Consider the following 72,089-nt stretch of genomic DNA (forward strand, 5'->3'; position numbering starts at 1 on the left):
TCTACCCACACACATTTGGAACTCTCCTGGGGTACCCTCACACATATTATTCCCTTATTTAGTGGATATTTTCACAAAAAAGTGAAATTTTTAAAAATCCAGAAAATTGGCTGAAAACGACTAAATATCAAGGACTCATTGGGCGAGTCGCTCTGGAACTGAAATCGGAACGCTCACTGACATTTGACCTATCTGAAAGTCTGATAAACGCCAGAAAAATGACTAAGTCCAAAAAAAAATTTTTTTAAACTTTTTTTAATTTTAACCCCGTGGGATATATATTCTACCCACACACATTTGGAACTCTCCAGGGGTACCCTCACACATATTATTCCCTCATTTAGTGGATATTTTCACAAAAAAAGAGAAATTTTCAAAAATCCAGAAAATTGGCTGAAAACGACTAAATATCAAGGACTCATTGGGCGAATCGCTCTGGAACTGAAATCGGAACGCTCACTGACATTTGCCCTATCTGAAAGTCTGATAAACGCCGGAAAAATGACTAAGTCCAAAAAAAAATTTTTTTAAACTTTTTTCAATTTTACCCCCGTGGGATATATATTCTACCCACACACATTTGGAACTCTCCTGGGGTACCCTCACACATATTATTCCCTCATTTAGTGGATATTTTCACAAAAAGAGAAATTTTCAAAAATCCAGAAAATTGGCTGAAAACGACTAAATATCAAGGACTCATTGGGCGAGTCGCTCTGGAACTGAAATCGGAATGCTCACTGACATTTCCCCTATCTGAAAGTCTGATAAATGCCAGAAAAATGACTAAGTCCAAAAAAATATTTTTTTCAACTTTTTTTAATTTTACCCCGTGGGATATATATTCTACCCACACACATTTGGAACTCTCCAGGGGTACCCTCACACATATTATTCCCTCATTTAGTGGATATTTTCACAAAAAAAGAGAAATTTTCAAAAATCCAGAAAATTGGCTGAAAACGACTAAATATCAAGGACTCATTGGGCGAATCGCTCTGGAACTGAAATCGGAATGCTCACTGACATTTGCCCTATCTGAAAGTCTGATAAATGCCAGAAAAATGACTAAGTCCAAAAAAAAATTTTTTAAAACTTTTTTTAATTTTAACCCCGTGGGTTATATATTCTACCCACACACATTTGGAACTCTCCAGGGGTACCCTCACACATATTATTCCCTCATTTAGTGGATATTTTCACAAAAAAGAGAAATTTTCAAAAATCCAGAAAATTGGCTGAAAACGACTAAATATCAAGGACTCATTGGGCGAATCGCTCTGGAACTGAAATCGGAACGCTCACTGACATTTGCCCTATCTGAAAGTCTGATAAACGCCAGAAAAATGACTAAGTCCAAAAAAAAATTTTTTTAAACTTTTTTTAATTTTAACCCCGTGGGTTATATATTCTACCCACACACATTTGGAACTCTCCAGGGGTACCCTCACACATATTATTCCCTCATTTAGTGGATATTTTCACAAAAAAGAGAAATTTTCAAAAATCCAGAAAATTGGCTGAAAACGACTAAATATCAAGGACTCATTGGGCGAATCGCTCTGGAACTAAAATCGGAACGCTCACTGACATTTGCCCTATCTGAAAGTCTGATAAACGCCAGAAAAATGACTAAGTCCAAAAAAAAATTTTTTTAAACTTTTTTTAATTTTAACCCCGTGGGATATATATTCTACCCACACACATTTGGAACTCTCCTGGGGTACCCTCACACATATTATTCCCTCATTTAGTGGATATTTTCACAAAAAGAGAAATTTTCAAAAATCCAGAAAATTGGCTGAAAACGACTAAATATCAAGGACTCATTGGGCGAATCGCTCTGGAACTGAAATCGGAATGCTCACTGACATTTGCCCTATCTGAAAGTCTGATAAACGCCGGAAAAATGACTAAGTCCAAAAAAAAATTTTTTTCAACTTTTTTCAATTTTACCCCCGTGGGATATATATTCTACCCACACACATTTGGAACTCTCCTGGGGTACCCTCACACATATTATTCCCTCATTTAGTGGATATTTTCACAAAAAAGTGAAATTTTCAAAAATCCAGAAAATTGGCTGAAAACGACTAAATATCAAGGACTCATTGGGCGAATCGCTCTGGAACTGAAATCGGAACGCTCACTGACATTTGCCCTATCTGAAAGTCTGATAAACGCCGGAAAAATGACTAAGTCCAAAAAAAAATTTTTTTCAACTTTTTTCAATTTTACCCCCGTGGGATATATATTCTACCCACACACATTTGGAATTCTCCTGGGGTACCCTCACACATATTATTCCCTCATTTAGTGGATATTTTCACAAAAAGAGAAATTTTCAAAAATCCAGAAAATTGGCTGAAAACGACTAAATATCAAGGACTCATTGGGCGAGTCGCTCTGGAACTGAAATCGGAATGCTCACTGACATTTGCCCTATCTGAAAGTCTGATAAACGCCGGAAAAATGACTAAGTCCAAAAAAAAATTTTTTTCAACTTTTTTCAATTTTACCCCCGTGGGATATATATTCTACCCACACACATTTGGAACTCTCCTGGGGTACCCTCACACATATTATTCCCTCATTTAGTGGATATTTTCACAAAAAAGAGAAATTTTCAAAAATCCAGAAAATTGGCTGAAAACGACTAAATATCAAGGACTCATTGGGCGAATCGCTCTGGAACTGAAATCGGAATGCTCACTGACATTTGCCCTATCTGAAAGTCTGATAAACGCCGGAAAAATGACTAAGTCCCAAAAAAAATTTTTTTCAACTTTTTTCAATTTTACCCCCGTGGGATATATATTCTACCCACACACATTTGGAACTCTCCTGGGGTACCCTCACACATATTATTCCCTCATTTACTGGATATTTTCACAAAAAAGTGAAATTTTCAAAAATCCAGAAAATTGGCTGAAAACGACTAAATATCAAGGACTCATTGGGCGAGTCGCTCTGGAACTGAAATCGGAACGCTCACTGACATTTGACCTATCTGAAAGTCTGATAAACGCCGGAAAAATGACTAAGTCCAAAAAAAAATTTTTTTAAACTTTTTTTAATTTTAACCCCGTGGGATATATATTCTACCCACACACATTTGGAACTCTCCAGGGGTACCCTCACACATATTATTCCCTCATTTAGTGGATATTTTCACAAAAAAGAGAAATTTTCAAAAATCCAGAAAATTGGCTGAAAACGAATAAATATCAAGGACTCATTGGGCGAATCGCTCTGGAACTGAAATCGGAACGCTCACTGACATTTGCCCTATCTGAAAGTCTGATAAACGCCAGAAAAATGACTAAGTCCAAAAAAAAATTTTTTTAAACTTTTTTTAATTTTAACCCCGTGGGATATATATTCTACCCACACACATTTGGAACTCTCCTGGGGTACCCTCACACATATTATTCCCTCATTTACTGGATATTTTCACAAAAAAGTGAAATTTTCAAAAATCCAGAAAATTGGCTGAAAACGACTAAATATCAAGGACTCATTGGGCGAGCCGCTCTGGAACTGAAATCGGAACGCTCACTGACATTTGACCTATCTGAAAGTCTGATAAACGCAAGAAAAATGACTAAGTCCAAAAAAAAATTTTTTTAAACTTTTTTTAATTTTAACCCCGTGGGATATATAGTCTACCCACACACATTTGGAACTCTCCAGGGGTACCCTCACACATATTATTCCCTCATTTAGTGGATATTTTCACAAAAAAGAGAAATTTTCAAAAATCCAGAAAATTGGCTGAAAACGACTAAATATCAAGGACTCATTGGGCGAATCGCTCTGGAACTGAAATCGGAACGCTCACTGACATTTGCCCTATCTGAAAGTCTGATAAACGCCAGAAAAATGACTAAGTCCAAAAAAAAATTTTTTTAAACTTTTTTTAATTTTAACCCCGTGGGATATATATTCTACCCACACACATTTGGAACTCTCCAGGGGTACCCTCACACATATTATTCCCTCATTTAGTGGATATTTTCACAAAAAAGAGAAATTTTCAAAAATCCAGAAAATTGGCTGAAAACGACTAAATATCAAGGACTCATTGGGCGAATCGCTCTGGAACTGAAATCGGAACGCTCACTGACATTTGCCCTATCTGAAAGTCTGATAAACGCCGGAAAAATGACTAAATCCAAAAAAAAATTTTTTTCAACTTTTTTCAATTTTACCCCCGTGGGATATATATTCTACCCACACACATTTGGAACTCTCCTGGGGAACCCTCACACATATTATTCCCTCATTTAGTGGATATTTTCACAAAAAGAGAAATTTTCAAAAATCCAGAAAATTGGCTGAAAACGACTAAATATCAAGGACTCATTGGGCGAATCGCTCTGGAACTGAAATCGGAATGCTCACTGACATTTGCCCTATCTGAAAGTCTGATAAACGCCGGAAAAATGACTAAGTCCCAAAAAAAATTTTTTTCAACTTTTTTCAATTTTACCCCCGTGGGATATATATTCTACCCACACACATTTGGAACTCTCCTGGGGTACCCTCACACATATTATTCCCTCATTTAGTGGATATTTTCACAAAAAAAGAGAAATTTTCAAAAATCCAGAAAATTGGCTGAAAACGACTAAATATCAAGGACTCATTGGGCGAATCGCTCTGGAACTGAAATCGGAACGCTCACTGACATTTGCCCTATCTGAAAGTCTGATAAACGCCGGAAAAATGACTAAGTCCAAAAAAAAATTTTTTTAAACTTTTTTTAATTTTAACCCCGTGGGATATATATTCTACCCACACACATTTGGAACTCTCCAGGGGTACCCTCACACATATTATTCCCTCATTTAGTGGATATTTTCACAAAAAAAGAGAAATTTTCAAAAATCCAGAAAATTGGCTGAAAACGACTAAATATCAAGGACTCATTGGGCGAATCGCTCTGGAACTGAAATCGGAACGCTCACTGACATTTGCCCTATCTGAAAGTCTGATAAACGCCGGAAAAATGACTAAGTCCAAAAAAAAATTTTTTTAAACTTTTTTCAATTTTACCCCCGTGGGATATATATTCTACCCACACACATTTGGAACTCTCCTGGGGTACCCTCACACATATTATTCCCTCATTTAGTGGATATTTTCACAAAAAGAGAAATTTTCAAAAATCCAGAAAATTGGCTGAAAACGACTAAATATCAAGGACTCATTGGGCGAGTCGCTCTGGAACTGAAATCGGAATGCTCACTGACATTTCCCCTATCTGAAAGTCTGATAAATGCCAGAAAAATGACTAAGTCCAAAAAAATATTTTTTTCAACTTTTTTTAATTTTACCCCGTGGGATATATATTCTACCCACACACATTTGGAACTCTCCAGGGGTACCCTCACACATATTATTCCCTCATTTAGTGGATATTTTCACAAAAAAAGAGAAATTTTCAAAAATCCAGAAAATTGGCTGAAAACGACTAAATATCAAGGACTCATTGGGCGAATCGCTCTGGAACTGAAATCGGAATGCTCACTGACATTTGCCCTATCTGAAAGTCTGATAAATGCCAGAAAAATGACTAAGTCCAAAAAAAAATTTTTTAAAACTTTTTTTAATTTTAACCCCGTGGGTTATATATTCTACCCACACACATTTGGAACTCTCCAGGGGTACCCTCACACATATTATTCCCTCATTTAGTGGATATTTTCACAAAAAAGAGAAATTTTCAAAAATCCAGAAAATTGGCTGAAAACGACTAAATATCAAGGACTCATTGGGCGAATCGCTCTGGAACTGAAATCGGAACGCTCACTGACATTTGCCCTATCTGAAAGTCTGATAAACGCCAGAAAAATGACTAAGTCCAAAAAAAAATTTTTTTAAACTTTTTTTAATTTTAACCCCGTGGGTTATATATTCTACCCACACACATTTGGAACTCTCCAGGGGTACCCTCACACATATTATTCCCTCATTTAGTGGATATTTTCACAAAAAAGAGAAATTTTCAAAAATCCAGAAAATTGGCTGAAAACGACTAAATATCAAGGACTCATTGGGCGAATCGCTCTGGAACTAAAATCGGAACGCTCACTGACATTTGCCCTATCTGAAAGTCTGATAAACGCCAGAAAAATGACTAAGTCCAAAAAAAAATTTTTTTAAACTTTTTTTAATTTTAACCCCGTGGGATATATATTCTACCCACACACATTTGGAACTCTCCTGGGGTACCCTCACACATATTATTCCCTCATTTAGTGGATATTTTCACAAAAAGAGAAATTTTCAAAAATCCAGAAAATTGGCTGAAAACGACTAAATATCAAGGACTCATTGGGCGAATCGCTCTGGAACTGAAATCGGAATGCTCACTGACATTTGCCCTATCTGAAAGTCTGATAAACGCCGGAAAAATGACTAAGTCCAAAAAAAAATTTTTTTCAACTTTTTTCAATTTTACCCCCGTGGGATATATATTCTACCCACACACATTTGGAACTCTCCTGGGGTACCCTCACACATATTATTCCCTCATTTAGTGGATATTTTCACAAAAAAGTGAAATTTTCAAAAATCCAGAAAATTGGCTGAAAACGACTAAATATCAAGGACTCATTGGGCGAATCGCTCTGGAACTGAAATCGGAACGCTCACTGACATTTGCCCTATCTGAAAGTCTGATAAACGCCGGAAAAATGACTAAGTCCAAAAAAAAATTTTTTTCAACTTTTTTCAATTTTACCCCCGTGGGATATATATTCTACCCACACACATTTGGAATTCTCCTGGGGTACCCTCACACATATTATTCCCTCATTTAGTGGATATTTTCACAAAAAGAGAAATTTTCAAAAATCCAGAAAATTGGCTGAAAACGACTAAATATCAAGGACTCATTGGGCGAGTCGCTCTGGAACTGAAATCGGAATGCTCACTGACATTTGCCCTATCTGAAAGTCTGATAAACGCCGGAAAAATGACTAAGTCCAAAAAAAAATTTTTTTCAACTTTTTTCAATTTTACCCCCGTGGGATATATATTCTACCCACACACATTTGGAACTCTCCTGGGGTACCCTCACACATATTATTCCCTCATTTAGTGGATATTTTCACAAAAAAGAGAAATTTTCAAAAATCCAGAAAATTGGCTGAAAACGACTAAATATCAAGGACTCATTGGGCGAATCGCTCTGGAACTGAAATCGGAATGCTCACTGACATTTGCCCTATCTGAAAGTCTGATAAACGCCGGAAAAATGACTAAGTCCCAAAAAAAATTTTTTTCAACTTTTTTCAATTTTACCCCCGTGGGATATATATTCTACCCACACACATTTGGAACTCTCCTGGGGTACCCTCACACATATTATTCCCTCATTTACTGGATATTTTCACAAAAAAGTGAAATTTTCAAAAATCCAGAAAATTGGCTGAAAACGACTAAATATCAAGGACTCATTGGGCGAGTCGCTCTGGAACTGAAATCGGAACGCTCACTGACATTTGACCTATCTGAAAGTCTGATAAACGCCGGAAAAATGACTAAGTCCAAAAAAAAATTTTTTTAAACTTTTTTTAATTTTAACCCCGTGGGATATATATTCTACCCACACACATTTGGAACTCTCCAGGGGTACCCTCACACATATTATTCCCTCATTTAGTGGATATTTTCACAAAAAAGAGAAATTTTCAAAAATCCAGAAAATTGGCTGAAAACGAATAAATATCAAGGACTCATTGGGCGAATCGCTCTGGAACTGAAATCGGAACGCTCACTGACATTTGCCCTATCTGAAAGTCTGATAAACGCCAGAAAAATGACTAAGTCCAAAAAAAAATTTTTTTAAACTTTTTTTAATTTTAACCCCGTGGGATATATATTCTACCCACACACATTTGGAACTCTCCTGGGGTACCCTCACACATATTATTCCCTCATTTACTGGATATTTTCACAAAAAAGTGAAATTTTCAAAAATCCAGAAAATTGGCTGAAAACGACTAAATATCAAGGACTCATTGGGCGAGCCGCTCTGGAACTGAAATCGGAACGCTCACTGACATTTGACCTATCTGAAAGTCTGATAAACGCAAGAAAAATGACTAAGTCCAAAAAAAAATTTTTTTAAACTTTTTTTAATTTTAACCCCGTGGGATATATAGTCTACCCACACACATTTGGAACTCTCCAGGGGTACCCTCACACATATTATTCCCTCATTTAGTGGATATTTTCACAAAAAAGAGAAATTTTCAAAAATCCAGAAAATTGGCTGAAAACGACTAAATATCAAGGACTCATTGGGCGAATCGCTCTGGAACTGAAATCGGAACGCTCACTGACATTTGCCCTATCTGAAAGTCTGATAAACGCCAGAAAAATGACTAAGTCCAAAAAAAAATTTTTTTAAACTTTTTTTAATTTTAACCCCGTGGGATATATATTCTACCCACACACATTTGGAACTCTCCAGGGGTACCCTCACACATATTATTCCCTCATTTAGTGGATATTTTCACAAAAAAGAGAAATTTTCAAAAATCCAGAAAATTGGCTGAAAACGACTAAATATCAAGGACTCATTGGGCGAATCGCTCTGGAACTGAAATCGGAACGCTCACTGACATTTGCCCTATCTGAAAGTCTGATAAACGCCGGAAAAATGACTAAATCCAAAAAAAAATTTTTTTCAACTTTTTTCAATTTTACCCCCGTGGGATATATATTCTACCCACACACATTTGGAACTCTCCTGGGGAACCCTCACACATATTATTCCCTCATTTAGTGGATATTTTCACAAAAAGAGAAATTTTCAAAAATCCAGAAAATTGGCTGAAAACGACTAAATATCAAGGACTCATTGGGCGAATCGCTCTGGAACTGAAATCGGAATGCTCACTGACATTTGCCCTATCTGAAAGTCTGATAAACGCCGGAAAAATGACTAAGTCCCAAAAAAAATTTTTTTCAACTTTTTTCAATTTTACCCCCGTGGGATATATATTCTACCCACACACATTTGGAACTCTCCTGGGGTACCCTCACACATATTATTCCCTCATTTACTGGATATTTTCACAAAAAAGTGAAATTTTCAAAAATCCAGAAAATTGGCTGAAAACGACTAAATATCAAGGACTCATTGGGCGAGTCGCTCTGGAACTGAAATCGGAACGCTCACTGACATTTGACCTATCTGAAAGTCTGATAAACGCCGGAAAAATGACTAAGTCCAAAAAAAAATTTTTTTAAACTTTTTTTAATTTTAACCCCGTGGGATATATAGTCTACCCACACACATTTGGAACTCTCCAGGGGTACCCTCACACATATTATTCCCTCATTTAGTGGATATTTTCACAAAAAAGAGAAATTTTCAAAAATCCAGAAAATTGGCTGAAAACGACTAAATATCAAGGACTCATTGGGCGAATCGCTCTGGAACTGAAATCGGAACGCTCACTGACATTTGCCCAATCTGAAAGTCTGATAAACGCCGGAAAAATGACTAAGTCCAAAAAAAAATTTTTTTCAACTTTTTTCAATTTTACCCCCGTGGGATATATATTCTACCCACACACATTTGGAACTCTCCTGGGGTACCCTCACACATATTATTCCCTCATTTACTGGATATTTTCACAAAAAAGTGAAATTTTCAAAAATCCAGAAAATTGGCTGAAAACGACTAAATATCAAGGACTCATTGGGCGAGTCGCTCTGGAACTGAAATCGGAACGCTCACTGACATTTGACCTATCTGAAAGTCTGATAAACGCCGGAAAAATGACTAAGTCCAAAAAAAAATTTTTTTAAACTTTTTTTAATTTTAACCCCGTGGGATATATATTCTACCCACACACATTTGGAACTCTCCAGGGGTACCCTCACACATATTATTCCCTCATTTAGTGGATATTTTCACAAAAAAAGAGAAATTTTCAAAAATCCAGAAAATTGGCTGAAAACGACTAAATATCAAGGACTCATTGGGCGAATCGCTCTGGAACTGAAATCGGAATGCTCACTGACATTTGCCCTATCTGAAAGTCTGATAAACGCCGGAAAAATGACTAAGTCCAAAAAAAAATTTTTTTAAACTTTTTTTAATTTTAACCCCGTGGGATATATATTCTACCCACACACATTTGGAACTCTCCAGGGGTACCCTCACACATATTATTCCCTCATTTAGTGGATATTTTCACAAAAAAGAGAAAATTTCAAAAATCCAGAAAATTGGCTGAAAACGACTAAATATCAAGGACTCATTGGGCGAATCGCTCTGGAACTGAAATCGGAATGCTCACTGACATTTGCCCTATCTGAAAGTCTGATAAACGCCGGAAAAATGACTAAGTCCCAAAAAAAATTTTTTTCAACTTTTTTCAATTTTACCCCCGTGGGATATATATTCTACCCACACACATTTGGAACTCTCCTGGGGTACCCTCACACATATTATTCCCTCATTTACTGGATATTTTCACAAAAAAGTGAAATTTTCAAAAATCCAGAAAATTGGCTGAAAACGACTAAATATCAAGGACTCATTGGGCGAGTCGCTCTGGAACTGAAATCGGAACGCTCACTGACATTTGACCTATCTGAAAGTCTGATAAACGCCGGAAAAATGACTAAGTCCAAAAAAAAATTTTTTTAAACTTTTTTTAATTTTAACCCCGTGGGATATATATTCTACCCACACACATTTGGAACTCTCCAGGGGTACCCTCACACATATTATTCCCTCATTTAGTGGATATTTTCACAAAAAAAGAGAAATTTTCAAAAATCCAGAAAATTGGCTGAAAACGACTAAATATCAAGGACTCATTGGGCGAATCGCTCTGGAACTGAAATCGGAACGCTCACTGACATTTGCCCTATCTGAAAGTCTGATAAACGCCGGAAAAATGACTAAGTCCAAAAAAAAATTTTTTTCAACTTTTTTCAATTTTACCCCGTGGGATATATATTCTACCCACACACATTTGGAATTCTCCTGGGGTACCCTCACACATATTATTCCCTCATTTAGTGGATATTTTCACAAAAAGAGAAATTTTCAAAAATCCAGAAAATTGGCTGAAAACGACTAAATATCAAGGACTCATTGGGCGAATCGCTCTGGAACTGAAATCGGAACGCTCACTGACATTTGCCCTATCTGAAAGTCTGATAAACGCCGGAAAAATGACTAAGTCCAAAAAAAAATTTTTTTCAACTTTTTTCAATTTTACCCCGTGGGATATATATTCTACCCACACACATTTGGAATTCTCCTGGGGTACCCTCACACATATTATTCCCTCATTTAGTGGATATTTTCACAAAAAGAGAAATTTTCAAAAATCCAGAAAATTGGCTGAAAACGACTAAATATCAAGGACTCATTGGGCGAATCACTCTGGAACTGAAATCGGAATGCTCACTGACATTTGCCCTATCTGAAAGTCTGATAAACGCAAGAAAAATGACTAAGTCCAAAAAAAAATTTTTTTAAACTTTTTTTAATTTTAACCCCGTGGGATATATAGTCTACCCACACACATTTGGAACTCTCCAGGGGTACCCTCACACATATTACTCCCTCATTTAGTGGATATTTTCACAAAAAAGAGAAATTTTCAAAAATCCAGAAAATTGGCTGAAAACGACTAAATATCAAGGACTCATTGGGCGAATCGCTCTGGAACTGAAATCGGAACGCTCACTGACATTTGCCCTATCTGAAAGTCTGATAAACGCCAGAAAAATGACTAAGTCCAAAAAAAAATTTTTTTAAACTTTTTTTAATTTTAACCCCGTGGGATATATATTCTACCCACACACATTTGGAACTCTCCAGGGGTACCCTCACACATATTATTCCCTCATTTAGTGGATATTTTCACAAAAAAGAGAAATTTTCAAAAATCCAGAAAATTGGCTGAAAACGACTAAATATCAAGGACTCATTGGGCGAATCGCTCTGGAACTGAAATCGGAACGCTCACTGACATTTGCCCTATCTGAAAGTCTGATAAACGCCGGAAAAATGACTAAGTCCAAAAAAAAATTTTTTTCAACTTTTTTCAATTTTACCCCCGTGGGATATATATTCTACCCACACACATTTGGAACTCTCCTGGGGTACCCTCACACATATTATTCCCTCATTTACTGGATATTTTCACAAAAAAGTGAAATTTTCAAAAATCCAGAAAATTGGCTGAAAACGACTAAATATCAAGGACTCATTGGGCGAGCCGCTCTGGAACTGAAATCGGAACGCTCACTGACATTTGACCTATCTGAAAGTCTGATAAACGCAAGAAAAATGACTAAGTCCAAAAAAAAATTTTTTTAAACTTTTTTTAATTTTAACCCCGTGGGATATATAGTCTACCCACACACATTTGGAACTCTCCAGGGGTACCCTCACACATATTATTCCCTCATTTAGTGGATATTTTCACAAAAAAGAGAAATTTTCAAAAATCCAGAAAATTGGCTGAAAACGACTAAATATCAAGGACTCATTGGGCGAATCGCTCTGGAACTGAAATCGGAACGCTCACTGACATTTGCCCTATCTGAAAGTCTGATAAACGCCAGAAAAATGACTAAGTCCAAAAAAAAATTTTTTTAAACTTTTTTTAATTTTAACCCCGTGGGATATATATTCTACCCACACACATTTGGAACTCTCCAGGGGTACCCTCACACATATTATTCCCTCATTTAGTGGATATTTTCACAAAAAAGAGAAATTTTCAAAAATCCAGAAAATTGGCTGAAAACGACTAAATATCAAGGACTCATTGGGCGAATCGCTCTGGAACTGAAATCGGAACGCTCACTGACATTTGCCCTATCTGAAAGTCTGATAAACGCCGGAAAAATGACTAAATCCAAAAAAAAATTTTTTTCAACTTTTTTCAATTTTACCCCCGTGGGATATATATTCTACCCACACACATTTGGAACTCTCCTGGGGAACCCTCACACATATTATTCCCTCATTTAGTGGATATTTTCACAAAAAGAGAAATTTTCAAAAATCCAGAAAATTGGCTGAAAACGACTAAATATCAAGGACTCATTGGGCGAATCGCTCTGGAACTGAAATCGGAATGCTCACTGACATTTGCCCTATCTGAAAGTCTGATAAACGCCGGAAAAATGACTAAGTCCCAAAAAAAATTTTTTTCAACTTTTTTCAATTTTACCCCCGTGGGATATATATTCTACCCACACACATTTGGAACTCTCCTGGGGTACCCTCACACATATTATTCCCTCATTTACTGGATATTTTCACAAAAAAGTGAAATTTTCAAAAATCCAGAAAATTGGCTGAAAACGACTAAATATCAAGGACTCATTGGGCGAGTCGCTCTGGAACTGAAATCGGAACGCTCACTGACATTTGACCTATCTGAAAGTCTGATAAACGCCGGAAAAATGACTAAGTCCAAAAAAAAATTTTTTTAAACTTTTTTTAATTTTAACCCCGTGGGATATATAGTCTACCCACACACATTTGGAACTCTCCAGGGGTACCCTCACACATATTATTCCCTCATTTAGTGGATATTTTCACAAAAAAGAGAAATTTTCAAAAATCCAGAAAATTGGCTGAAAACGACTAAATATCAAGGACTCATTGGGCGAATCGCTCTGGAACTGAAATCGGAACGCTCACTGACATTTGCCCAATCTGAAAGTCTGATAAACGCCGGAAAAATGACTAAGTCCAAAAAAAAATTTTTTTCAACTTTTTTCAATTTTACCCCCGTGGGATATATATTCTACCCACACACATTTGGAACTCTCCTGGGGTACCCTCACACATATTATTCCCTCATTTACTGGATATTTTCACAAAAAAGTGAAATTTTCAAAAATCCAGAAAATTGGCTGAAAACGACTAAATATCAAGGACTCATTGGGCGAGTCGCTCTGGAACTGAAATCGGAACGCTCACTGACATTTGACCTATCTGAAAGTCTGATAAACGCCGGAAAAATGACTAAGTCCAAAAAAAAATTTTTTTAAACTTTTTTTAATTTTAACCCCGTGGGATATATATTCTACCCACACACATTTGGAACTCTCCAGGGGTACCCTCACACATATTATTCCCTCATTTAGTGGATATTTTCACAAAAAAAGAGAAATTTTCAAAAATCCAGAAAATTGGCTGAAAACGACTAAATATCAAGGACTCATTGGGCGAATCGCTCTGGAACTGAAATCGGAACGCTCACTGACATTTGCCCAATCTGAAAGTCTGATAAACGCCGGAAAAATGACTAAGTCCAAAAAAAAATTTTTTTCAACTTTTTTCAATTTTACCCCCGTGGGATATATATTCTACCCACACACATTTGGAACTCTCCTGGGGTACCCTCACACATATTATTCCCTCATTTACTGGATATTTTCACAAAAAAGTGAAATTTTCAAAAATCCAGAAAATTGGCTGAAAACGACTAAATATCAAGGACTCATTGGGCGAGTCGCTCTGGAACTGAAATCGGAACGCTCACTGACATTTGACCTATCTGAAAGTCTGATAAACGCCGGAAAAATGACTAAGTCCAAAAAAAAATTTTTTTAAACTTTTTTTAATTTTAACCCCGTGGGATATATATTCTACCCACACACATTTGGAACTCTCCAGGGGTACCCTCACACATATTATTCCCTCATTTAGTGGATATTTTCACAAAAAAAGAGAAATTTTCAAAAATCCAGAAAATTGGCTGAAAACGACTAAATATCAAGGACTCATTGGGCGAATCGCTCTGGAACTGAAATCGGAACGCTCACTGACATTTGCCCTATCTGAAAGTCTGATAAACGCCGGAAAAATGACTAAGTCCAAAAAAAAATTTTTTTCAACTTTTTTCAATTTTACCCCCGTGGGATATATATTCTACCCACACACATTTGGAACTCTCCTGGGGTACCCTCACACATATTATTCCCTCATTTAGTGGATATTTTCACAAAAAGAGAAATTTTCAAAAATCCAGAAAATTGGCTGAAAACGACTAAATATCAAGGACTCATTGGGCGAATCGCTCTGGAACTGAAATCGGAGTGCTCACTGACATTTGCCCTATCTGAAAGTCTGATAAACGCCGGAAAAATGACTAAGTCCCAAAAAAAATTTTTTTCAACTTTTTTCAATTTTACCCCCGTGGGATATATATTCTACCCACACACATTTGGAACTCTCCTGGGGTACCCTCACACATATTATTCCCTCATTTAGTGGATATTTTCACAAAAAAGAGAAATTTTCAAAAATCCAGAAAATTGGCTGAAAACGACTAAATATCAAGGACTCATTGGGCGAATCGCTCTGGAACTGAAATCGGAACGCTCACTGACATTTGCCCTATCTGAAAGTCTGATAAACGCCAGAAAAATGACTAAGTCCAAAAAAAAATTTTTTTAAACTTTTTTTAATTTTAACCCCGTGGGATATATATTCTACCCACACACATTTGGAACTCTCCAGGGGTACCCTCACACATATTATTCCCTCATTTAGTGGATATTTTCACAAAAAAGAGAAATTTTCAAAAATCCAGAAAATTGGCTGAAAACGACTAAATATCAAGGACTCATTGGGCGAATCGCTCTGGAACTGAAATCGGAACGCTCACTGACATTTGCCCTATCTGAAAGTCTGATAAACGCCGGAAAAATGACTAAGTCCAAAAAAAAATTTTTTTCAACTTTTTTCAATTTTACCCCCGTGGGATATATATTCTACCCACACACATTTGGAACTCTCCTGGGGTACCCTCACACATATTATTCCCTCATTTAGTGGATATTTTCACAAAAAGAGAAATTTTCAAAAATCCAGAAAATTGGCTGAAAACGACTAAATATCAAGGACTCATTGGGCGAATCGCTCTGGAACTGAAATCGGAATGCTCACTGACATTTGCCCTATCTGAAAGTCTGATAAACGCCGGAAAAATGACTAAGTCCCAAAAAAAATTTTTTTCAACTTTTTTCAATTTTACCCCCGTGGGATATATATTCTACCCACACACATTTGGAACTCTCCTGGGGTACCCTCACACATATTATTCCCTCATTTAGTGGATATTTTCACAAAAAAGAGAAATTTTCAAAAATCCAGAAAATTGGCTGAAAACGACTAAATATCAAGGACTCATTGGGCGAATCGCTCTGGAACTGAAATCGGAACGCTCACTGACATTTGCCCTATCTGAAAGTCTGATAAACGCCAGAAAAATGACTAAGTCCAAAAAAAAATTTTTTTAAACTTTTTTTAATTTTAACCCCGTGGGATATATATTCTACCCACACACATTTGGAACTCTCCAGGGGTACCCTCACACATATTATTCCCTCATTTAGTGGATATTTTCACAAAAAAGAGAAATTTTCAAAAATCCAGAAAATTGGCTGAAAACGACTAAATATCAAGGACTCATTGGGCGAATCGCTCTGGAACTGAAATCGGAACGCTCACTGACATTTGCCCTATCTGAAAGTCTGATAAACGCCGGAAAAATGACTAAGTCCAAAAAAAAATTTTTTTCAACTTTTTTCAATTTTACCCCCGTGGGATATATATTCTACCCACACACATTTGGAACTCTCCTGGGGAACCCTCACACATATTATTCCCTCATTTAGTGGATATTTTCACAAAAAGAGAAATTTTCAAAAATCCAGAAAATTGGCTGAAAACGACTAAATATCAAGGACTCATTGGGCGAATCGCTCTGGAACTGAAATTGGAATGCTCACTGACATTTGCCCTATCTGAAAGTCTGATAAACGCCGGAAAAATGACTAAGTCCCAAAAAAAATTTTTTTCAACTTTTTTCAATTTTACCCCCGTGGGATATATATTCTACCCACACACATTTGGAACTCTCCTGGGGTACCCTCACACATATTATTCCCTCATTTACTGGATATTTTCACAAAAAAGTGAAATTTTCAAAAATCCAGAAAATTGGCTGAAAACGACTAAATATCAAGGACTCATTGGGCGAGTCGCTCTGGAACTGAAATCGGAACGCTCACTGACATTTGACCTATCTGAAAGTCTGATAAACGCCGGAAAAATGACTAAGTCCAAAAAAAAATTTTTTTCAACTTTTTTCAATTTTACCCCCGTGGGATATATATTCTACCCACACACATTTGGAATTCTCCTGGGGTACCCTCACACATATTATTCCCTCATTTAGTGGATATTTTCACAAAAAGAGAAATTTTCAAAAATCCAGAAAATTGGCTGAAAACGACTAAATATCAAGGACTCATTGGGCGAGTCGCTCTGGAACTGAAATCGGAATGCTCACTGACATTTCCCCTATCTGAAAGTCTGATAAATGCCAGAAAAATGACTAAGTCCAAAAAAATATTTTTTTCAACTTTTTTTAATTTTACCCCGTGGGATATATATTCGACCCACACACATTTGGAACTCTCCTGGGGTACCCTCACACATATTATTCCCTCATTTAGTGGATATTTTCACAAAAAGAGAAATTTTCAAAAATCCAGAAAATTGGCTGAAAACGACTAAATATCAAGGACTCATTGGGCGAATCGCTCTGGAACTGAAATCGGAACGCTCACTGACATTTGCCCTATCTGAAAGTCTGATAAACGCCGGAAAAATGACTAAGTCCAAAAAAAAATTTTTTTCAACTTTTTTCAATTTTACCCCCGTGGGATATATATTCTACCCACACACATTTGGAATTCTCCTGGGGTACCCTCACACATATTATTCCCTCATTTAGTGGATATTTTCACAAAAAGAGAAATTTTCAAAAATCCAGAAAATTGGCTGAAAACGACTAAATATCAAGGACTCATTGGGCGAGTCGCTCTGGAACTGAAATCGGAATGCTCACTGACATTTCCCCTATCTGAAAGTCTGATAAATGCCAGAAAAATGACTAAGTCCAAAAAAATATTTTTTTCAACTTTTTTTAATTTTACCCCGTGGGATATATATTCTACCCACACACATTTGGAACTCTCCTGGGGTACCCTCACACATATTATTCCCTCATTTAGTGGATATTTTCACAAAAAAGTGAAATTTTCAAAAATCCAGAAAATTGGCTGAAAACGACTAAATATCAAGGACTCATTGGGCGAGTCGCTCTGGAACTGAAATCGGAACGCTCACTGACATTTGACCTATCTGAAAGTCTGATAAACGCCAGAAAAATGACTAAGTCCAAAAAAAAATTTTTTTAAACTTTTTTTAATTTTAACCCCGTGGGATATATATTCTACCCACACACATTTGGAACTCTCCAGGGGTACCCTCACACATATTATTCCCTCATTTAGTGGATATTTTCACAAAAAAAGAGAAATTTTCAAAAATCCAGAAAATTGGCTGAAAACGACTAAATATCAAGGACTCATTGGGCGAATCGCTCTGGAACTGAAATTGGAATGCTCACTGACATTTGCCCTATCTGAAAGTCTGATAAACGCCGGAAAAATGACTAAGTCCCAAAAAAAATTTTTTTCAACTTTTTTCAATTTTACCCCCGTGGGATATATATTCTACCCACACACATTTGGAACTCTCCTGGGGTACCCTCACACATATTATTACCTCATTTACTGGATATTTTCACAAAAAAGTGAAATTTTCAAAAATCCAGAAAATTGGCTGAAAACGACTAAATATCAAGGACTCATTGGGCGAGTCGCTCTGGAACTGAAATCGGAACGCTCACTGACATTTGACCTATCTGAAAGTCTGATAAACGCAAGAAAAATGACTAAGTCCAAAAAAAAATTTTTTTAAACTTTTTTTAATTTTAACCCCGTGGGATATATAGTCTACCCACACACATTTGGAACTCTCCAGGGGTACCCTCACACATATTATTCCCTCATTTAGTGGATATTTTCACAAAAAAGAGAAATTTTCAAAAATCCAGAAAATTGGCTGAAAACGACTAAATATCAAGGACTCATTGGGCGAATCGCTCTGGAACTGAAATCGGAACGCTCACTGACATTTGCCCTATCTGAAAGTCTGATAAACGCCAGAAAAATGACTAAGTCCAAAAAAAAATTTTTTTAAACTTTTTTTAATTTTAACCCCGTGGGATATATATTCTACCCACACACATTTGGAACTCTCCAGGGGTACCCTCACACATATTATTCCCTCATTTAGTGGATATTTTCACAAAAAAAGAGAAATTTTCAAAAATCCAGAAAATTGGCTGAAAACGACTAAATATCAAGGACTCATTGGGCGAATCGCTCTGGAACTGAAATCGGAACGCTCACTGACATTTGCCCTATCTGAAAGTCTGATAAACGCCGGAAAAATGACTAAGTCCAAAAAAAAATTTTTTTCAACTTTTTTCAATTTTACCCCCGTGGGATATATATTCTACCCACACACATTTGGAATTCTCCTGGGGTACCCTCACACATATTATTCCCTCATTTAGTGGATATTTTCACAAAAAGAGAAATTTTCAAAAATCCAGAAAATTGGCTGAAAACGACTAAATATCAAGGACTCATTGGGCGAGTCGCTCTGGAACTGAAATCGGAATGCTCACTGACATTTCCCCTATCTGAAAGTCTGATAAATGCCAAAAAAATGACTAAGTCCAAAAAAATATTTTTTTCAACTTTTTTTAATTTTACCCCGTGGGATATATATTCTACCCACACACATTTGGAACTCTCCTGGGGTACCCTCACACATATTATTCCCTCATTTAGTGGATATTTTCACAAAAAAGTGAAATTTTCAAAAATCCAGAAAATTGGCTGAAAACGACTAAATATCAAGGACTCATTGGGCGAGTCGCTCTGGAACTGAAATCGGAACGCTCACTGACATTTGACCTATCTGAAAGTCTGATAAACGCCAGAAAAATGACTAAGTCCAAAAAAAAATTTTTTTAAACTTTTTTTAATTTTAACCCCGTGGGATATATATTCTACCCACACACATTTGGAACTCTCCAGGGGTACCCTCACACATATTATTCCCTCATTTAGTGGATATTTTCACAAAAAAAGAGAAATTTTCAAAAATCCAGAAAATTGGCTGAAAACGACTAAATATCAAGGACTCATTGGACGAATCGCTCTGGAACTGAAATCGGAACGCTCACTGACATTTGCCCTATCTGAAAGTCTGATAAACGCCGGAAAAATGACTAAGTCCAAAAAAAAATTTTTTTCAACTTTTTTCAATTTTACCCCCGTGGGATATATATTCTACCCACACACATTTGGAACTCTCCTGGGGTACTCTCACACATATTATTCCCTCATTTAGTGGATATTTTCACAAAAAAAGAGAAATTTTCAAAAATCCAGAAAATTGGCTGAAAACGACTAAATATCAAGGACTCATTGGGCGAATCGCTCTGGAACTGAAATCGGAACGCTCACTGACATTTGCCCTATCTGAAAGTCTGATAAACGCCGGAAAAATGACTAAGTCCAAAAAAAAAATTTTTTCAACTTTTTTCAATTTTACCCCCGTGGGATATATATTCTACCCACACACATTTGGAATACTCCTGGGGTACCCTCACACATATTATTCCCTCATTTAGTGGATATTTTCACAAAAAGAGAAATTTTCAAAAATCCAGAAAATTGGCTGAAAACGACTAAATATCAAGGACTCATTGGGCGAGTCGCTCTGGAACTGAAATCGGAATGCTCACTGACATTTCCCCTATCTGAAAGTCTGATAAATGCCAGAAAAATGACTAAGTCCAAAAAAATATTTTTTTCAACTTTTTTTAATTTTACCCAGTGGGATATATATTCTACCCACACACATTTGGAACTCTCCTGGGGTACCCTCACACATATTATTCCCTCATTTAGTGGATATTTTCACAAAAAGAGAAATTTTCAAAAATCCAGAAAATTGGCTGAAAACGACTAAATATCAAGGACTCATTGGGCGAATCGCTCTGGAACTGAAATCGGAACGCTCACTGACATTTGCCCTATCTGAAAGTCTGATAAACGCCGGAAAAATGACTAAGTCCAAAAAAAAATTTTTTTCAACTTTTTTCAATTTTACCCCGTGGGATATATATTCTACCCACACACATTTGGAATTCTCCTGGGGTACCCTCACACATATTATTCCCTCATTTAGTGGATATTTTCACAAAAAGAGAAATTTTCAAAAATCCAGAAAATTGGCTGAAAACGACTAAATATCAAGGACTCATTGGGCGAATCACTCTGGAACTGAAATCGGAATGCTCACTGACATTTGCCCTATCTGAAAGTCTGATAAACGCAAGAAAAATGACTAAGTCCAAAAAAAAATTTTTTTAAACTTTTTTTAATTTTAACCCCGTGGGATATATAGTCTACCCACACACATTTGGAACTCTCCAGGGGTACCCTCACACATATTACTCCCTCATTTAGTGGATATTTTCACAAAAAAGAGAAATTTTCAAAAATCCAGAAAATTGGCTGAAAACGACTAAATATCAAGGACTCATTGGGCGAATCGCTCTGGAACTGAAATCGGAACGCTCACTGACATTTGCCCTATCTGAAAGTCTGATAAACGCCAGAAAAATGACTAAGTCCAAAAAAAAATTTTTTTAAACTTTTTTTAATTTTAACCCCGTGGGATATATATTCTACCCACACACATTTGGAACTCTCCAGGGGTACCCTCACACATATTATTCCCTCATTTAGTGGATATTTTCACAAAAAAGAGAAATTTTCAAAAATCCAGAAAATTGGCTGAAAACGACTAAATATCAAGGACTCATTGGGCGAATCGCTCTGGAACTGAAATCGGAACGCTCACTGACATTTGCCCTATCTGAAAGTCTGATAAACGCCGGAAAAATGACTAAGTCCAAAAAAAAATTTTTTTCAACTTTTTTCAATTTTACCCCCGTGGGATATATATTCTACCCACACACATTTGGAACTCTCCTGGGGTACCCTCACACATATTATTCCCTCATTTACTGGATATTTTCACAAAAAAGTGAAATTTTCAAAAATCCAGAAAATTGGCTGAAAACGACTAAATATCAAGGACTCATTGGGCGAGCCGCTCTGGAACTGAAATCGGAACGCTCACTGACATTTGACCTATCTGAAAGTCTGATAAACGCAAGAAAAATGACTAAGTCCAAAAAAAAATTTTTTTAAACTTTTTTTAATTTTAACCCCGTGGGATATATAGTCTACCCACACACATTTGGAACTCTCCAGGGGTACCCTCACACATATTATTCCCTCATTTAGTGGATATTTTCACAAAAAAGAGAAATTTTCAAAAATCCAGAAAATTGGCTGAAAACGACTAAATATCAAGGACTCATTGGGCGAATCGCTCTGGAACTGAAATCGGAACGCTCACTGACATTTGCCCTATCTGAAAGTCTGATAAACGCCAGAAAAATGACTAAGTCCAAAAAAAAATTTTTTTAAACTTTTTTTAATTTTAACCCCGTGGGATATATATTCTACCCACACACATTTGGAACTCTCCAGGGGTACCCTCACACATATTATTCCCTCATTTAGTGGATATTTTCACAAAAAAGAGAAATTTTCAAAAATCCAGAAAATTGGCTGAAAACGACTAAATATCAAGGACTCATTGGGCGAATCGCTCTGGAACTGAAATCGGAACGCTCACTGACATTTGCCCTATCTGAAAGTCTGATAAACGCCGGAAAAATGACTAAATCCAAAAAAAAATTTTTTTCAACTTTTTTCAATTTTACCCCCGTGGGATATATATTCTACCCACACACATTTGGAACTCTCCTGGGGAACCCTCACACATATTATTCCCTCATTTAGTGGATATTTTCACAAAAAGAGAAATTTTCAAAAATCCAGAAAATTGGCTGAAAACGACTAAATATCAAGGACTCATTGGGCGAATCGCTCTGGAACTGAAATCGGAATGCTCACTGACATTTGCCCTATCTGAAAGTCTGATAAACGCCGGAAAAATGACTAAGTCCCAAAAAAAATTTTTTTCAACTTTTTTCAATTTTACCCCCGTGGGATATATATTCTACCCACACACATTTGGAACTCTCCTGGGGTACCCTCACACATATTATTCCCTCATTTACTGGATATTTTCACAAAAAAGTGAAATTTTCAAAAATCCAGAAAATTGGCTGAAAACGACTAAATATCAAGGACTCATTGGGCGAGTCGCTCTGGAACTGAAATCGGAACGCTCACTGACATTTGACCTATCTGAAAGTCTGATAAACGCCGGAAAAATGACTAAGTCCAAAAAAAAATTTTTTTAAACTTTTTTTAATTTTAACCCCGTGGGATATATAGTCTACCCACACACATTTGGAACTCTCCAGGGGTACCCTCACACATATTATTCCCTCATTTAGTGGATATTTTCACAAAAAAGAGAAATTTTCAAAAATCCAGAAAATTGGCTGAAAACGACTAAATATCAAGGACTCATTGGGCGAATCGCTCTGGAACTGAAATCGGAACGCTCACTGACATTTGCCCAATCTGAAAGTCTGATAAACGCCGGAAAAATGACTAAGTCCAAAAAAAAATTTTTTTCAACTTTTTTCAATTTTACCCCCGTGGGATATATATTCTACCCACACACATTTGGAACTCTCCTGGGGTACCCTCACACATATTATTCCCTCATTTACTGGATATTTTCACAAAAAAGTGAAATTTTCAAAAATCCAGAAAATTGGCTGAAAACGACTAAATATCAAGGACTCATTGGGCGAGTCGCTCTGGAACTGAAATCGGAACGCTCACTGACATTTGACCTATCTGAAAGTCTGATAAACGCCGGAAAAATGACTAAGTCCAAAAAAAAATTTTTTTAAACTTTTTTTAATTTTAACCCCGTGGGATATATATTCTACCCACACACATTTGGAACTCTCCAGGGGTACCCTCACACATATTATTCCCTCATTTAGTGGATATTTTCACAAAAAAAGAGAAATTTTCAAAAATCCAGAAAATTGGCTGAAAACGACTAAATATCAAGGACTCATTGGGCGAATCGCTCTGGAACTGAAATCGGAACGCTCACTGACATTTGCCCAATCTGAAAGTCTGATAAACGCCGGAAAAATGACTAAGTCCAAAAAAAAATTTTTTTCAACTTTTTTCAATTTTACCCCCGTGGGATATATATTCTACCCACACACATTTGGAACTCTCCTGGGGTACCCTCACACATATTATTCCCTCATTTACTGGATATTTTCACAAAAAAGTGAAATTTTCAAAAATCCAGAAAATTGGCTGAAAACGACTAAATATCAAGGACTCATTGGGCGAGTCGCTCTGGAACTGAAATCGGAACGCTCACTGACATTTGACCTATCTGAAAGTCTGATAAACGCCGGAAAAATGACTAAGTCCAAAAAAAAATTTTTTTAAACTTTTTTTAATTTTAACCCCGTGGGATATATATTCTACCCACACACATTTGGAACTCTCCAGGGGTACCCTCACACATATTATTCCCTCATTTAGTGGATATTTTCACAAAAAAAGAGAAATTTTCAAAAATCCAGAAAATTGGCTGAAAACGACTAAATATCAAGGACTCATTGGGCGAATCGCTCTGGAACTGAAATCGGAACGCTCACTGACATTTGCCCTATCTGAAAGTCTGATAAACGCCGGAAAAATGACTAAGTCCAAAAAAAAATTTTTTTCAACTTTTTTCAATTTTACCCCCGTGGGATATATATTCTACCCACACACATTTGGAACTCTCCTGGGGTACCCTCACACATATTATTCCCTCATTTAGTGGATATTTTCACAAAAAGAGAAATTTTCAAAAATCCAGAAAATTGGCTGAAAACGACTAAATATCAAGGACTCATTGGGCGAATCGCTCTGGAACTGAAATCGGAATGCTCACTGACATTTGCCCTATCTGAAAGTCTGATAAACGCCGGAAAAATGACTAAGTCCCAAAAAAAATTTTTTTCAACTTTTTTCAATTTTACCCCCGTGGGATATATATTCTACCCACACACATTTGGAACTCTCCTGGGGTACCCTCACACATATTATTCCCTCATTTAGTGGATATTTTCACAAAAAAGAGAAATTTTCAAAAATCCAGAAAATTGGCTGAAAACGACTAAATATCAAGGACTCATTGGGCGAATCGCTCTGGAACTGAAATCGGAACGCTCACTGACATTTGCCCTATCTGAAAGTCTGATAAACGCCAGAAAAATGACTAAGTCCAAAAAAAAATTTTTTTAAACTTTTTTTAATTTTAACCCCGTGGGATATATATTCTACCCACACACATTTGGAACTCTCCAGGGGTACCCTCACACATATTATTCCCTCATTTAGTGGATATTTTCACAAAAAAGAGAAATTTTCAAAAATCCAGAAAATTGGCTGAAAACGACTAAATATCAAGGACTCATTGGGCGAATCGCTCTGGAACTGAAATCGGAACGCTCACTGACATTTGCCCTATCTGAAAGTCTGATAAACGCCGGAAAAATGACTAAGTCCAAAAAAAAATTTTTTTCAACTTTTTTCAATTTTACCCCCGTGGGATATATATTCTACCCACACACATTTGGAACTCTCCTGGGGTACCCTCACACATATTATTCCCTCATTTAGTGGATATTTTCACAAAAAGAGAAATTTTCAAAAATCCAGAAAATTGGCTGAAAACGACTAAATATCAAGGACTCATTGGGCGAATCGCTCTGGAACTGAAATCGGAATGCTCACTGACATTTGCCCTATCTGAAAGTCTGATAAACGCCGGAAAAATGACTAAGTCCCAAAAAAAATTTTTTTCAACTTTTTTCAATTTTACCCCCGTGGGATATATATTCTACCCACACACATTTGGAACTCTCCTGGGGTACCCTCACACATATTATTCCCTCATTTAGTGGATATTTTCACAAAAAAGAGAAATTTTCAAAAATCCAGAAAATTGGCTGAAAACGACTAAATATCAAGGACTCATTGGGCGAATCGCTCTGGAACTGAAATCGGAACGCTCACTGACATTTGCCCTATCTGAAAGTCTGATAAACGCCAGAAAAATGACTAAGTCCAAAAAAAAATTTTTTTAAACTTTTTTTAATTTTAACCCCGTGGGATATATATTCTACCCACACACATTTGGAACTCTCCAGGGGTACCCTCACACATATTATTCCCTCATTTAGTGGATATTTTCACAAAAAAGAGAAATTTTCAAAAATCCAGAAAATTGGCTGAAAACGACTAAATATCAAGGACTCATTGGGCGAATCGCTCTGGAACTGAAATCGGAACGCTCACTGACATTTGCCCTATCTGAAAGTCTGATAAACGCCGGAAAAATGACTAAGTCCAAAAAAAAATTTTTTTCAACTTTTTTCAATTTTACCCCCGTGGGATATATATTCTACCCACACACATTTGGAACTCTCCTGGGGAACCCTCACACATATTATTCCCTCATTTAGTGGATATTTTCACAAAAAGAGAAATTTTCAAAAATCCAGAAAATTGGCTGAAAACGACTAAATATCAAGGACTCATTGGGCGAATCGCTCTGGAACTGAAATTGGAATGCTCACTGACATTTGCCCTATCTGAAAGTCTGATAAACGCCGGAAAAATGACTAAGTCCCAAAAAAAATTTTTTTCAACTTTTTTCAATTTTACCCCCGTGGGATATATATTCTACCCACACACATTTGGAACTCTCCTGGGGTACCCTCACACATATTATTCCCTCATTTACTGGATATTTTCACAAAAAAGTGAAATTTTCAAAAATCCAGAAAATTGGCTGAAAACGACTAAATATCAAGGACTCATTGGGCGAGTCGCTCTGGAACTGAAATCGGAACGCTCACTGACATTTGACCTATCTGAAAGTCTGATAAACGCCGGAAAAATGACTAAGTCCAAAAAAAATTTTTTTTCAACTTTTTTCAATTTTACCCCCGTGGGATATATATTCTACCCACACACATTTGGAATTCTCCTGGGGTACCCTCACACATATTATTCCCTCATTTAGTGGATATTTTCACAAAAAGAGAAATTTTCAAAAATCCAGAAAATTGGCTGAAAACGACTAAATATCAAGGACTCATTGGGCGAGTCGCTCTGGAACTGAAATCGGAATGCTCACTGACATTTCCCCTATCTGAAAGTCTGATAAATGCCAGAAAAATGACTAAGTCCAAAAAAATATTTTTTTCAACTTTTTTTAATTTTACCCCGTGGGATATATATTCGACCCACACACATTTGGAACTCTCCTGGGGTACCCTCACACATATTATTCCCTCATTTAGTGGATATTTTCACAAAAAGAGAAATTTTCAAAAATCCAGAAAATTGGCTGAAAACGACTAAATATCAAGGACTCATTGGGCGAATCGCTCTGGAACTGAAATCGGAACGCTCACTGACATTTGCCCTATCTGAAAGTCTGATAAACGCCGGAAAAATGACTAAGTCCAAAAAAAAATTTTTTTCAACTTTTTTCAATTTTACCCCCGTGGGATATATATTCTACCCACACACATTTGGAATTCTCCTGGGGTACCCTCACACATATTATTCCCTCATTTAGTGGATATTTTCACAAAAAGAGAAATTTTCAAAAATCCAGAAAATTGGCTGAAAACGACTAAATATCAAGGACTCATTGGGCGAGTCGCTCTGGAACTGAAATCGGAATGCTCACTGACATTTCCCCTATCTGAAAGTCTGATAAATGCCAGAAAAATGACTAAGTCCAAAAAAATATTTTTTTCAACTTTTTTTAATTTTACCCCGTGGGATATATATTCTACCCACACACATTTGGAACTCTCCTGGGGTACCCTCACACATATTATTCCCTCATTTAGTGGATATTTTCACAAAAAAGTGAAATTTTCAAAAATCCAGAAAATTGGCTGAAAACGACTAAATATCAAGGACTCATTGGGCGAGTCGCTCTGGAACTGAAATCGGAACGCTCACTGACATTTGACCTATCTGAAAGTCTGATAAACGCCAGAAAAATGACTAAGTCCAAAAAAAAATTTTTTTAAACTTTTTTTAATTTTAACCCCGTGGGATATATATTCTACCCACACACATTTGGAACTCTCCAGGGGTACCCTCACACATATTATTCCCTCATTTAGTGGATATTTTCACAAAAAAAGAGAAATTTTCAAAAATCCAGAAAATTGGCTGAAAACGACTAAATATCAAGGACTCATTGGGCGAATCGCTCTGGAACTGAAATTGGAATGCTCACTGACATTTGCCCTATCTGAAAGTCTGATAAACGCCGGAAAAATGACTAAGTCCCAAAAAAAATTTTTTTCAACTTTTTTCAATTTTACCCCCGTGGGATATATATTCTACCCACACACATTTGGAACTCTCCTGGGGTACCCTCACACATATTATTACCTCATTTACTGGATATTTTCACAAAAAAGTGAAATTTTCAAAAATCCAGAAAATTGGCTGAAAACGACTAAATATCAAGGACTCATTGGGCGAGTCGCTCTGGAACTGAAATCGGAACGCTCACTGACATTTGACCTATCTGAAAGTCTGATAAACGCAAGAAAAATGACTAAGTCCAAAAAAAAATTTTTTTAAACTTTTTTTAATTTTAACCCCGTGGGATATATAGTCTACCCACACACATTTGGAACTCTCCAGGGGTACCCTCACACATATTATTCCCTCATTTAGTGGATATTTTCACAAAAAAGAGAAATTTTCAAAAATCCAGAAAATTGGCTGAAAACGACTAAATATCAAGGACTCATTGGGCGAATCGCTCTGGAACTGAAATCGGAACGCTCACTGACATTTGCCCTATCTGAAAGTCTGATAAACGCCAGAAAAATGACTAAGTCCAAAAAAAAATTTTTTTAAACTTTTTTTAATTTTAACCCCGTGGGATATATATTCTACCCACACACATTTGGAACTCTCCAGGGGTACCCTCACACATATTATTCCCTCATTTAGTGGATATTTTCACAAAAAAAGAGAAATTTTCAAAAATCCAGAAAATTGGCTGAAAACGACTAAATATCAAGGACTCATTGGGCGAATCGCTCTGGAACTGAAATCGGAACGCTCACTGACATTTGCCCTATCTGAAAGTCTGATAAACGCCGGAAAAATGACTAAGTCCAAAAAAAAATTTTTTTCAACTTTTTTCAATTTTACCCCCGTGGGATATATATTCTACCCACACACATTTGGAATTCTCCTGGGGTACCCTCACACATATTATTCCCTCATTTAGTGGATATTTTCACAAAAAGAGAAATTTTCAAAAATCCAGAAAATTGGCTGAAAACGACTAAATATCAAGGACTCATTGGGCGAGTCGCTCTGGAACTGAAATCGGAATGCTCACTGACATTTCCCCTATCTGAAAGTCTGATAAATGCCAAAAAAATGACTAAGTCCAAAAAAATATTTTTTTCAACTTTTTTTAATTTTACCCCGTGGGATATATATTCTACCCACACACATTTGGAACTCTCCTGGGGTACCCTCACACATATTATTCCCTCATTTAGTGGATATTTTCACAAAAAAGTGAAATTTTCAAAAATCCAGAAAATTGGCTGAAAACGACTAAATATCAAGGACTCATTGGGCGAGTCGCTCTGGAACTGAAATCGGAACGCTCACTGACATTTGACCTATCTGAAAGTCTGATAAACGCCAGAAAAATGACTAAGTCCAAAAAAAAATTTTTTTAAACTTTTTTTAATTTTAACCCCGTGGGATATATATTCTACCCACACACATTTGGAACTCTCCAGGGGTACCCTCACACATATTATTCCCTCATTTAGTGGATATTTTCACAAAAAAAGAGAAATTTTCAAAAATCCAGAAAATTGGCTGAAAACGACTAAATATCAAGGACTCATTGGACGAATCGCTCTGGAACTGAAATCGGAACGCTCACTGACATTTGCCCTATCTGAAAGTCTGATAAACGCCGGAAAAATGACTAAGTCCAAAAAAAAATTTTTTTCAACTTTTTTCAATTTTACCCCCGTGGGATATATATTCTACCCACACACATTTGGAACTCTCCTGGGGTACTCTCACACATATTATTCCCTCATTTAGTGGATATTTTCACAAAAAAAGAGAAATTTTCAAAAATCCAGAAAATTGGCTGAAAACGACTAAATATCAAGGACTCATTGGGCGAATCGCTCTGGAACTGAAATCGGAACGCTCACTGACATTTGCCCTATCTGAAAGTCTGATAAACGCCGGAAAAATGACTAAGTCCAAAAAAAAAATTTTTTCAACTTTTTTCAATTTTACCCCCGTGGGATATATATTCTACCCACACACATTTGGAATACTCCTGGGGTACCCTCACACATATTATTCCCTCATTTAGTGGATATTTTCACAAAAAGAGAAATTTTCAAAAATCCAGAAAATTGGCTGAAAACGACTAAATATCAAGGACTCATTGGGCGAGTCGCTCTGGAACTGAAATCGGAATGCTCACTGACATTTCCCCTATCTGAAAGTCTGATAAATGCCAGAAAAATGACTAAGTCCAAAAAAATATTTTTTTCAACTTTTTTTAATTTTACCCAGTGGGATATATATTCTACCCACACACATTTGGAACTCTCCTGGGGTACCCTCACACATATTATTCCCTCATTTAGTGGATATTTTCACAAAAAAGTGAAATTTTCAAAAATCCAGAAAATTGGCTGAAAACGACTAAATATCAAGGACTCATTGGGCGAGTCGCTCTGGAACTGAAATCGGAACGCTCACTGACATTTGACCTATCTGAAAGTCTGATAAACGCCAGAAAAATGACTAAGTCCAAAAAAAAATTTTTTTTAACTTTTTTTAATTTTAACCCCGTGGGATATATATTCTAACCACACACATTTGGAACTCTCCTGGGGTACCCTCACACATATTATTCCCTCATTTAGTGGATATTTTCACAAAAAAGAGAAATTTTCAAAAATCCAGAAAATTGGCTGAAAACGACTAAATATCAAGGACTCATTGGGCGAATCGCTCTGGAACTGAAATCGGAACGCTCACTGACATTTGCCCTATCTGAAAGTCTGATAAACGCCAGAAAAATGACTAAGTCCAAAAAAAAATTTTTTTAAACTTTTTTTAATTTTAACCCCGTGGGTTATATATTCTACCCACACACATTTGGAACTCTCCAGGGGTACCCTCACACATATTATTCCCTCATTTAGTGGATATTTTCACAAAAAAGAGAAATTTTCAAAAATCCAGAAAATTGGCTGAAAACGACTAAATATCAAGGACTCATTGGGCGAATCGCTCTGGAACTGAAATCGGAACGCTCACTGACATTTGCCCTATCTGAAAGTCTGATAAACGCCGGAAAAATGACTAAGTCCAAAAAAAAAATTTTTTCAACTTTTTTCAATTTTACCCCCGTGGGATATATATTCTACCCACACACATTTGGAATACTCCTGGGGTACCCTCACACATATTATTCCCTCATTTAGTGGATATTTTCACAAAAAGAGAAATTTTCAAAAATCCAGAAAATTGGCTGAAAACGACTAAATATCAAGGACTCATTGGGCGAGTCGCTCTGGAACTGAAATCGGAATGCTCACTGACATTTCCCCTATCTGAAAGTCTGATAAATGCCAGAAAAATGACTAAGTCCAAAAAAATATTTTTTTCAACTTTTTTTAATTTTACCCAGTGGGATATATATTCTACCCACACACATTTGGAACTCTCCTGGGGTACCCTCACACATATTATTCCCTCATTTAGTGGATATTTTCACAAAAAAGTGAAATTTTCAAAAATCCAGAAAATTGGCTGAAAACGACTAAATATCAAGGACTCATTGGGCGAGTCGCTCTGGAACTGAAATCGGAACGCTCACTGACATTTGACCTATCTGAAAGTCTGATAAACGCCAGAAAAATGACTAAGTCCAAAAAAAAATTTTTTTTAACTTTTTTTAATTTTAACCCCGTGGGATATATATTCTAACCACACACATTTGGAACTCTCCTGGGGTACCCTCACACATATTATTCCCTCATTTAGTGGATATTTTCACAAAAAAGAGAAATTTTCAAAAATCCAGAAAATTGGCTGAAAACGACTAAATATCAAGGACTCATTGGGCGAATCGCTCTGGAACTGAAATCGGAACGCTCACTGACATTTGCCCTATCTGAAAGTCTGATAAACGCCAGAAAAATGACTAAGTCCAAAAAAAAATTTTTTTAAACTTTTTTTAATTTTAACCCCGTGGGTTATATATTCTACCCACACACATTTGGAACTCTCCAGGGGTACCCTCACACATATTATTCCCTCATTTAGTGGATATTTTCACAAAAAAGAGAAATTTTCAAAAATCCAGAAAATTGGCTGAAAACGACTAAATATCAAGGACTCATTGGGCGAATCGCTCTGGAACTGAAATCGGAACGCTCACTGACATTTGCCCTATCTGAAAGTCTGATAAACGCCAGAAAAATGACTAAGTCCAAAAAAAATTTTTTTTAAACTTTTTTTAATTTTAACCCCGTGGGATATATATTCTACCCACACACATTTGGAACTCTCCAGGGGTACCCTCACACATATTATTCCCTCATTTAGTGGATATTTTCACAAAAAAGAGAAATTTTCAAAAATCCAGAAAATTGGCTGAAAACGACTAAATATCAAGGACTCATTGGGCGAGTCGCTCTGGAACTGAAATCGGAACGCTCACTGACATTTGACCTATCTGAAAGTCTGATAAACGCCGGAAAAATGACTAAGTCCAAAAAAAAATTTTTTTAAACTTTTTTTAATTTTAACCCCGTGGGATATATATTCTACCCACACACATTTGGAACTCTCCAGGGGTACCCTCACACATATTATTCCCTCATTTAGTGGATATTTTCACAAAAAAAGAGAAATTTTCAAAAATCCAGAAAATTGGCTGAAAACGACTAAATATCAAGGACTCATTGGGCGAATCGCTCTGGAACTGAAATCGGAACGCTCACTGACATTTGCCCTATCTGAAAGTCTGATAAACGCCGGAAAAATGACTAAGTCCAAAAAAAAATTTTTTTCAACTTTTTTCAATTTTACCCCCGTGGGATATATATTCTACCCACACACATTTGGAATTCTCCTGGGGTACCCTCACACATATTATTCCCTCATTTAGTGGATATTTTCACAAAAAGAGAAATTTTCAAAAATCCAGAAAATTGGCTGAAAACGACTAAATATCAAGGACTCATTGGGCGAGTCGCTCTGGAACTGAAATCGGAATGCTCACTGACATTTCCCCTATCTGAAAGTCTGATAAATGCCAGAAAAATGACTAAGTCCAAAAAAATATTTTTTTCAACTTTTTTTAATTTTACCCCGTGGGATATATATTCGACCCACACACATTTGGAACTCTCCTGGGGTACCCTCACACATATTATTCCCTCATTTAGTGGATATTTTCACAAAAAGAGAAATTTTCAAAAATCCAGAAAATTGGCTGAAAACGACTAAATATCAAGGACTCATTGGGCGAATCGCTCTGGAACTGAAATTGGAATGCTCACTGACATTTGCCCTATCTGAAAGTCTGATAAACGCCGGAAAAATGACTAAGTCCCAAAAAAAATTTTTTTCAACTTTTTTCAATTTTACCCCCGTGGGATATATATTCTACCCACACACATTTGGAACTCTCCTGGGGTACCCTCACACATATTATTACCTCATTTACTGGATATTTTCACAAAAAAGTGAAATTTTCAAAAATCCAGAAAATTGGCTGAAAACGACTAAATATCAAGGACTCATTGGGCGAGTCGCTCTGGAACTGAAATCGGAACGCTCACTGACATTTGACCTATCTGAAAGTCTGATAAACGCAAGAAAAATGACTAAGTCCAAAAAAAAATTTTTTTAAACTTTTTTTAATTTTAACCCCGTGGGATATATAGTCTACCCACACACATTTGGAACTCTCCAGGGGTACCCTCACACATATTATTCCCTCATTTAGTGGATATTTTCACAAAAAAGAGAAATTTTCAAAAATCCAGAAAATTGGCTGAAAACGACTAAATATCAAGGACTCATTGGGCGAATCGCTCTGGAACTGAAATCGGAACGCTCACTGACATTTGCCCTATCTGAAAGTCTGATAAACGCCAGAAAAATGACTAAGTCCAAAAAAAAATTTTTTTAAACTTTTTTTAATTTTAACCCCGTGGGATATATATTCTACCCACACACATTTGGAACTCTCCAGGGGTACCCTCACACATATTATTCCCTCATTTAGTGGATATTTTCACAAAAAAAGAGAAATTTTCAAAAATCCAGAAAATTGGCTGAAAACGACTAAATATCAAGGACTCATTGGGCGAATCGCTCTGGAACTGAAATCGGAACGCTCACTGACATTTGCCCTATCTGAAAGTCTGATAAACGCCGGAAAAATGACTAAGTCCAAAAAAAAATTTTTTTCAACTTTTTTCAATTTTACCCCCGTGGGATATATATTCTACCCACACACATTTGGAATTCTCCTGGGGTACTCTCACACATATTATTCCCTCATTTAGTGGATATTTTCACAAAAAAAGAGAAATTTTCAAAAATCCAGAAAATTGGCTGAAAACGACTAAATATCAAGGACTCATTGGGCGAGTCGCTCTGGAACTGAAATCGGAACGCTCACTGACATTTGACCTATCTGAAAGTCTGATAAACGCCAGAAAAATGACTAAGTCCAAAAAAAAATTTTTTTTAACTTTTTTTAATTTTAACCCCGTGGGATATATATTCTACCCACACACATTTGGAACTCTCCTGGGGTACCCTCACACATATTATTCCCTCATTTAGTGGATATTTTCACAAAAAAGTGAAATTTTCAAAAATCCAGAAAATTGGCTGAAAACGACTAAATATCAAGGACTCATTGGGCGAGTCGCTCTGGAACTGAAATCGGAACGCTCACTGACATTTGACCTATCTGAAAGTCTGATAAACGCCAGAAAAATGACTAAGTCCAAAAAAAAATTTTTTTTAACTTTTTTTAATTTTAACCCCGTGGGATATATATTCTAACCACACACATTTGGAACTCTCCTGGGGTACCCTCACACATATTATTCCCTCATTTAGTGGATATTTTCACAAAAAAGAGAAATTTTCAAAAATCCAGAAAATTGGCTGAAAACGACTAAATATCAAGGACTCATTGGGCGAATCGCTCTGGAACTGAAATCGGAACGCTCACTGACATTTGCCCTATCTGAAAGTCTGATAAACGCCAGAAAAATGACTAAGTCCAAAAAAAAATTTTTTTAAACTTTTTTTAATTTTAACCCCGTGGGTTATATATTCTACCCACACACATTTGGAACTCTCCAGGGGTACCCTCACACATATTATTCCCTCATTTAGTGGATATTTTCACAAAAAAGAGAAATTTTCAAAAATCCAGAAAATTGGCTGAAAACGACTAAATATCAAGGACTCATTGGGCGAATCGCTCTGGAACTGAAATCGGAACGCTCACTGACATTTGCCCTATCTGAAAGTCTGATAAACGCCAGAAAAATGACTAAGTCCAAAAAAAATTTTTTTTAAACTTTTTTTAATTTTAACCCCGTGGGATATATATTCTACCCACACACATTTGGAACTCTCCAGGGGTACCCTCACACATATTATTCCCTCATTTAGTGGATATTTTCACAAAAAAGAGAAATTTTCAAAAATCCAGAAAATTGGCTGAAAACGACTAAATATCAAGGACTCATTGGGCGAGTCGCTCTGGAACTGAAATCGGAACGCTCACTGACATTTGACCTATCTGAAAGTCTGATAAACGCCGGAAAAATGACTAAGTCCAAAAAAAAATTTTTTTAAACTTTTTTTAATTTTAACCCCGTGGGATATATATTCTACCCACACACATTTGGAACTCTCCAGGGGTACCCTCACACATATTATTCCCTCATTTAGTGGATATTTTCACAAAAAAAGAGAAATTTTCAAAAATCCAGAAAATTGGCTGAAAACGACTAAATATCAAGGACTCATTGGGCGAATCGCTCTGGAACTGAAATCGGAACGCTCACTGACATTTGCCCTATCTGAAAGTCTGATAAACGCCGGAAAAATGACTAAGTCCAAAAAAAAATTTTTTTCAACTTTTTTCAATTTTACCCCCGTGGGATATATATTCTACCCACACACATTTGGAATTCTCCTGGGGTACCCTCACACATATTATTCCCTCATTTAGTGGATATTTTCACAAAAAGAGAAATTTTCAAAAATCCAGAAAATTGGCTGAAAACGACTAAATATCAAGGACTCATTGGGCGAGTCGCTCTGGAACTGAAATCGGAATGCTCACTGACATTTCCCCTATCTGAAAGTCTGATAAATGCCAGAAAAATGACTAAGTCCAAAAAAATATTTTTTTCAACTTTTTTTAATTTTACCCCGTGGGATATATATTCGACCCACACACATTTGGAACTCTCCTGGGGTACCCTCACACATATTATTCCCTCATTTAGTGGATATTTTCACAAAAAGAGAAATTTTCAAAAATCCAGAAAATTGGCTGAAAACGACTAAATATCAAGGACTCATTGGGCGAATCGCTCTGGAACTGAAATTGGAATGCTCACTGACATTTGCCCTATCTGAAAGTCTGATAAACGCCGGAAAAATGACTAAGTCCCAAAAAAAATTTTTTTCAACTTTTTTCAATTTTACCCCCGTGGGATATATATTCTACCCACACACATTTGGAACTCTCCTGGGGTACCCTCACACATATTATTACCTCATTTACTGGATATTTTCACAAAAAAGTGAAATTTTCAAAAATCCAGAAAATTGGCTGAAAACGACTAAATATCAAGGACTCATTGGGCGAGTCGCTCTGGAACTGAAATCGGAACGCTCACTGACATTTGACCTATCTGAAAGTCTGATAAACGCAAGAAAAATGACTAAGTCCAAAAAAAAATTTTTTTAAACTTTTTTTAATTTTAACCCCGTGGGATATATAGTCTACCCACACACATTTGGAACTCTCCAGGGGTACCCTCACACATATTATTCCCTCATTTAGTGGATATTTTCACAAAAAAGAGAAATTTTCAAAAATCCAGAAAATTGGCTGAAAACGACTAAATATCAAGGACTCATTGGGCGAATCGCTCTGGAACTGAAATCGGAACGCTCACTGACATTTGCCCTATCTGAAAGTCTGATAAACGCCAGAAAAATGACTAAGTCCAAAAAAAAATTTTTTTAAACTTTTTTTAATTTTAACCCCGTGGGATATATATTCTACCCACACACATTTGGAACTCTCCAGGGGTACCCTCACACATATTATTCCCTCATTTAGTGGATATTTTCACAAAAAAAGAGAAATTTTCAAAAATCCAGAAAATTGGCTGAAAACGACTAAATATCAAGGACTCATTGGGCGAATCGCTCTGGAACTGAAATCGGAACGCTCACTGACATTTGCCCTATCTGAAAGTCTGATAAACGCCGGAAAAATGACTAAGTCCAAAAAAAAATTTTTTTCAACTTTTTTCAATTTTACCCCCGTGGGATATATATTCTACCCACACACATTTGGAATTCTCCTGGGGTACTCTCACACATATTATTCCCTCATTTAGTGGATATTTTCACAAAAAAAGAGAAATTTTCAAAAATCCAGAAAATTGGCTGAAAACGACTAAATATCAAGGACTCATTGGGCGAGTCGCTCTGGAACTGAAATCGGAACGCTCACTGACATTTGACCTATCTGAAAGTCTGATAAACGCCAGAAAAATGACTAAGTCCAAAAAAAAATTTTTTTTAACTTTTTTTAATTTTAACCCCGTGGGATATATATTCTACCCACACACATTTGGAACTCTCCTGGGGTACCCTCACACATATTATTCCCTCATTTAGTGGATATTTTCACAAAAAAGAGAAATTTTCAAAAATCCAGAAAATTGGCTGAAAACGACTAAATATCAAGGACTCATTGGGCGAATCGCTCTGGAACTGAAATCGGAACGCTCACTGACATTTGCCCTATCTGAAAGTCTGATAAACGCCGGAAAAATGACTAAGTCCAAAAAAAAATTTTTTTCAACTTTTTTCAATTTTACCCCCGTGGGATATATATTCTACCCACACACATTTGGAACTCTCCTGGGGTACCCTCCCACATATTATTCCCTCATTTAGTGGATATTTTCACAAAAAAGTGAAATTTTCAAAAATCCAGAAAATTGGCTGAAAACGACTAAATATCAAGGACTCATTGGGCGAGTCGCTCTGGAACTGAAATCGGAACGCTCACTGACATTTGACCTATCTGAAAGTCTGATAAACGCCGGAAAAATGACTAAGTCCAAAAAAAAATTTTTTTAAACTTTTTTTAATTTTAACCCCGTGGGTTATATATTCTACCCACACACATTTGGAACTCTCCAGGGGTACCCTCACACATATTATTCCCTCATTTAGTGGATATTTTCACAAAAAAGAGAAATTTTCAAAAATCCAGAAAATTGGCTGAAAACGACTAAATATCAAGGACTCATTGGGCGAATCGCTCTGGAACTGAAATCGGAACGCTCACTGACATTTGCCCTATCTGAAAGTCTGATAAACGCCGGAAAAATGACTAAGTCCAAAAAAAAATTTTTTTCAACTTTTTTCAATTTTACCCCCGTGGGATATATATTCTACCCACACACATTTGGAACTCTCCTGGGGTACCCTCACACATATTATTCCCTCATTTAGTGGATATTTTCACAAAAAGAGAAATTTTCAAAAATCCAGAAAATTGGCTGAAAACGACTAAATATCAAGGACTCATTGGGCGAATCGCTCTGGAACTGAAATCGGAATGCTCACTGACATTTGCCCTATCTGAAAGTCTGATAAACGCCGGAAAAATGACTAAGTCCCAAAAAAAAATTTTTTCAACTTTTTTCAATTTTACCCCCGTGGGATATATATTCTACCCACACACATTTGGAACTCTCCTGGGGTACCCTCACACATATTATTCCCTCATTTACTGGATATTTTCACAAAAAAGTGAAATTTTCAAAAATCCAGAAAATTGGCTGAAAACGACTAAATATCAAGGACTCATTGGGCGAGTCGCTCTGGAACTGAAATCGGAACGCTCACTGACATTTGACCTATCTGAAAGTCTGATAAACGCCGGAAAAATGACTAAGTCCAAAAAAAAATTTTTTTAAACTTTTTTTAATTTTAACCCCGTGGGATATATATTCTACCCACACACATTTGGAACTCTCCAGGGGTACCCTCACACATATTATTCCCTCATTTAGTGGATATTTTCACAAAAAAAGAGAAATTTTCAAAAATCCAGAAAATTGGCTGAAAACGACTAAATATCAAGGACTCATTGGGCGAATCGCTCTGGAACTGAAATCGGAACGCTCACTGACATTTGCCCTATCTGAAAGTCTGATAAACGCCGGAAAAATGACTAAGTCCAAAAAAAAATTTTTTTCAACTTTTTTCAATTTTACCCCCGTGGGATATATATTCTACCCACACACATTTGGAATTCTCCTGGGGTACCCTCACACATATTATTCCCTCATTTAGTGGATATTTTCACAAAAAGAGAAATTTTCAAAAATCCAGAAAATTGGCTGAAAACGACTAAATATCAAGGACTCATTGGGCGAGTCGCTCTGGAACTGAAATCGGAATGCTCACTGACATTTCCCCTATCTGAAAGTCTGATAAATGCCAGAAAAATGACTAAGTCCAAAAAAATATTTTTTTCAACTTTTTTTAATTTTACCCCGTGGGATATATATTCTACCCACACACATTTGGAACTCTCCTGGGGTACCCTCACACATATTATTCCCTCATTTAGTGGATATTTTCACAAAAAAGTGAAATTTTCAAAAATCCAGAAAATTGGCTGAAAACGACTAAATATCAAGGACTCATTGGGCGAGTCGCTCTGGAACTGAAATCGGAACGCTCACTGACATTTGCCCTATCTGAAAGTCTGATAAACGCCGGAAAAATGACTAAGTCCAAAAAAAAATTTTTTTCAACTTTTTTCAATTTTACCCCCGTGGGATATATATTCTACCCACACACATTTGGAACTCTCCTGGGGTACCCTCACACATATTATTCCCTCATTTAGTGGATATTTTCACAAAAAAGTGAAATTTTCAAAAATCCAGAAAAATTGGCTGAAAATGACTAAATATCAAGGAATCATTGGGCGAGTCGCTCTGGATCTGAAATCGGAACGCTCACTGACATTTGACCTATCTGAAAGTCTGATAAACGCCGGAAAAATGACAGTCCAAAAAAAATTTTTTTTCAACTTTTTTCAATTTTACCCTCGTGGGATATATATTCTACCCACACACATTTGGAACTCTCCTGGGGTACCGTCACACATATTATTCCCTCATTTAGTGGATATTTTCACAAAAAAGTGAAATTTTCAAAAATCCAGAAAATTGGCTGAAAACGACTAAATATCAAGGACTCATTGGGCGAGTCGCTCTGGAACTGAAATCGGAACTCTCAATGACATTTGACCTATCTGAAAGTCTGATAAACGCCAGAAAAATGACTAAGTCCAAAAAAAATTTTTTTTAAACTTTTTTTAATTTTAACCCCGTGGGATATATATTCTACCCACACACATTTGGAACTCTCCTGGGGTACCCTCACACATATTATTCCCTCATTTAGTGGATATTTTCACAAAAAAGAGAAATTTTCAAAAATCCAGAAAATTGGCTGAAAACGACTAAATATCAAGGACTCATTGGGCAAATCGCTCTGGAACTGAAATCGGAACGCTCACTGACATTTGCCCTATCTGAAAGTCTGATAAACGCCGGAAAAATGACTAAATCCAAAAAAAAATTTTTTTCAACTTTTTTCAATTTTACCCCCGTGGGATATATATTCTACCCACACACATTTGGAACTCTCCTGGGGTACCCTCACACATATTATTCCCTCATTTAGTGGATATTTTCACAAAAAAGTGACATTTTCAAAAATCCAGAAAATTGGCTGAAAACGACTAAATATCAAGGACTCATTGGGTGAGTCGCTCTGGAACTGAAATTGAAACGCTCACTGACATTTGCCCTATCTGAAAGTCTGATAAACGCCAGAAAAATGACTAAGTCCAAAAAAATGTTTTTTTCAACTTTTTTTAATTTTACCCCCGTGGGATATATATTCTACCCACACACATTTGGAACTCTCCTGGGGTACCCTCACACATATTATTCCCTCATTTAGTGGATATTTTCACAAAAAAGTGAAATTTTCAAAAATCCAGAAAATTGGCTGAAAACGACTAAATATCAAGGACTCATTGGGCGAGTCGCTCTGGAACTGAAATCGGAACGCTCACTGACATTTGCCCTATCTGAAAGTCTGATAAACGCCGGAAAAATGACTAAGTCCAAAAAAAAATTTTTTTCAACTTTTTTCAATTTTACCCCCGTGGGATATATATTCTACCCACACACATTTGGAACTCTCCTGGGGTACCCTCACACATATTATTCCCTCATTTAGTGGATATTTTCACAAAAAAGAGAAATTTTCAAAAATCCAGAAAATTGGCTGAAAACGACTAAATATCAAGGACTCATTGGGCAAATCGCTCTGGAACTGAAATCGGAACGCTCACTGACATTTGCCCTATCTGAAAGTCTGATAAACGCCGGAAAAATGACTAAATCCAAAAAAAATTTTTTTTCAACTTTTTTCAATTTTACCCCCGTGGGATATATATTCTACCCACACACATTTGGAACTCTCCAGGGGTACCCTCACACATATTATTCCCTCATTTAGTGGATATTTTCACAAAAAAGAGAAATTTTCAAAAATCCAGAAAATTGGCTGAAAACGACTAAATATCAAGGACTCATTGGGCGAATCGCTCTGGAACTGAAATCGGAACGCTCACTGACATTTGCCCTATCTGAAAGTCTGATAAACGCCGGAAAAATGACTAAGTCCAAAAAAAAATTTTTTTCAACTTTTTTCAATTTTACCCCCGTGGGATATATATTCTACCCACACACATTTGGAACTCTCCTGGGGTACCCTCACACATATTATTCCCTCATTTAGTGGATATTTTCACAAAAAGAGAAATTTTCAAAAATCCAGAAAATTGGCTGAAAACGACTAAATATCAAGGACTCATTGGGCGAATCGCTCTGGAACTGAAATCGGAATGCTCACTGACATTTGCCCTATCTGAAAGTCTGATAAACGCCGGAAAAATGACTAAGTCCCAAAAAAAAATTTTTTCAACTTTTTTCAATTTTACCCCCGTGGGATATATATTCTACCCACACACATTTGGAACTCTCCTGGGGTACCCTCACACATATTATTCCCTCATTTACTGGATATTTTCACAAAAAAGTGAAATTTTCAAAAATCCAGAAAATTGGCTGAAAACGACTAAATATCAAGGACTCATTGGGCGAGTCGCTCTGGAACTGAAATCGGAACGCTCACTGACATTTGACCTATCTGAAAGTCTGATAAACGCCGGAAAAATGACTAAGTCCAAAAAAAAATTTTTTTAAACTTTTTTTAATTTTAACCCCGTGGGATATATATTCTACCCACACACATTTGGAACTCTCCAGGGGTACCCTCACACATATTATTCCCTCATTTAGTGGATATTTTCACAAAAAAAGAGAAATTTTCAAAAATCCAGAAAATTGGCTGAAAACGACTAAATATCAAGGACTCATTGGGCGAATCGCTCTGGAACTGAAATCGGAACGCTCACTGACATTTGCCCTATCTGAAAGTCTGATAAACGCCGGAAAAATGACTAAGTCCAAAAAAAAATTTTTTTCAACTTTTTTCAATTTTACCCCCGTGGGATATATATTCTACCCACACACATTTGGAATTCTCCTGGGGTACCCTCACACATATTATTCCCTCATTTAGTGGATATTTTCACAAAAAGAGAAATTTTCAAAAATCCAGAAAATTGGCTGAAAACGACTAAATATCAAGGACTCATTGGGCGAGTCGCTCTGGAACTGAAATCGGAATGCTCACTGACATTTCCCCTATCTGAAAGTCTGATAAATGCCAGAAAAATGACTAAGTCCAAAAAAATATTTTTTTCAACTTTTTTTAATTTTACCCCGTGGGATATATATTCTACCCACACACATTTGGAACTCTCCTGGGGTACCCTCACACATATTATTCCCTCATTTAGTGGATATTTTCACAAAAAAGTGAAATTTTCAAAAATCCAGAAAATTGGCTGAAAACGACTAAATATCAAGGACTCATTGGGCGAGTCGCTCTGGAACTGAAATCGGAACGCTCACTGACATTTGCCCTATCTGAAAGTCTGATAAACGCCGGAAAAATGACTAAGTCCAAAAAAAAATTTTTTTCAACTTTTTTCAATTTTACCCCCGTGGGATATATATTCTACCCACACACATTTGGAACTCTCCTGGGGTACCCTCACACATATTATTCCCTCATTTAGTGGATATTTTCACAAAAAAGTGAAATTTTCAAAAATCCAGAAAATTGGCTGAAAATGACTAAATATCAAGGAATCATTGGGCGAGTCGCTCTGGATCTGAAATCGGAACGCTCACTGACATTTGACCTATCTGAAAGTCTGATAAACGCCGGAAAAATGACAGTCCAAAAAAAAATTTTTTTCAACTTTTTTCAATTTTACCCTCGTGGGATATATATTCTACCCACACACATTTGGAACTCTCCTGGGGTACCGTCACACATATTATTCCCTCATTTAGTGGATATTTTCACAAAAAAGTGACATTTTCAAAAATCCAGAAAATTGGCTGAAAACGACTAAATATCATGGACTCATTGGGTGAGTCGCTCTGGAACTGAAATTGAAACGCTCACTGACATTTGCCCTATCTGAAAGTCTGATAAACGCCAGAAAAATGACTAAGTCCAAAAAAATGTTTTTTTCAACTTTTTTTAATTTTACCCCCGTGGGATATATATTCTACCCACACACATTTGGAACTCTCCTGGGGTACCCTCACACATATTATTCCCTCATTTAGTGGATATTTTCACAAAAAAGTGAAATTTTCAAAAATCCAGAAAATTGGCTGAAAACGACTAAATATCAAGGACTCATTGGGCGAGTCGCTCTGGAACTGAAATCGGAACGCTCACTGACATTTGCCCTATCTGAAAGTCTGATAAACGCCGGAAAAATGACTAAGTCCAAAAAAAAATTTTTTTCAACTTTTTTCAATTTTACCCCCGTGGGATATATATTCTACCCACACACATTTGGAACTCTCCTGGGGTACCCTCACACATATTATTCCCTCATTTAGTGGATATTTTCACAAAAAAGAGAAATTTTCAAAAATCCAGAAAATTGGCTGAAAACGACTAAATATCAAGGACTCATTGGGCAAATCGCTCTGGAACTGAAATCGGAACGCTCACTGACATTTGCCCTATCTGAAAGTCTGATAAACGCCGGAAAAATGACTAAATCCAAAAAAAATTTTTTTTCAACTTTTTTCAATTTTACCCCCGTGGGATATATATTCTACCCACACACATTTGGAACTCTCCTGGGGTACCCTCACACATATTATTCCCTCATTTAGTGGATATTTTCACAAAAAAGTGACATTTTCAAAAATCCAGAAAATTGGCTGAAAACGACTAAATATCAAGGACTCATTGGGTGAGTCGCTCAGGAACTGAAATTGAAACGCTCACTGACATTTGCCCTATCTGAAAGTCTGATAAACGCCGGAAAAATGACTAAGTCCAAAAATGTTTTTTTCAACTTTTTTTAATTTTACCCCCGTGGGATATATATTCTACCCACACACATTTGGAACTCTCCTGGGGTACCCTCACACATATTATTCCCTCATTTAGTGGATATTTTCACAAAAAAGTGAAATTTTCAAAAAATCCAGAAAATTGGCTGAAAACGACTAAATATCAAGGACTCATTGGGCGAATCGCTCTGGAACTGAAATCGGAACGCTCACTGACATTTCCCCTATCTGAAAGTCTGATAAACGCCGGAAAAATGACTAAGTCCAAAAAAAAAATTTTTTCAACTTTTTTTAATTTTACCCCCGTGGGATATATATTCTACCCACAAACATTTGGAACTCTCCTGGGGTACCCTCACCCATATTATTCCCTCATTTAGTGGATATTTTCACAAAAAAGTGAAATTTTCAAAAATCCAGAAAATTGGCTGAAAATGACTAAATATCAAGGACTCATTGGGCGAGTCGCTCTGGAACTGAAATCGGAATGCTCACTGACATTTCCCCTATCTGAAAGTCTGATAAATGCCAGAAAAATGACTAAGTCCAAAAAAATATTTTTTTCAACTTTTTTTAATTTTACCCCGTGGGATATATATTCGACCCACACACATTTGGAACTCTCCTGGGGTACCCTCACACATATTATTCCCTCATTTAGTGGATATTTTCACAAAAAGAGAAATTTTCAAAAATCCAGAAAATTGGCTGAAAACGACTAAATATCAAGGACTCATTGGGCGAATCGCTCTGGAACTGAAATTGGAATGCTCACTGACATTTGCCCTATCTGAAAGTCTGATAAACGCCGGAAAAATGACTAAGTCCCAAAAAAAATTTTTTTCAACTTTTTTCAATTTTACCCCCGTGGGATATATATTCTACCCACACACATTTGGAACTCTCCTGGGGTACCCTCACACATATTATTACCTCATTTACTGGATATTTTCACAAAAAAGTGAAATTTTCAAAAATCCAGAAAATTGGCTGAAAACGACTAAATATCAAGGACTCATTGGGCGAGTCGCTCTGGAACTGAAATCGGAACGCTCACTGACATTTGACCTATCTGAAAGTCTGATAAACGCAAGAAAAATGACTAAGTCCAAAAAAAAATTTTTTTAAACTTTTTTTAATTTTAACCCCGTGGGATATATAGTCTACCCACACACATTTGGAACTCTCCAGGGGTACCCTCACACATATTATTCCCTCATTTAGTGGATATTTTCACAAAAAAGAGAAATTTTCAAAAATCCAGAAAATTGGCTGAAAACGACTAAATATCAAGGACTCATTGGGCGAATCGCTCTGGAACTGAAATCGGAACGCTCACTGACATTTGCCCTATCTGAAAGTCTGATAAACGCCGGAAAAATGACTAAGTCCAAAAAAAAATTTTTTTCAACTTTTTTCAATTTTACCCCCGTGGGATATATATTCTACCCACACACATTTGGAATTCTCCTGGGGTACCCTCACACATATTACTCCCTCATTTAGTGGATATTTTCACAAAAAGAGAAATTTTCAAAAATCCAGAAAATTGGCTGAAAACGACTAAATATCAAGGACTCATTGGGCGAGTTGCTCTGGAACTGAAATCGGAATGCTCACTGACATTTCCCCTATCTGAAAGTCTGATAAATGCCAGAAAAATGACTAAGTCCAAAAAAATATTTTTTTCAACTTTTTTTAATTTTACCCCGTGGGATATATATTCTACCCACACACATTTGGAACTCTCCTGGGGTACCCTCACACATATTATTCCCTCATTTAGTGGATATTTTCACAAAAAAGTGAAATTTTCAAAAATCCAGAAAATTGGCTGAAAACGACTAAATATCAAGGACTCATTGGGCGAGTCGCTCTGGAACTGAAATCGGAACGCTCACTGACATTTGACCTATCTGAAAGTCTGATAAACGCCAGAAAAATGACTAAGTCCAAAAAAAAAATTTTTTAAACTTTTTTTAATTTTAACCCCGTGGGATATATATTCTACCCACACACATTTGGAACTCTCCAGGGGTACCCTCACACATATTATTCCCTCATTTAGTGGATATTTTCACAAAAAAAGAGAAATTTTCAAAAATCCAGAAAATTGGCTGAAAACGACTAAATATCAAGGACTCATTGGGCGAATCGCTCTGGAACTGAAATCGGAACGCTCACTGACATTTGCCCTATCTGAAAGTCTGATAAACGCCGGAAAAATGACTAAGTCCAAAAAAAAATTTTTTTCAACTTTTTTCAATTTTACCCCCGTGGGATATATATTCTACCCACACACATTTGGAACTCTCCTGGGGTACTCTCACACATATTATTCCCTCATTTAGTGGATATTTTCACAAAAAAAGAGAAATTTTCAAAAATCCAGAAAATTGGCTGAAAACGACTAAATATCAAGGACTCATTGGGCGAGTCGCTCTGGAACTGAAATCGGAACGCTCACTGACATTTGACCTATCTGAAAGTCTGATAAACGCCAGAAAAATGACTAAGTCCAAAAAAAAATTTTTTTTAACTTTTTTTAATTTTAACCCCGTGGGATATATATTCTACCCACACACATTTGGAACTCTCCTGGGGTACCCTCACACATATTATTCCCTCATTTAGTGGATATTTTCACAAAAAAGAGAAATTTTCAAAAATCCAGAAAATTGGCTGAAAACGACTAAATATCAAGGACTCATTGGGCGAATCGCTCTGGAACTGAAATCGGAACGCTCACTGACATTTGCCCTATCTGAAAGTCTGATAAACGCCGGAAAAATGACTAAGTCCAAAAAAAAATTTTTTTCAACTTTTTTCAATTTTACCCCCGTGGGATATATATTCTACCCACACACATTTGGAACTCTCCTGGGGTACCCTCCCACATATTATTCCCTCATTTAGTGGATATTTTCACAAAAAAGTGAAATTTTCAAAAATCCAGAAAATTGGCTGAAAACGACTAAATATCAAGGACTCATTGGGCGAGTCGCTCTGGAACTGAAATCGGAACGCTCACTGACATTTGACCTATCTGAAAGTCTGATAAACGCCGGAAAAATGACTAAGTCCAAAAAAAAATTTTTTTAAACTTTTTTTAATTTTAACCCCGTGGGTTATATATTCTACCCACACACATTTGGAACTCTCCAGGGGTACCCTCACACATATTATTCCCTCATTTAGTGGATATTTTCACAAAAAAGAGAAATTTTCAAAAATCCAGAAAATTGGCTGAAAACGACTAAATATCAAGGACTCATTGGGCGAATCGCTCTGGAACTGAAATCGGAATGCTCACTGACATTTGCCCTATCTGAAAGTCTGATAAACGCCGGAAAAATGACTAAGTCCCAAAAAAAAATTTTTTCAACTTTTTTCAATTTTACCCCCGTGGGATATATATTCTACCCACACACATTTGGAACTCTCCTGGGGTACCCTCACACATATTATTCCCTCATTTACTGGATATTTTCACAAAAAAGTGAAATTTTCAAAAATCCAGAAAATTGGCTGAAAACGACTAAATATCAAGGACTCATTGGGCGAGTCGCTCTGGAACTGAAATCGGAACGCTCACTGACATTTGACCTATCTGAAAGTCTGATAAACGCCGGAAAAATGACTAAGTCCAAAAAAAAATTTTTTTAAACTTTTTTTAATTTTAACCCCGTGGGATATATATTCTACCCACACACATTTGGAACTCTCCAGGGGTACCCTCACACATATTATTCCCTCATTTAGTGGATATTTTCACAAAAAAAGAGAAATTTTCAAAAATCCAGAAAATTGGCTGAAAACGACTAAATATCAAGGACTCATTGGGCAAATCGCTCTGGAACTGAAATCGGAACGCTCACTGACATTTGCCCTATCTGAAAGTCTGATAAACGCCGGAAAAATGACTAAGTCCAAAAAAAAATTTTTTTCAACTTTTTTCAATTTTACCCCCGTGGGATATATATTCTACCCACACACATTTGGAATTCTCCTGTGGTACCCTCACACATATTATTCCCTCATTTAGTGGATATTTTCACAAAAAGAGAAATTTTCAAAAATCCAGAAAATTGGCTGAAAACGACTAAATATAAAGGACTCATTGGGCGAGTCGCTCTGGAACTGAAATCGGAATGCTCACTGACATTTCCCCTATCTGAAAGTCTGATAAATGCCAGAAAAATGACTAAGTCCAAAAAAATATTTTTTTCAACTTTTTTTAATTTTACCCCGTGGGATATATATTCTACCCACACACATTTGGAACTCTCCTGGGGTACCCTCACACATATTATTCCCTCATTTAGTGGATATTTTCACAAAAAAGTGAAATTTTCAAAAATCCAGAAAATTGGCTGAAAACGACTAAATATCAACGACTCATTGGGCGAGTCGCTCTGGAACTGAAATCGGAACGCTCACTGACATTTGCCCTATCTGAAAGTCTGATAAACGCCGGAAAAATGACTAAGTCCAAAAAAAAATTTTTTTCAACTTTTTTCAATTTTACCCCCGTGGGATATATATTCTACCCACACACATTTGGAACTCTCCTGGGGTACCCTCACACATATTATTCCCTCATTTAGTGGATATTTTCACAAAAAAGTGAAATTTTCAAAAATCCAGAAAATTGGCTGAAAATGACTAAATATCAAGGAATCATTGGGCGAGTCGCTCTGGATCTGAAATCGGAACGCTCACTGACATTTGACCTATCTGAAAGTCTGATAAACGCCGGAAAAATGACAGTCCAAAAAAAATTTTTTTTCAACTTTTTTCAATTTTACCCCGTGGGATATATATTCTACCCACACACATTTGGAACTCTCCTGGGGTACCCTCACACATATTATTCCCTCATTTAGTGGATATTTTCACAAAAAAGTGAAATTTTAAAAAATCCAGAAAATTGGCTGAAAATGACTAAATATCAAGGACTCATTGGGCGAGTCGCTCTGGATCTGAAATCGGAACGCTCACTGACATTTGACCTATCTGAAAGTCTGATAAACGCCGGAAAAATGACAGTCCAAAAAAAATTTTTTTTCAACTTTTTTCAATTTTACCCTCGTGGGATATATATTCTACCCACACACATTTGGAACTCTCCTGGGGTACCGTCACACATATTATTCCCTCATTTAGTGGATATTTTCACAAAAAAGTGAAGTTTTCAAAAATCTAGAAAATTGGCTGAAAACGACTAAATATCAAGGACTCATTGGGCGAGTCGCTCTGGAACTGAAATCGGAACGCTCAATGACATTTGACCTATCTGAAAGTCTGATAAACGCCAGAAAAATGACTAAGTCCAAAAAAAATTTTTTTTAAACTTTTTTTAATTTTAACCCCGTGGGATATATATTCTACCCACACACATTTGGAACTCTCCTGGGGTACCCTCACACATATTATTCCCTCATTTAGTGGATATTTTCACAAAAAAGAGAAATTTTCAAAAATCCAGAAAATTGGCTGAAAACGACTAAATATCAAGGACTCATTGGGCAAATCGCTCTGGAACTGAAATCGGAACGCTCACTGACATTTGACCTATCTGAAAGTCTGATAAACGCCAGAAAAATGACTAAGTCCAAAAAAAATTTTTTTTAAACTTTTTTTAATTTTAACCCCGTGGGATATATATTCTACCCACACACATTTGGAACTCTCCTGGGGTACCCTCACACATATTATTCCCTCATTTAGTGGATATTTTCACAAAAAAGAGAAATTTTCAAAAATCCAGAAAATTGGCTGAAAACGACTAAATATCAAGGACTCATTGGGCAAATCGCTCTGGAACTGAAATCGGAACACTCACTGACATTTGCCCTATCTGAAAGTCTGATAAACGCCGGAAAAATGACTAAATCCAAAAAAAAATTTTTTTCAACTTTTTTCAATTTTACCCCCGTGGGATATATATTCTACCCACACACATTTGGAACTCTCCTGGGGTACCCTCACACATATTATTCCCTCATTTAGTGGATATTTTCACAAAAAAGTGACATTTTCAAAAATCCAGAAAATTGGCTGAAAACGACTAAATATCAAGGACTCATTGGGTGAGTCGCTCTGGAACTGAAATTGAAACGCTCACTGACATTTGCCCTATCTGAAAGTCTGATAAACGCCGGAAAAATGACTAAGTCCAAAAATGTTTTTTTCAACTTTTTTTAATTTTACCCCCGTGGGATATATATTCTACCCACACACATTTGGAACTCTCCTGGGGTACCCTCACACATATTATTCCCTCATTTAGTGGATATTTTCACAAAAAAGTGACATTTTCAAAAATCCAGAAAATTGGCTGAAAACGACTAAATATCAAGGACTCATTGGGTGAGTCGCTCTGGAACTTAAATTGAAACGCTCACTGACATTTGCCCTATCTGAAAGTCTGATAAACGCCGGAAAAATGACTAAGTCCAAAAAAATGTTTTTTTCAACTTTTTTTAATTTTACCCCCGTGGGATATATATTCTACCCACACACATTTGGAACTCTCCTGGGGTACCCTCACACATATTATTCCCTCATTTAGTGGATATTTTCACAAAAAAGTGAAATTTTCAAAAATCCAGAAAATTGGCTGAAAACGACTAAATATCAAGGACTCATTGGGCGAATCGCTCTGGATCTGAAATCGGAACGCTCACTGACATTTGACCTATCTGAAAGTCTGATAAACGCCGGAAAAATGACAGTCCAAAAAAAATTTTTTTTCAACTTTTTTCAATTTTACCCTCGTGGGATATATATTCTACCCACACACATTTGGAACTCTCCTGGGGTACCGTCACACATATTATTCCCTCATTTAGTGGATATTTTCACAAAAAAGTGAAATTTTCAAAAATCCAGAAAATTGGCTGAAAACGACTAAATATCAAGGACTCATTGGGCGAGTCGCTCTGGAACTGAAATCGGAACTCTCAATGACATTTGACCTATCTGAAAGTCTGATAAACGCCGGAAAAATGACAGTCCAAAAAAAATTTTTTTTCAACTTTTTTCAATTTTACCCTCGTGGGATATATATTCTACCCACACACATTTGGAACTCTCCTGGGGTACCGTCACACATATTATTCCCTCATTTAGTGGATATTTTCACAAAAAAGTGAAATTTTCAAAAATCCAGAAAATTGGCTGAAAACGACTAAATATCAAGGACTCATTGGGCGAGTCGCTCTGGAACTGAAATCGGAACTCTCAATGACATTTGACCTATCTGAAAGTCTGATAAACGCCAGAAAAATGACTAAGTCCAAAAAAAATTTTTTTTAAACTTTTTTTAATTTTAACCCCGTGGGATATATATTCTACCCACACACATTTGGAACTCTCCTGGGGTACCCTCACACATATTATTCCCTCATTTAGTGGATATTTTCACAAAAAAGAGAAATTTTCAAAAATCCAGAAAATTGGCTGAAAACGACTAAATATCAAGGACTCATTGGGCAAATCGCTCTGGAACTGAAATCGGAACGCTCACTGACATTTGCCCTATCTGAAAGTCTGATAAACGCCGGAAAAATGACTAAATCCAAAAAAAAATTTTTTTCAACTTTTTTCAATTTTACCCCCGTGGGATATATATTCTACCCACACACATTTGGAACTCTCCTGGGGTACCCTCACACATATTATTCCCTCATTTAGTGGATATTTTCACAAAAAAGTGACATTTTCAAAAATCCAGAAAATTGGCTGAAAACGACTAAATATCAAGGACTCATTGGGTGAGTCGCTCTGGAACTGAAATTGAAACGCTCACTGACATTTGCCCTATCTGAAAGTCTGATAAACGCCAGAAAAATGACTAAGTCCAAAAAAATGTTTTTTTCAACTTTTTTTAATTTTACCCCCGTGGGATATATATTCTACCCACACACATTTGGAACTCTCCTGGGGTACCCTCACACATATTATTCCCTCATTTAGTGGATATTTTCACAAAAAAGTGAAATTTTCAAAAAATCCAGAAAATTGGCTGAAAACGACTAAATATCAAGGACTCATTGGGCGAATCGCTCTGGAACTGAAATCGGAACGCTCACTGACATTTGCCCTATCTGAAAGTCTGATAAACGCCGGAAAAATGACTAAGTCCAAAAAAAAAATTTTTTCAACTTTTTTTAATTTTACCCCCGTGGGATATATATTCTACCCACAAACATTTGGAACTCTCCTGGGGTACCCTCACCCATATTATTCCCTCATTTAGTGGATATTTTCACAAAAAAGTGAAATTTTCAAAAATCCAGAAAATTGGCTGAAAATGACTAAATATCAAGGACTCATTGGGCGAGTCGCTCTGGAACTGAAATCGGAACGCTCACTGACATTTCCCCTATCTGAAAGTCTGATAAATGCCAGAAAAATGACTAAGTCCAAAAAAATATTTTTTTCAACTTTTTTTAATTTTACCCCGTGGGATATATATTCTACCCACACACATTTGGAACTCTCCTGGGGTACCCTCACACATATTATTCCCTCATTTAGTGGATATTTTCACAAAAAAGTGAAATTTTAAAAAATCCAGAAAATTGGCTGAAAATGACTAAATATCAAGGACTCATTGGGCGAGTCGCTCTGGATCTGAAATCGGAACGCTCACTGACATTTGACCTATCTGAAAGTCTGATAAACGCCGGAAAAATGACAGTCCAAAAAAAATTTTTTTTCAACTTTTTTCAATTTTACCCTCGTGGGATATATATTCTACCCACACACATTTGGAACTCTCCTGGGGTACCGTCACACATATTATTCCCTCATTTAGTGGATATTTTCACAAAAAAGTGAAATTTTCAAAAATCTAGAAAATTGGCTGAAAACGACTAAATATCAAGGACTCATTGGGCGAGTCGCTCTGGAACTGAAATCGGAACGCTCAATGACATTTGACCTATCTGAAAGTCTGATAAACGCCAGAAAAATGACTAAGTCCAAAAAAAATTTTTTTTAAACTTTTTTTAATTTTAACCCCGTGGGATATATATTCTACCCACACACATTTGGAACTCTCCTGGGGTACCCTCACACATATTATTCCCTCATTTAGTGGATATTTTCACAAAAAAGAGAAATTTTCAAAAATCCAGAAAATTGGCTGAAAACGACTAAATATCAAGGACTCATTGGGCAAATCGCTCTGGAACTGAAATCGGAACGCTCACTGACATTTGACCTATCTGAAAGTCTGATAAACGCCAGAAAAATGACTAAGTCCAAAAAAAATTTTTTTAAAACTTTTTTTAATTTTAACCCCGTGGGATATATATTCTACCCACACACATTTGGAACTCTCCTGGGGTACCCTCACACATATTATTCCCTCATTTAGTGGATATTTTCACAAAAAAGAGAAATTTTCAAAAATCCAGAAAATTGGCTGAAAACGACTAAATATCAAGGACTCATTGGGCAAATCGCTCTGGAACTGAAATCGGAACACTCACTGACATTTGCCCTATCTGAAAGTCTGATAAACGCCGGAAAAATGACTAAATCCAAAAAAAAATGTTTTTCAACTTTTTTCAATTTTACCCCCGTGGGATATATATTCTACCCACACACATTTGGAACTCTCCTGGGGTACCCTCACACATATTATTCCCTCATTTAGTGGATATTTTCACAAAAAAGTGACATTTTCAAAAATCCAGAAAATTGGCTGAAAACGACTAAATATCAAGGACTCATTGGGTGAGTCGCTCTGGAACTGAAATTGAAACGCTCACTGACATTTGCCCTATCTGAAAGTCTGATAAACGCCGGAAAAATGACTAAGTCCAAAAATGTTTTTTTCAACTTTTTTTAATTTTACCCCCGTGGGATATATATTCTACCCACACACATTTGGAACTCTCCTGGGGTACCCTCACACATATTATTCCCTCATTTAGTGGATATTTTCACAAAAAAGTGACATTTTCAAAAATCCAGAAAATTGGCTGAAAACGACTAAATATCAAGGACTCATTGGGTGAGTCGCTCTGGAACTTAAATTGAAACGCTCACTGACATTTGCCCTATCTGAAAGTCTGATAAACGCCGGAAAAATGACTAAGTCCAAAAAAATGTTTTTTTCAACTTTTTTTAATTTTACCCCCGTGGGATATATATTCTACCCACACACATTTGGAACTCTCCTGGGGTACCCTCACACATATTATTCCCTCATTTAGTGGATATTTTCACAAAAAAGTGAAATTTTCAAAAATCCAGAAAATTGGCTGAAAACGACTAAATATCAAGGACTCATTGGGCGAATCGCTCTGGAACTGAAATCGGAACGCTCACTGACATTTGCCCTATCTGAAAGTCTGATAAACGCCGGAAAAATGACTAAGTCCAAAAAAAAATTTTTTTCAACTTTTTTCAATTTTACCCCCGTGGGATATATATTCTACCCACACACATTTGGATCTCTCCTGGGGTACCCTCACACATATTATTCCCTCATTTAGTGGATATTTTCACAAAAAGTGAAATTTTCAAAAATCCAGAAAATTGGCTGAAAATGACTAAATATCAAGGACTCATTGGGCGAGTCGCTCTGGAACTGAAATCGGAATGCTCACTGACATTTCCCCTATCTGAAAGTCTGATAAATGCCAGAAAAATGACTAAGTCCAAAAAAATATTTTTTTCAACTTTTTTTAATTTTACCCCGTGGGATATATATTCTAACCACACACATTTGGAACTCTCCTGGGGTACCCTCACACATATTATTCCCTCATTTAGTGGATATTTTCACAAAAAAGTGACATTTTCAAAAATCCAGAAAATTGGCTGAAAACGACTAAATATCAAGGACTCATTGGGCGAATCGCTCTGGAACTGAAATCGGAACGCTCACTGACATTTGACCTATCTGAAAGTCTGATAAACGCCAGAAAAATGACTAAGTCCAAAAAAAATTTTTTTAAAACTTTTTTTAATTTTAACCCCGTGGGATATATATTCTACCCACACACATTTGGAACTCTCCTGGGGTACCCTCACACATATTATTCCCTCATTTAGTGGATATTTTCATAAAAAGTGAAATTTTCAAAAATCCAGAAAATTGGCTGAAAATGACTAAATATCAAGGACTCATTGGGCGAGTCGCTCTGGAACTGAAATCGGAATGCTCACTGACATTTCCCCTATCTGAAAGTCTGATGAATGCCAGAAAAATGACTAAGTCCAAAAAAATATTTTTTTCAACTTTTTTTAATTTTACCCCGTGGGATATATATACTACCCACACACATTTGGAACTCTCCTGGGGTACCCTCACACATATTATTCCCTCATTTAGTGGATATTTTCACAAAAAAGTGAAATTTTCAAAAATCCAGAAAATTGGCTGAAAACGACTAAATATCAAGGACTCATTGGGCGAGTCGCTCTGGAACTGAAATCGGAACGCTCACTGACATTTGACCTATCTGAAAGTCTGATAAACGCCAGAAAAATGACTAAGTCCAAAAAAAAATTTTTTTAAACTTTTTTAATTTTAACCCCGTGGGATATATATTCTACCCACACACATTTGGAACTCTCCAGGGGTACCCTCACACATATTATTCCCTCATTTAGTGGATATTTTCACAAAAAAGTGAAATTTTCAAAAATCCAGAAAATTGGCTGAAAACGACTAAATATCAAGGACTCATTGGGCGAGTCGCTCTGGAACTGAAATCGGAACGCTCACTGACATTTGACCTATCTGAAAGTCTGATAAACGCCAGAAAAATGACTAAGTCCAAAAAAAAATTTTTTTAAACTTTTTTTAATTTTAACCCCGTGGGATATATATTCTACCCACACACATTTGGAACTCTCCTGGGGTACCCTCACACATATTATTCCCTCATTTAGTGGATATTTTCACAAAAAAGAGAAATTTTCAAAAATCCAGAAAATTGGCTGAAAACGACTAAATATCAAGGACTCATTGGGCGAATCGCTCTGGAACTGAAATCGGAACGCTCACTGACATTTGCCCTATCTGAAAGTCTGATAAACGCCGGAAAAATGACTAAGTCCAAAAAAATATTTTTTTCAACTTTTTTTAATTTTACCCCGTGGGATATATATTCTAACCACACACATTTGAAACTCTCCTGGGGTACCCTCACACATATTATTCCCTCATTTAGTGGATATTTTCACAAAAAAGTGACATTTTCAAAAATCCAGAAAATTGGCTGAAAACGACTAAATATCAAGGACTCATTGGGCGAGTCGCTCTGGAACTGAAATCGGAATGCTCACTGACATTTCCCCTATCTGAAAGTCTGATAAATGCCAGAAAAATGACTAAGTCCAAAAAAATATTTTTTTCAACTTTTTTTAATTTTACCCCGTGGGATATATATTCTAACCACACACATTTGGAACTCTCCTGGGGTACCCTCACACATATTATTCCCTCATTTAGTGGATATTTTCACAAAAAAGTGAAATTTTCAAAAATCCAGAAAATTGGCTGAAAACGACTAAATATCAAGGACTCATTGGGCGAATCGCTCTGGAACTGAAATCGGAACGCTCACTGACATTTGCCCTATCTGAAAGTCTGATAAACGCCGGAAAAATGACTAAGTCCAAAAAAATATTTTTTTCAACTTTTTTTAATTTTACCCCGTGGGATATATATTCTAACCACACACATTTGAAACTCTCCTGGGGTACCCTCACACATATTATTCCCTCATTTAGTGGATATTTTCACAAAAAAGTGACATTTTCAAAAATCCAGAAAATTGGCTGAAAACGACTAAATATCAAGGACTCATTGGGCGAATCGCTCTGGAACTGAAATCGGAACGCTCACTGACATTTGACCTATCTGAAAGTCTGATAAACGCCAGAAAAATGACTAAGTCCAAAAAAAATTTTTTTAAAACTTTTTTTAATTTTAACCCCGTGGGATATATATTCTACCCACACACATTTGGAACTCTCCTGGGGTACCCTCACACATATTATTCCCTCATTTAGTGGATATTTTCACAAAAAGTGAAATTTTCAAAAATCCAGAAAATTGGCTGAAAATGACTAAATATCAAGGACTCATTGGGCGAGTCGCTCTGGAACTGAAATCGGAATGCTCACTGACATTTCCCCTATCTGAAAGTCTGATAAATGCCAGAAAAATGACTAAGTCCAAAAAAATATTTTTTTCAACTTTTTTTAATTTTACCCCGTGGGATATATATTCTACCCACACACATTTGGAACTCTCCTGGGGTAACCTCACACATATTATTCCCTCATTTAGTGGATATTTTCACAAAAAAGTGAAATTTTCAAAAATCCAGAAAATTGGCTGAAAACGACTAAATATCAAGGACTCATTGGGCGAGTCGCTCTGGAACTGAAATCGGAACGCTCACTGACATTTGACCTATCTGAAAGTCTGATAAACGCCAGAAAAATGACTAAGTCCAAAAAAAATTTTTTTAAAACTTTTTTTAATTTTAACCCCGTGGGATATATATTCTACCCACACACATTTGGAACTCTCCTGGGGTACCCTCACACATATTATTCCCTCATTTAGTGGATATTTTCACAAAAAGTGAAATTTTCAAAAATCCAGAAAATTGGCTGAAAATGACTAAATATCAAGGACTCATTGGGCGAGTCGCTCTGGAACTGAAATCGGAATGCTCACTGACATTTCCCCTATCTGAAAGTCTGATAAATGCCAGAAAAATGACTAAGTCCAAAAAAATATTTTTTTCAACTTTTTTTAATTTTACCCCGTGGGATATATATTCTACCCACACACATTTGGAACTCTCCTGGGGTACCCTCACACATATTATTCCCTCATTTAGTGGATATTTTCACAAAAAAGTGAAATTTTCAAAAATCCAGAAAATTGGCTGAAAACGACTAAATATCAAGGACTCATTGGGCGAGTCGCTCTGGAACTGAAATCGGAACGCTCACTGACATTTGACCTATCTGAAAGTCTGATAAACGCCAGAAAAATGACTTAAGTCCCAAAAAAAATTTTTTTAAACTTTTTTAATTTTAACCCCGTGGGATATATATTCTACCCACACACATTTGGAACTCTCCAGGGGTACCCTCACACATATTATTCCCTCATTTAGTGGATATTTTCACAAAAAAGTGAAATTTTCAAAAATCCAGAAAATTGGCTGAAAACGATTAAATATCAAGGACTCATTGGGCGAGTCGCTCTGGAACTGAAATCGGAACGCTCACTGACATTTGACCTATCTGAAAGTCTGATAAACGCCAGAAAAATGACTAAGTCCAAAAAAAAACTTTTTTAAACTTTTTTTAATTTTAACCCCGTGGGATATATATTCTGCCCACACACATTTGGAACTCTCCAGGGGTACCCTCACACATATTATTCCCTCATTTAGTGGATATTTTCACAAAAAAGAGAAATTTTCAAAAATCCAGAAAATTGGCTGAAAACGACTAAATATCAAGGACTCATTGGGCGAATCGCTCTGGAACTGAAATCGGAACGCTCACTGACATTTGCCCTATCTGAAAGTCTGATAAACGCCGGAAAAATGGCTAAGTCCAAAAAAAAATTTTTTTCAACTTTTTTCAATTTTACCCCCGTGGGATATATATTCTACCCACACACATTTGGAACTCTCCTGGGGTACCCTCACACATATTATTCCCTCATTTAGTGGATATTTTCACAAAAAAGAGAAATTTTCAAAAATCCAGAAAATTGGCTGAAAACGACTAAATATCAAGGACTCATTGGGCGAGTCGCTCTGGAACTGAAATCGGAATGCTCACTGACATTTCCCCTATCTGAAAGTCTGATAAATGCCAGAAAAATGACTAAGTCCAAAAAAATATTTTTTTCAACTTTTTTTAATTTTACCCCGTGGGATATATATTCTAACCACACACATTTGGAACTCTCCTGGGGTACCCTCACACATATTATTCCCTCATTTAGTGGATATTTTCACAAAAAAGTGAAATTTTCAAAAATCCAGAAAATTGGCTGAAAACAACTAAATATCAAGGACTCATTGGGCGAGTCGCTCTGGAACTGAAATCGGAATGCTCACTGACATTTGCCCTATCTGAAAGTCTGATAAACGCCGGAAAAATGACTAAGTCCAAAAAAAAATTTTTTTCAATTTTTTTCAATTTTACCCCCGTGGGATATATATTCTACCCACACACATTTGGAACTCTCCTGGGGTACCCTCACACATATTATTCCCTCATTTAGTGGATATTTTCACAAAAAGTGAAATTTTCAAAAATCCAGAAAATTGGCTGAAAATGACTAAATATCAAGGACTCATTGGGCGAGTCGCTCTGGAACTGAAATCGGAATGCTCACTGACATTTCCCCTATCTGAAAGTCTGATAAATGCCAGAAAAATGACTAAGTCCAAAAAAATATTTTTTTCAACTTTTTTTAATTTTACCCCCGTGGGATATATATTCTACCCACACACATTTGGAACTCTCCAGGGGTACCCTCACACATATTATTCCCTCATTTAGTGGATATTTTCACAAAAAAGAGAAATTTTCAAAAATCCAGAAAATTGTCTGAAAACGACTAAATATCAAGGACTCATTGGGCGAATCGCTCTGGAACTGAAATCGGAACGCTCACTGACATTTGCCCTATCTGAAAGTCTGATAAACGCCGGAAAAATGACTAAGTCCAAAAAAAAATTTTTTTCAACTTTTTTCAATTTTACCCCCGTGGGATATATATTCTACCCACACACATTTGGAACTCTCCTGGGGTACCCTCACACATATTATTCCCTCATTTAGTGGATATTTTCACAAAAAAGAGAAATTTTCAAAAATCCAGAAAATTGGCTGAAAACGACTAAATATCAAGGACTCATTGGGCGAATCGCTCTGGAACTGAAATCGGAATGCTCACTGACATTTGCCCTATCTGAAAGTCTGATAAACGCCGGAAAAATGACTAAGTCCAAAAAAAAATTTTTTTCAACTTTTTTCAATTTTACCCCCGTGGGATATATATTCTACCCACACACATTTGGAACTCTCCTGGGGTACACTCACACATATTATTCCCTCATTTAGTGGATATTTTCACAAAAAAGTGAAATTTTCAAAAATCCAGAAAATTGGCTGAAAATGACTAAATATCAAGGACTCATTGGGCGAGTCGCTCTGGAACTGAAATCGGAACGCTCACTGACATTTCCCCTATCTGAAAGTCTGATAAATGCCAAAAAAATGACTAAGTCCAAAAAAATATTTTTTTCAACTTTTTTTAATTTTACCCCCGTGGGATATATATTCTACCCATACACATTTGGAACTCTCCTGGGGTACCCTCACACATATTATTCCTTCATTTAGTGGATATTTTCACAAAAAAGTGAAATTTTCAAAAATCCAGAAAATTGGCTGAAAACGACTAAATATCAAGGACTCATTGGGCGAGTCGCTCTGGAACTGAAATCGGAACGCTCACTGACATTTGACCTATCTGAAAGTCTGATAAACGCCAGAAAAATGACTAAGTCCAAAAAAAAATTTTTTTAAACTTTTTTTAATTTTAACCCCGTGGGATATATATTCTACCCACACACATTTGGAACTCTCCTGGGGTACCATCACACATATTATTCCCTCATTTAGTGGATATTTTCACAAAAAGAGAAATTTTCAAAAATCCAGAAAATTGGCTGAAAACGACTAAATATCAAGGACTCATTGGGCAAATCGCTCTGGAACTGAAATCGGAACGCTCACTGACATTTGCCCTATCTGAAAGTCTGATAAACGCCGGAAAAATGACTAAATCCAAAAAAAAATTTTTTTCAACTTTTTTCAATTTTACCCCCGTGGGATATATATTCTACCCACACACATTTGGAACTCTCCTGGGGTACCCTCACACATATTATTCCCTCATTTAGTGGATATTTTCACAAAAAAGTGACATTTTCAAAAATCCAGAAAATTGGCTGAAAACGACTAAATATCAAGGACTCATTGGGTGAGTCGCTCTGGAACTGAAATTGAAACGCTCACTGACATTTGCCCTATCTGAAAGTCTGATAAACGCCGGAAAAATGACTAAGTCCAAAAAAATGTTTTTTTCAACTTTTTTTAATTTTACCCCCGTGGGATATATATTCTACCCACACACATTTGGAACTCTCCTGGGGTACCCTCACACATATTATTCCCTCATTTAGTGGATATTTTCACAAAAAAGTGAAATTTTCAAAAATCCAGAAAATTGGCTGAAAACGACTAAATATCAAGGACTCATTGGGCGAGTCGCTCTGGAACTGAAATCGGAACGCTCACTGACATTTGCCCTATCTGAAAGTCTGATAAACGCCGGAAAAATGACTAAGTCCAAAAAAAAATTTTTTTCAACTTTTTTCAATTTTACCCCCGTGGGATATATATTCTACCCACACACATTTGGAACTCTCCTGGGGTACCCTCACACATATTATTCCCTCATTTAGTGGATATTTTCACAAAAAAGAGAAATTTTCAAAAATCCAGAAAATTGGCTGAAAACGACTAAATATCAAGGACTCATTGGGCGAATCGCTCTGGAACTGAAATCGGAATGCTCACTGACATTTGCCCTATCTGAAAGTCTGATAAACGCCGGAAAAATGACTAAGTCCAAAAAAAAATTTTTTTCAACTTTTTTCAATTTTACCCCCGTGGGATATATATTCTACCCACACACATTTGGAACTCTCCTGGGGTACCCTCACACATATTATTCCCTCATTTAGTGGATATTTTCACAAAAATGTGAAATTTTCAAAAAATCCAGAAAATTGGCTGAAAACGACTAAATATCAAGGACTCATTGGGCGAATCGCTCTGGAACTGAAATCGGAACGCTCACTGACATTTCCCCTATCTGAAAGTCTGATAAACGCCGGAAAAATGATTAAGTCCAAAAAAAAATTTTTTTCAACTTTTTTTAATTTTACCCCCGTGGGATATATATTCTACCCACACACATTTGGAACTCTCCTGGGGTACCCTCACACATATTATTCCCTCATTTAGTGGATATTTTCACAAAAAAGTGAAATTTTCAAAAATCCAGAAAATTGGCTGAAAATGACTAAATATCAAGGACTCATTGGGCGAGTCGCTCTGGATCTGAAATCGGAACGCTCACTGACATTTGACCTATCTGAAAGTCTGATAAACGCCGGAAAAATGACAGTCCAAAAAAAATTTTTTTTCAACTTTTTTCAATTTTACCCTCGTGGGATATATATTCTACCCACACACATTTGGAACTCTCCTGGGGTACCGTCACACATATTATTCCCTCATTTAGTGGATATTTTCACAAAAAAATGAAATTTTCAAAAATCTAGAAAATTGGCTGAAAACGACTAAATATCAAGGACTCATTGGGCGAGTCGCTCTGGAACTGAAATCGGAATGCTCACTGACATTTGCCCTATCTGAAAGTCTGATAAACGCCGGAAAAATGACTAAGTCCAAAAAAAAATTTTTTTCAATTTTTTTCAATTTTACCCCCGTGGGATATATATTCTACCCACACACATTTGGAACTCTCCTGGGGTACCCTCACACATATTATTCCCTCATTTAGTGGATATTTTCACAAAAAGTGAAATTTTCAAAAATCCAGAAAATTGGCTGAAAATGACTAAATATCAAGGACTCATTGGGCGAGTCGCTCTGGAACTGAAATCGGAATGCTCACTGACATTTCCCCTATCTGAAAGTCTGATAAATGCCAGAAAAATGACTAAGTCCAAAAAAATATTTTTTTCAACTTTTTTTAATTTTACCCCCGTGGGATATATATTCTACCCACACACATTTGGAACTCTCCAGGGGTACCCTCACACATATTATTCCCTCATTTAGTGGATATTTTCACAAAAAAGAGAAATTTTCAAAAATCCAGAAAATTGTCTGAAAACGACTAAATATCAAGGACTCATTGGGCGAATCGCTCTGGAACTGAAATCGGAACGCTCACTGACATTTGCCCTATCTGAAAGTCTGATAAACGCCGGAAAAATGACTAAGTCCAAAAAAAAATTTTTTTCAACTTTTTTCAATTTTACCCCCGTGGGATATATATTCTACCCACACACATTTGGAACTCTCCTGGGGTACCCTCACACATATTATTCCCTCATTTAGTGGATATTTTCACAAAAAAGAGAAATTTTCAAAAATCCAGAAAATTGGCTGAAAACGACTAAATATCAAGGACTCATTGGGCGAATCGCTCTGGAACTGAAATCGGAATGCTCACTGACATTTGCCCTATCTGAAAGTCTGATAAACGCCGGAAAAATGACTAAGTCCAAAAAAAAATTTTTTTAAACTTTTTTCAATTTTACCCCCGTGGGATATATATTCTACCCACACACATTTGGAACTCTCCTGGGGTACACTCACACATATTATTCCCTCATTTAGTGGATATTTTCACAAAAAAGTGAAATTTTCAAAAATCCAGAAAATTGGCTGAAAATGACTAAATATCAAGGACTCATTGGGCGAGTCGCTCTGGAACTGAAATCGGAACGCTCACTGACATTTCCCCTATCTGAAAGTCTGATAAATGCCAAAAAAATGACTAAGTCCAAAAAAATATTTTTTTCAACTTTTTTTAATTTTACCCCCGTGGGATATATATTCTACCCATACACATTTGGAACTCTCCTGGGGTACCCTCACACATATTATTCCTTCATTTAGTGGATATTTTCACAAAAAAGTGAAATTTTCAAAAATCCAGAAAATTGGCTGAAAACGACTAAATATCAAGGACTCATTGGGCGAGTCGCTCTGGAACTGAAATCGGAACGCTCACTGACATTTGACCTATCTGAAAGTCTGATAAACGCCAGAAAAATGACTAAGTCCAAAAAAAAATTTTTTTAAACTTTTTTTAATTTTAACCCCGTGGGATATATATTCTACCCACACACATTTGGAACTCTCCTGGGGTACCATCACACATATTATTCCCTCATTTAGTGGATATTTTCACAAAAAGAGAAATTTTCAAAAATCCAGAAAATTGGCTGAAAACGACTAAATATCAAGGACTCATTGGGCAAATCGCTCTGGAACTGAAATCGGAACGCTCACTGACATTTGCCCTATCTGAAAGTCTGATAAACGCCGGAAAAATGACTAAATCCAAAAAAAAATTTTTTTCAACTTTTTTCAATTTTACCCCCGTGGGATATATATTCTACCCACACACATTTGGAACTCTCCTGGGGTACCCTCACACATATTATTCCCTCATTTAGTGGATATTTTCACAAAAAAGTGACATTTTCAAAAATCCAGAAAATTGGCTGAAAACGACTAAATATCAAGGACTCATTGGGTGAGTCGCTCTGGAACTGAAATTGAAACGCTCACTGACATTTGCCCTATCTGAAAGTCTGATAAACGCCGGAAAAATGACTAAGTCCAAAAAAATGTTTTTTTCAACTTTTTTTAATTTTACCCCCGTGGGATATATATTCTACCCACACACATTTGGAACTCTCCTGGGGTACCCTCACACATATTATTCCCTCATTTAGTGGATATTTTCACAAAAAAGTGAAATTTTCAAAAATCCAGAAAATTGGCTGAAAACGACTAAATATCAAGGACTCATTGGGCGAGTCGCTCTGGAACTGAAATCGGAACGCTCACTGACATTTGCCCTATCTGAAAGTCTGATAAACGCCGGAAAAATGACTAAGTCCAAAAAAAAATTTTTTTCAACTTTTTTCAATTTTACCCCCGTGGGATATATATTCTACCCACACACATTTGGAACTCTCCTGGGGTACCCTCACACATATTATTCCCTCATTTAGTGGATATTTTCACAAAAAAGAGAAATTTTCAAAAATCCAGAAAATTGGCTGAAAACGACTAAATATCAAGGACTCATTGGGCGAATCGCTCTGGAACTGAAATCGGAATGCTCACTGACATTTGCCCTATCTGAAAGTCTGATAAACGCCGGAAAAATGACTAAGTCCAAAAAAAAATTTTTTTCAACTTTTTTCAATTTTACCCCCGTGGGATATATATTCTACCCACACACATTTGGAACTCTCCTGGGGTACCCTCACACATATTATTCCCTCATTTAGTGGATATTTTCACAAAAATGTGAAATTTTCAAAAAATCCAGAAAATTGGCTGAAAACGACTAAATATCAAGGACTCATTGGGCGAATCGCTCTGGAACTGAAATCGGAACGCTCACTGACATTTCCCCTATCTGAAAGTCTGATAAACGCCGGAAAAATGATTAAGTCCAAAAAAAAATTTTTTTCAACTTTTTTTAATTTTACCCCCGTGGGATATATATTCTACCCACACACATTTGGAACTCTCCTGGGGTACCCTCACACATATTATTCCCTCATTTAGTGGATATTTTCACAAAAAAGTGAAATTTTCAAAAATCCAGAAAATTGGCTGAAAACGACTAAATATCAAGGACTCATTGGGCGAGTCGCTCTGGAACTGAAATCGGAACGCTCACTGACATTTGCCCTATCTGAAAGTCTGATAAACGCCGGAAAAATGACTAAGTCCAAAAAAAAATTTTTTTCAACTTTTTTCAATTTTACCCCCGTGGGATATATATTCTACCCACACACATTTGGAACTCTCCTGGGGTACCCTCACACATATTATTCCCTCATTTAGTGGATATTTTCACAAAAAAGAGAAATTTTCAAAAATCCAGAAAATTGGCTGAAAACGACTAAATATCAAGGACTCATTGGGCGAATCGCTCTGGAACTGAAATCGGAATGCTCACTGACATTTGCCCTATCTGAAAGTCTGATAAACGCCGGAAAAATGACTAAGTCCAAAAAAAAATTTTTTTCAACTTTTTTCAATTTTACCCCCGTGGGATATATATTCTACCCACACACATTTGGAACTCTCCTGGGGTACCCTCACACATATTATTCCCTCATTTAGTGGATATTTTCACAAAAATGTGAAATTTTCAAAAAATCCAGAAAATTGGCTGAAAACGACTAAATATCAAGGACTCATTGGGCGAATCGCTCTGGAACTGAAATCGGAACGCTCACTGACATTTCCCCTATCTGAAAGTCTGATAAACGCCGGAAAAATGATTAAGTCCAAAAAAAAATTTTTTTCAACTTTTTTTAATTTTACCCCCGTGGGATATATATTCTACCCACACACATTTGGAACTCTCCTGGGGTACCCTCACACATATTATTCCCTCATTTAGTGGATATTTTCACAAAAAAGTGAAATTTTCAAAAATCCAGAAAATTGGCTGAAAATGACTAAATATCAAGGACTCATTGGGCGAGTCGCTCTGGATCTGAAATCGGAACGCTCACTGACATTTGACCTATCTGAAAGTCTGATAAACGCCGGAAAAATGACAGTCCAAAAAAAATTTTTTTTCAACTTTTTTCAATTTTACCCTCGTGGGATATATATTCTACCCACACACATTTGGAACTCTCCTGGGGTACCGTCACACATATTATTCCCTCATTTAGTGGATATTTTCACAAAAAAGTGAAATTTTCAAAAATCTAGAAAATTGGCTGAAAACGACTAAATATCAAGGACTCATTGGGCGAGTCGCTCTGGAACTGAAATCGGAATGCTCACTGACATTTGCCCTATCTGAAAGTCTGATAAACGCCGGAAAAATGACTAAGTCCAAAAAAAAATTTTTTTCAATTTTTTTCAATTTTACCCCCGTGGGATATATATTCTACCCACACACATTTGGAACTCTCCTGGGGTACCCTCACACATATTATTCCCTCATTTAGTGGATATTTTCACAAAAATGTGAAATTTTCAAAAAATCCAGAAAATTGGCTGAAAACGACTAAATATCAAGGACTCATTGGGCGAATCGCTCTGGAACTGAAATCGGAACGCTCACTGACATTTCCCCTATCTGAAAGTCTGATAAACGCCGGAAAAATGATTAAGTCCAAAAAAAAATTTTTTTCAACTTTTTTTAATTTTACCCCCGTGGGATATATATTCTACCCACACACATTTGGAACTCTCCTGGGGTACCCTCACACATATTATTCCCTCATTTAGTGGATATTTTCACAAAAAAGTGAAATTTTCAAAAATCCAGAAAATTGGCTGAAAATGACTAAATATCAAGGACTCATTGGGCGAGTCGCTCTGGATCTGAAATCGGAACGCTCACTGACATTTGACCTATCTGAAAGTCTGATAAACGCCGGAAAAATGACAGTCCAAAAAAAATTTTTTTTCAACTTTTTTCAATTTTACCCTCGTGGGATATATATTCTACCCACACACATTTGGAACTCTCCTGGGGTACCGTCACACATATTATTCCCTCATTTAGTGGATATTTTCACAAAAAAGTGAAATTTTCAAAAATCTAGAAAATTGGCTGAAAACGACTAAATATCAAGGACTCATTGGGCGAGTCGCTCTGGAACTGAAATCGGAATGCTCACTGACATTTGCCCTATCTGAAAGTCTGATAAACGCCGGAAAAATGACTAAGTCCAAAAAAAAATTTTTTTCAATTTTTTTCAATTTTACCCCCGTGGGATATATATTCTACCCACACACATTTGGAACTCTCCTGGGGTACCCTCACACATATTATTCCCTCATTTAGTGGATATTTTCACAAAAAGTGAAATTTTCAAAAATCCAGAAAATTGGCTGAAAATGACTAAATATCAAGGACTCATTGGGCGAGTCGCTCTGGAACTGAAATCGGAATGCTCACTGACATTTCCCCTATCTGAAAGTCTGATAAATGCCAGAAAAATGACTAAGTCCAAAAAAATATTTTTTTCAACTTTTTTTAATTTTACCCCGTGGGATATATATTCTAACCACACACATTTGGAACTCTCCTGGGGTACCCTCACACATATTATTCCCTCATTTAGTGGATATTTTCACAAAAAAGTGAAATTTTCAAAAATCCAGAAAATTGGCTGAAAACGACTAAATATCAAGGACTCATTGGGCGAATCGCTCTGGAACTGAAATCGGAACGCTCACTGACATTTCCCCTATCTGAAAGTCTGATAAACGCCGGAAAAATGACTAAGTCCAAAAAAATATTTTTTTCAACTTTTTTTAATTTTACCCCCGTGGGATATATATTCTACCCATACACATTTGGAACTCTCCTGGGGTACCCTTACACATATTATTCCCTCATTTAGTGGATATTTTCACAAAAAAGAGAAATTTTCAAAAATCCAGAAAATTGTCTGAAAACGACTAAATATCAAGGACTCATTGGGCGAGTCGCTCTGGAACTGAAATCGGAACGCTCACTGACATTTGACCTATCTGAAAGTCTGATAAACGCCAGAAAAATGACTAAGTCCAAAAAAAAATTTTTTTAAACTTTTTTTAATTTTAACCCCGTGGGATATATATTCTACCCACACACATTTGGAACTCTCCTGGGGTACCCTCACACATATTATTCCCTCATTTAGTGGATATTTTCACAAAAAAGTGAAATTTTCAAAAATCCAGAAAATTGGCTGAAAACGACTAAATATCAAGGACTCATTGGGCGAGTCGCTCTGGAACTGAAATCGGAACGCTCACTGACATTTGCCCTATCTGAAAGTCTGATAAACGCCGGAAAAATGACTAAGTCCAAAAAAAAATTTTTTTCAACTTTTTTCAATTTTACCCCCGTGGGATATATATTCTACCCACACACATTTGGAACTCTCCTGGGGTACCCTCACACATATTATTCCCTCATTTAGTGGATATTTTCACAAAAAAGAGAAATTTTCAAAAATCCAGAAAATTGGCTGAAAACGACTAAATATCAAGGACTCATTGGGCGAATCGCTCTGGAACTGAAATCGGAATGCTCACTGACATTTGCCCTATCTGAAAGTCTGATAAACGCCGGAAAAATGACAGTCCAAAAAAATTTTTTTTTCAACTTTTTTCAATTTTACCCTCGTGGGATATATATTCTACCCACACACATTTGGAAATCTCCTGGGGTACCGTCACACATATTATTCCCTCATTTAGTGGATATTTTCACAAAAAAGTGAAATTTTCAAAAATCTAGAAAATTGGCTGAAAACGACTAAATATCAAGGACTCATTGGGCGAGTCGCTCTGGAACTGAAATCGGAACGCTCACTGACATTTGACCTATCTGAAAGTCTGATAAACGCCAGAAAAATGACTAAGTCCAAAAAAAATTTTTTTTAAACTTTTTTTAATTTTAACCCCGTGGGATATATATTCTACCCACACACATTTGGAACTCTCCTGGGGTACCCTCACACATATTATTCCCTCATTTAGTGGATATTTTCACAAAAAAGAGAAATTTTCAAAAATCCAGAAAATTGGCTGAAAACGACTAAATATCAAGGACTCATTGGGCAAATCGCTCTGGAACTGAAATCGGAACGCTCACTGACATTTGCCCTATCTGAAAGTCTGATAAACGCCGGAAAAATGACTAAATCCAAAAAAAAATTTTTTTCAACTTTTTTCAATTTTACCCCCGTGGGATATATATTCTACCCACACACATTTGGAACTCTCCTGGGGTACCCTCACACATATTATTCCCTCATTTAGTGGATATTTTCACAAAAAAGTGACATTTTCAAAAATCCAGAAAATTGGCTGAAAACGACTAAATATCAAGGACTCATTGGGTGAGTCGCTCTGGAACTGAAATTGAAACGCTCACTGACATTTGCCCTATCTGAAAGTCTGATAAACGCCGGAAAAATGACTAAGTCCAAAAATGTTTTTTTCAACTTTTTTAATTTTACCCCCGTGGGATATATATTCTACCCACACACATTTGGAACTCTCCTGGGGTACCCTCACACATATTATTCCCTCATTTAGTGGATATTTTCACAAAAAAGTGAAATTTTCAAAAATCCAGAAAATTGGCTGAAAATGACTAAATATCAAGGACTCATTGGGCGAGTCGCTCTGGAACTGAAATCGGAACGCTCACTGACATTTCCCCTATCTGAAAGTCTGATAAATGCCAGAAAAATGACTAAGTCCAAAAAAATATTTTTTTCAACTTTTTTTAATTTTACCCCGTGGGATATATATTCTACCCACACACATTTGGAACTCTCCTGGGGTACCCTCACACATATTATTCCCTCATTTAGTGGATATTTTCACAAAAAAGTGAAATTTTCAAAAATCCAGAAAATTGGCTGAAAATGACTAAATATCAAGGACTCATTGGGCGAGTCGCTCTGGATCTGAAATCGGAACGCTCACTGACATTTGACCTATCTGAAAGTCTGATAAACGCCAGAAAAATGACTAAGTCCAAAAAAAATTTTTTTTAAACTTTTTTTAATTTTAACCCCGTGGGATATATATTCTACCCACACACATTTGGAACTCTCCTGGGGTACCATCACACATATTATTCCCTCATTTAGTGGATATTTTCACAAAAAGAGAAATTTTCAAAAATCCAGAAAATTGGCTGAAAACGACTAAATATCAAGGACTCATTGGGCAAATCGCTCTGGAACTGAAATCGGAACGCTCACTGACATTTGCCCTATCTGAAAGTCTGATAAACGCCGGAAAAATGACTAAATCCAAAAAAAATTTTTTTTCAACTTTTTTCAATTTTACCCCCGTGGGATATATATTCTACCCACACACATTTGGAACTCTCCTGGGGTACCCTCACACATATTATTCCCTCATTTAGTGGATATTTTCACAAAAAAGTGACATTTTCAAAAATCCAGAAAATTGGCTGAAAACGACTAAATATCAAGGACTCATTGGGTGAGTCGCTCTGGAACTGAAATTGAAACGCTCACTGACATTTGCCCTATCTGAAAGTCTGATAAACGCCGGAAAAATGACTAAGTCCAAAAAAATGTTTTTTTCAACTTTTTTTAA

The sequence above is a fragment of the Phyllobates terribilis genome, unplaced genomic scaffold (genome assembly GCF_046119375.1).
Source record: "Phyllobates terribilis strain yellow unplaced genomic scaffold, ASM4611937v1 Scaffold_8__6_contigs__length_399053987, whole genome shotgun sequence".
NCBI classification, from domain to species: domain Eukaryota; kingdom Metazoa; phylum Chordata; class Amphibia; order Anura; family Dendrobatidae; genus Phyllobates; species Phyllobates terribilis.